Source organism: Papaver somniferum, chromosome 3, assembly GCF_003573695.1.
Source record: "Papaver somniferum cultivar HN1 chromosome 3, ASM357369v1, whole genome shotgun sequence".
In the NCBI taxonomy this organism is placed as follows: Eukaryota; Viridiplantae; Streptophyta; class Magnoliopsida; order Ranunculales; family Papaveraceae; genus Papaver; species Papaver somniferum.
In genome coordinates this window covers 228,412,963-228,485,051 of record NC_039360.1, presented here as the reverse complement: position 1 = coordinate 228,485,051, position 72,089 = coordinate 228,412,963, and the positions used below count along the sequence as shown (strand labels likewise).

Genomic DNA, 72,089 nt, shown 5'->3' with positions numbered 1-72,089 from the left:
CTCATTTTCTACACACAAAAACGCCTCCGTTCTCAGCCATCAGATCAGTTCTCAGAAGCATCCGACGGTCGCTCCTTCATAGAGCATCAAAATCTGAAGTCTCTGCCAAGCACCACAGCGCTGAAATTCCAAGCCTTCAGATTAGATGGTATTTGAATCCAACGGTTGCTCCCTTGCTGTGCATCGAAGTTTGATATCTCCGCCTTACACTACAGCACCTAACCTAATCTAGCACCGTTCGTTTCGTTGTATCCCTTCATCCGACGGTCGATCCTCGCTCGCCTCCGCATCACCGTCTGATCTACCTACCAGCTCCACATCTCTCGTCTTAGTCTCGCTGAACATCAAAAATCGATGAACTCGCCTCACACCAAAACAACCCTAGGATATATAACCCAAAAAAATGAAGAAACCCTAATATTTTCACTTCTCATTCTCTTTCTCCCTCTCTGCCCGTACCACCTTCTCCACCGAACACCATGTCCGCCACCGTACACCACACCATTTCTCCCCTAAACCTACCTTCACATACCCTTTCCTTTCACTCTCTCTAGCCCTCTATTTTAATGATTTCACACCATAACCCTAGGTGATAAATCATTAAAACAGATGAGTCTAGAGAACAAAATAGAGCATGGGAATGGAGTAGGAGCAGAGAAGAAGCATGGGTCGACATTTTGAAGCTGTTTTGTCACGTCAATTAGGTGAAGTTTCAAACCCTAGAAAAATTAGGGTTTTCAAAATTAGGGTTCTGCTTACATTTTTTTTGTATAAATAGAAGAGATGGGTATGGTGTAGAAGGTGTTCTTGGGCTAGCCGAGATTCCCCCAAAATTGGGTTAGTTTAGGTTTAATTTCAGTTCTTAAATTTCAATTAGATTTCAATTTAGGGTTTCAATTTTAATTTCAAGTTCTGTTAAATTCTGTCACTTTTTATTGCAATTTGTGTTTTAATTTTAAGTTCATGTTAATGTGCTTGTTTTAATTTCATGTTTTAATTTCCTGTTTTCATATCCTGTTTGTCTCCTGTCAAATGTGCTCCTGTTAAAATTGTTGCTCCTGTTTAATCATGTGTTCTGTTAATGTGTGTTGTTACTGTTAGATGTTGTTTACATGTGTCCTGTTTAATGTTAATGCATGTTTAGTTCCATGTAATGTTAATATACCTGTTTTGTGATACATGTGAAGTGATAGAATGCTAGGCTAGAAACCTTTGAAGCACTGAATTGATTGAGTAATGGAAGAAATCAGTGCTCATAGCAAGCTGATTATCTTGCCATTCCATTTTTGTATGCTTAGGTTGCACTGATTTGATTGAGCATTGGGAGAAATTAGTGCTCATAGCAAGCTAATTCTCTTCCCTTTCTTTATGAATGCCTTAGCTTTGCTTTGTTACTTCTTCTCCACATCCCTGCCCTTGGCCTTAGGCCTTGGTTCATTTATCTTGTTCACACTGTTTTCTTCATTGTCATCTTTCTTTGCTGTCTAGTATTTCCATTGTTGTTGTTTACTGCATTGCCTTTGCTTTATTGCCTTGTTTTCCCACTGTTTTCTTCCTTGCTTGTGCTACTGCTGTTGCTTCCCTTGCTGTTGCTGCAGCTGCCTTTTCTTTCTGCTACTCAGTGCTTGTGCAGCTGCTTTCTTTGCACTGCTGCTGCTGTTGCTGTTGTTTTCTCCAGCTTTGCTGCTGCAGTACTGCTGCTTTCCTTCTTCTTTGCCTTGTGCTGCTGCTGCTGCAACCCTGTTGCTGCTGCTGCTCCCCTTCCCCTGCTGCTGCTGCTGCTGCAACTGAGCTTGGCTCAGCTAAGAGTCATTACTAAAGCCCACTGTAATAGTTCACTTTCCAAGCAAAGGCCCAGTTCACAGTTACCAAGCCCAGGTTTGAACCTAAAGTTGAAGCCCAATTCAGTCAACTGTGGGCTTAATCCATAAGCCTAAACTCAAAAGCCCAAGACCAAACCAACTGAGTCCAAGGCTCAGTTCATCATTCAAAGGCCCAAATCCCATTTACACTTCAAAGACCAACTGAGCCCAAGCTCAGTTCATTTTATTGTTATCAAACCCATTAGTACTCTAAGCCCATTAGCAATTTAGAGCCCATTAGCAATTTAGAGCCCAAATAGCTAAACACAACAAAAACTCCCAATCTCTGTGGATCGACCCGTACTTGCACGAGCTACAACCGACGACCGTGCACTTGCGGTATTACTGTAGGCCCGCGTTTCATTGCGCTTAATTTTTAACACGTTCCCGGGCCCACCAAGTTTTTGGCGCCGCTGCCGGGGATTGGTGCTGTGTTTTTCTTGTAGTTTTATTAGCTATTTTTGCATTTCACTGCATAGCATTTGCATCTGCATCTGCTTCACTTCATTTGCTGTTGGACCTGCTGTTCTGAACCTGTTTTTCCTCTGCTGGGACGCCACCAAGGAAAAGAACCAAAGCCCAACTGGGTTTTTGCAACAATATCAGAGCAGCTGGGCTGTGCTTAAAAGGTAACCCATTTAAGAGAACCCGAATTGTGGGCTTCCAATTTTTAATTGTGGGCTTGTAATATTAAAGCCAATTTTTGGGCTTTCTTATTTTCTGTTGGGTTTGTAATAATTTATTTGTGGGCTTGTTTTTTTTAATTGTGGGCTTGTTTAATTTTTCTTGGACTTGTATTTTGGACTCTGGGTTTTTAAACCCAGCTGAGCTTGTAACCGATCACGCTAGTTGAACTCGTTAGTGGGCCGAGTACCCAAATTCTAGGCCGAGATTTTGGACTCAGTTCCACCAAAAGTTTTCAACCAAGCGGAGCCAAAGCAGACACAAACAAACAGTGGGCGTGCTCCCATTCAAAAACCAAATTTTATTTTTTTTAAAAAAAAAAAAAAAAAAAAAAAAAAAAAAACCAAAATTTTCTTTTGCTCCCAATTTTAAAACCAAATTTCTACTTTGCTCCCATTTTTAAACCAAATTTTCTTTTTCAAATTATCCCATCAAAACCAAAATTTCCCAAAAATCCAAACCCATTAAAACCAAATAGTGGGCTTTGTGTCTTTTCAATATGGGCCAACCTCGTGCTCTCCATGAATACATGTATCCGTCAATAAAAATTCCATTATCATGTATTGTATTACCTCAAACCAATAACCCTTTTAAAATAAATGCAAGCATGATACAAATACTTCCTATATTTCGAGGGTTCGATTCTGAGAACCCCTATACTCATGTAAGAGAGTTTGAACAAATTTGTCGGACTATGCAACCTGATCATATGTCCGAAGACTCTCTGAAATTGCGTTTGTTTACATTTTCTTTAAAGGAAAGGGCCAAAACATGGTTTTACGGTTTGAGACCACAATCAATCAACACTTGGGACCAACTCACAGATCTATTTTTCAAAAAATTCTTTCCACATCATAGGACCATCGCTATTCGTCAAAGTATCAATTGTTTTGTCCAATTGGATGAGGAAACTGTTTTTCACTATTTTGAACGTTTTAATGATTTGTTGAGCGAATGTCCGCACCATGGATTGAGAAGTGGAGACTTGTCGTCATCCTCTATGAGGGACTAGACTTTAAATCTCGAACCATGGTTGAGTCTATGTGTAATGGTGAGTTTATTGATAAATCTGTGGATGATGCATGGAATTTTTTAGCCGAGATTGCAGAGAAAACCCATCAATGGGAATCCGTTAGGGAAACAGGAACAACACCACATGATATGAGTCACCCCCATGAATTAGAGTTTTATTCTTGTAATAGCTCCGACCTTAGGATTGAAAATTATCCTAGATTGCAAAATCCCTATCATGATGATGATGATGATTATGATGTTATGTTAGAAGAACATGTCTATACTGAAAATGTTATGGAACCTTTGGGTTCAAATACATTAGGCTTCTCTGCCCCGACCTTAATGCATGATATTTCTTCTAGTATTCCATGTGATGTTTCCCCTGATGTGCCGATACACGAGAATAAATCTGTTGATGATGTTGATATTCTGATTGTGATCTTGCCAATTTGATTGATGATTGTGAGCATGATGTGACATGTGTAGATGAGTTAGGAGATTTTGATTTGATTGATAATGATATGCCTATTCTTCTACCTAAGTCACAATCTGATGGCCTTCCACCCAACCTAGATTTGGTTTGTAACAATTTTAAACCATTTTCTGAAAATTCCCAATCTAGGATTGGAACTGTGTGCCTCCCAAGTCCTCTTGGACTATTTTGCTTCAAAATATAACACTTTTAAAGAGCCACAGTTGGAATGCATTTCTTTGCCCATCCCGAAAACAGTCCATTATGAGTTAGACCTTTTGAATCCTGAACCCCTAAAATTAAAAGATTTTGTGCTTAAAAGTAAACCTGTTGAAAAATTTTGGTTTAGGGGTGATTCATTCGGTTTTTCACTCTCACTCCCATTTAAGTCCAATTTTAGTGTTTTGAAACTTTCTATGTCTCTACACTTTTTCTTTTGGGTTGATCCTCAACTCTTTAGACTTTTGGTGTATGGTGAATTTTTGTATATAATCCAGTAGATAAATTTCTTAAAAACCCTTTTGTTCCTTTTGTATATATTTTGCTAATCCAATATGATCTCGGCTGAAATATGTTGGATTTTTGCCCTGAATAACGGAGTTTTAATTCTGCTTTCGCCGAAATCGGGTATTCTCTCTCCTTTTACTCTACTCAGCATGTCCCTTTCCATATGTTGCATTTTAATTCTTTCCATATTTTGAAACATTGAGGAAAATGTTTAGTTTAGGTTTGGGGGTATAGAGTAGATACCATGATAATTTGCCATAATTGAAAACGAACTCCATCTTTTTGAAAAAATTGAAAAAATTCCAAAAAAAATTAAAAAATCATAAAAAATGGAGCTCATTTACCTTGAAATGTTGACTCTTGTGCAAATATGTAATTATTAGGAGTCTTAGTCTAGATATTTAGGCACCCTGATTCTAGCACAATTCACATAGTGATAAGAAATTTGCACGCGCACGATCTACCAATACATGTATGGCCTCGATCTTCAAGGTGTTTGATAGGAAGTTACGATTGCCAATCACTTTAGAATACTGAACGAAACTTGACTAGCTTGTTCTTTGGTTGGTTGGGATAGAAGGTGGAGGTTACATTAAGAAAGACAACCATCGAATTTAACTGGGTGCATCAAAAAGGGCTACCTCTTGCAAAGTGTCATGTAATTTTTGTTTCCTTTTGTATTGTATCAAAAGTGTTTCTTCTTATGAAACAAAAAAAAAAAAAAAAAAAAAAAAAAAAAAAAACGATGTATATATTCAAAAAAAAAAAAAAAAAAAAAAGAAGAAAAAAATATCAGAAAATACAAAAAAATCAAGTATTTATCAATTCCATCATCTCTTGTTCCAAAAATAAAAGAGAGTAGTCAATGTAAATAAGAGTCATGTAAAGAGTCATTTTGTTGTTTCATTGTAATAAGCAAGGAGGGTGTATGCCATTGATGTACAACGCGAGTAATTGTGAAATACCTCCAACTCATTCACAATTCTCGTAAAGTCCGGACAGCTAGCTAGATTTCGACCTTGTTCTTAGCCTGAGAAACTATCTCTTGGTGATTAGTAGTCATAACTTCAGATCTTTCTTTACACATGTGTAGATACACTTTACACTCTTATCACATGTCTTTTTTTGTTATCAGTGCTAGGATTGTGCCTTTGATAGCTAGATTGACATCTCCATTTTGCTGTGAGCTTAAACTGTTTTGCACATGTCACATTTGATGGAATCTGAGCTTATATTTTGACCTAGAACTTTGTAGGTACGTTCTAAGCAAACCTTCACGAGACTTCAACTCGTCCACTAGGGACACTTAGTGGTTTAAAAGGCTTAGTGCATACGCTAAATGCATTCGAGAGACCAGCGACAGTGGTATAGTTAGGATTTCCTTAGTTTTGTTTTACTTGAGGACAAGTAAAATTCAGGTTTGGGGGTATTTGATGAGTGCCAATATTGTATATATTTATCCCTTTTTGTTGGCATTTAACTCATCTTTTGTGCATTAATTCTACATTTTATCCCATATTCTGTATTTTCATTGTTTTCAAGAATAAATATTTTTCTTACTTAATTTTGCATTTTTAGGTAATAAATAAAGTCTGGATGACTTGCGGAGCGAAAAGAGCAGAAAAGTAGTGAAAAGCCGGGAGAAATCACGCAAGGAAGCCGCGAAGAATGGTGCGCACAACCTCATTTTCTACACACAAAAACGCCTCCGTTCTCAGCCATCAGATCAGTTCTCAGAAGCATCCGACGGTCGCTCCTTCATAGAGCATCAAAATCTGAAGTCTCTGCCAAGCACCACAGCGCTGAAATTCCAAGCCTTCAGATTAGATGGTATTTGAATCCAACGGTTGCTCCCTTGCTGTGCATCGAAGTTTGATATCTCCGCCTTACACTACAGCACCTAACCTAATCTAGCACCGTTCGTTTCGTTGTATCCCTTCATCCGACGGTCGATCCTCGCTCGCCTCCGCATCACCGTCTGATCTACCTACCAGCTCCACATCTCTCGGCTTAGTCTCGCTGAACATCAAAAATCGATGAACTCGCCTCACACCAAAACAACCCTAGGATATATAACCCAAAAAAATGAAGAAACCCTAATATTTTCACTTCTCCTTCTCTTTCTCCCTCTCTGCCCGTACCACCTTCTCCACCGAACACCATGTCCGCCACCGTACACCACACCATTTCTCCCCTAAACCTACCTTCACATACCCTTTCCTTTCACTCTCTCTAGCCCTATATTTTAATGATTTCACACCATAACCCTAGGTGATAAATCATTAAAACAGATGAGTCTAGAGAACAAAATAGAGCATGGGAATGGAGTAGGAGCAGAGAAGAAGCATGGGTCGACATTTTGAAGCTGTTTTGTCACGTCAATTAGGTGAAGTTTCAAACCCTAGAAAAATTAGGGTTTTCAAAATTAGGGTTCTGCTTACATTTTTTTTGTATAAATAGAAGAGATGGGTATGGTGTAGAAGGTGTTCTTGGGCTAGCCGAGATTCCCCCAAAATTGGGTTAGTTTAGGTTTAATTTCAGTTCTTAAATTTCAATTAGATTTCAATTTAGGGTTTCAATTTTAATTTCAAGTTCTGTTAAATTCTGTCACTTTTTATTGCAATTTGTGTTTTAATTTTAAGTTCATGTTAATGTGCTTGTTTTAATTTCATGTTTTAATTTCCTGTTTTCATATCCTGTTTGTCTCCTGTCAAATGTGCTCCTGTTAAAATTGTTGCTCCTGTTTAATCATGTGTTCTGTTAATGTGTGTTGTTACTGTTAGATGTTGTTTACATGTGTCCTGTTTAATGTTAATGCATGTTTAGTTCCATGTAATGTTAATATACCTGTTTTGTGATACATGTGAAGTGATAGAATGCTAGGCTAGAAACCTTTGAAGCACTGAATTGATTGAGTAATGGAAGAAATCAGTGCTCATAGCAAGCTGATTATCTTGCCATTCCATTTTTGTATGCTTAGGTTGCACTGATTTGATTGAGCATTGGGAGAAAATAGTGCTCATAGCAAGCTAATTCTCTTCCCTTTCTTTATGAATGCCTTAGCTTTGCTTTGTTACTTCTTCTCCACATCCCTGCCCTTGGCCTTAGGCCTTGGTTCATTTATCTTGTTCACACTGTTTTCTTCATTGTCATCTTTCTTTGCTGTCTAGTATTTCCATTGTTGTTGTTTACTGCATTGCCTTTGCTTTATTGCCTTGTTTTCCCACTGTTTTCTTCCTTGCTTGTGCTACTGCTGCTGTTGCTTCCCTTGCTGTTGCTGCAGCTGCCTTTTCTTTCCTCTGCTACTCAGTGCTTGTGCAGCTGCTTTCTTTGCACTGTTGCTGCTGTTTTCTCTCCAGCTTTGCTGCTGCAGTACTGCTGCTTTCCTTCTTCTTTGCCTTGTGCTGCTGCTGCTGCAACCCTGTTGCTGCTGCTGCTGCTCCCCTTCCCCTGCTGCTGCTGCTGCTGCAACTGAGCTTGGCTCAGCTAAGAGTCATTACTAAAGCCCACTGTAATAGTTCACTTTCCAAGCAAAGGCCCAGTTCACAGTTACCAAGCCCAGGTTTGAACCTAAAGTTGAAGCCCAATTCAGTCAACTGTGGGCTTAATCCATAAGCCTAAACTCAAAAGCCCAAGACCAAACCAACTGAGTCCAAGGCTCAGTTCATCATTCAAAGGCCCAAATCCCATTTACACTTCAAAGACCAACTGAGCCCAAGCTCAGTTCATTTTATTGTTATCAAACCCATTAGTACTCTAAGCCCATTAGCAATTTAGAGCCCATTAGCAATTTAGAGCCCAAATAGCTAAACACAACAAAACACTCCCAATCTCTGTGGATCGACCCGTACTTGCACGAGCTACAACCGACGACCGTGCACTTGCGGTATTACTGTAGGCCCGCGTTTCATTGCGCTTAATTTTTATACACGTTCCCGGGCCCACCAAGTTTTTGGCGCCGCTGCCGGGGATTGGTGCTGTGTTTTTCTAGTAGTTTTATTAGCTATTTTTGCATTTCACTGCATAGCATTTGCATCTGCATCTGCTTCACTTCATTTGCTGTTGGACCTGCTGTTCTGAACCTGTTTTTCCTCTGCTGGGACGCCACCAAGGAAAAGAACCAAAGCCCAACTGGGTTTTTGCAACAATATCAGAGCAGCTGGGCTGTGCTTAAAAGGTAACCCATTTAAGAGAACCCGAATTGTGGGCTTCCAATTTTTAATTGTGGGCTTGTAATATTAAAGCCAATTTTTGGGCTTTTCTTATTTTCTGTTGGGTTTGTAATAATTTATTTGTGGGCTTGTTTTTTTTTAATTGTGGGCTTGTTTAATTCTTTCATTGGACTTGTATTTTGGACTCTGGGTTTTTAAACCCAGCTGAGCTTGTAACCGATCACGCTAGTTGAACTCGTTAGTGGGCCGAGTACCCAAATTCTAGGCCGAGATTTTGGACTCAGTTCCACCAAAAGTTTTCAACCAAGCGGAGCCAAAGCAGACACAAAAAAACAGTGGGCGTGCTCCCATTCAAAAACCAAATTTTATTTTTTTTAAAAAAAAAAAAAAAAAAAAAAAAAAAAAAAACCAAAATTTTCTTTTGCTCCCAATTTTAAAACCAAATTTCTACTTTGCTCCCATTTTTAAACCAAATTTTCTTTTTCAAATATATCCCATCAAAACCAAAATTTTCCCAAAAATCCAAACCCATTAAAACCAAATAGTGGGCTTTGTGTCTTTTCAATATGGGCCAACCTAGTGCTCTCCATGAATACATGTATCCGTCAATAAAAATTCCATTATCATGTATTGTATTACCTCAAACCAATAACCCTTTTAAAATAAATGCAAGCATGATACAAATACTTCCTATATTTCGAGGGTTCGATTCTGAGAACCCCTATACTCATGTAAGAGAGTTTGAACAAATTTGTCGGACTATGCAACCTGATCATATGTCCGAAGACTCTCTGAAATTGCGTTTGTTTACATTTTCTTTAAAGGAAAGGGCCAAAACATGGTTTTACGGTTTGAGACCACAATCAATCAACACTTGGGACCAACTCACAGATCTATTTTTCAAAAAATTCTTTCCACATCATAGGACCATCGCTATTCGTCAAAGTATCAATTGTTTTGTCCAATTGGATGAGGAAACTGTTTTTCACTATTTTGAACGTTTTAATGATTTGTTGAGCGAATGTCCGCACCATGGATTTGAGAAGTGGAGACTTGTCGTCATCCTCTATGAGGGACTAGACTTTAAATCTCGAACCATGGTTGAGTCTATGTGTAATGGTGAGTTTATTGATAAATCTGTGGATGATGCATGGAATTTTTTAGCCGAGATTGCAGAGAAAACCCATCAATGGGAATCCGTTAGGGAAACAGGAACAACACCACATGATATGAGTCACCCCCATGAATTAGAGTTTTATTCTTGTAATAGCTCCGACCTTAGGATTGAAAATTATCCTAGATTGCAAAATCCCTATCATGATGATGATGATGATTATGATGTTATGTTAGAAGAACATGTCTATACTGAAAATGTTATGGAACCTTTGGGTTCAAATACATTAGGCTTCTCTGCCCCGACCTTAATGCATGATATTTCTTCTAGTATTCCATGTGATGTTTCCCCTGATGTGCCGATACACGAGAATAAATCTGTTGATGATGTTGAGATTCTGATTGTGATCTTGCCAATTTGATTGATGATTGTGAGCATGATGTGACATGTGTAGATGAGTTAGGAGATTTTGATTTGATTGATAATGATATGCCTATTCTTCTACCTAAGTCACAATCTGATGGCCTTCCACCCAACCTAGATTTGGTTTGTACAATTTAAACCATTTTTCTGAAATTCCCAATCTAGGATTGGAACTGTGTGCCTCCCAAGTCCTCTTGGACTATTTTGCTTCAAAATATAACACTTTTAAAGAGCCACAGTTGGAATGCATTTCTTTGCCCATCCCGAAAACAGTCCATTATGAGTTAGACCTTTTGAATCCTGAACCCCTAAAATTAAAAGATTTTGTGCTTAAAAGTAAACCTGTTGAAAATTTTGGTTTAGGGGTGATTCATTCGGTTTTTCACTCTCACTCCCATTTAAGTCCAATTTTAGTGTTTTGAAACTTTCTATGTCTCTACACTTTTTCTTTTGGGTTGATCCTCAACTCTTTAGACTTTTGGTGTATGGTGAATTTTTTGTATATAATCCAGTAGATAAATTTCTTAAAACCCTTTTGTTCCTTTTGTATATATTTTGCTAATCCAATATGATCTCGGCTGAAATATGTTGGATTTTTGCCTTGAATAACGGAGTTTTAATTCTGCTTTCGCCGAAATCGGGTATTCTCTCTCCTTTTACTCTACTCAGCATGTCCCTTTCCATATGTTGCATTTTAATTCTTTCCATATTTTGAAACATTGAGGACAATGTTTAGTTTAGGTTTGGGGGTATAGAGTAGATACCATGATAATTTGCCATAATTGAAAACGAACTCCATCTTTTTGAAAAAATTGAAAAAATTCCAAAAAAAATTAAAAAATGAAAAATCATAAAAATGGAGCTCATTTACCTTGAAATGTTGACTCTTGTGCAAATATGTATTATTAGGAGTCTTAGTCTAGATATTTAGGCACCCTGATTCTAGCACAATTCACATAGTGATAAGAAATTTGCACGCGCACGATCTACCAATACATGTATGGCCTCGATCTTCAAGGTGTTTGATAGGAAGTTACGATTGCCAATCACTTTAGAATACTGAACGAAACTTGACTAGCTTGTTCTTTGGTTGGTTGGGATAGAAGGTGGAGGTTACATTAAGAAAGACAACCATCGAATTTAACTGGGTGCATCAAAAAGGGCTACCTCTTGCAAAGTGTCATGTAATTTTTGTTTCCTTTTGTATTTGTATCAAAAGTGTTTTCTTTGCTTAGTGAAAACAAAAAAAAAAAAAAAAAAAAAAACGATGTATATTTCAAAAAAAAAAAAAAAAAAAAAAAAGAAAAAAAAATCAAAAAATACAAAAAAATCAAGTATTTATCAATTCCATCCTCTTGTTCCAAAAATAAAGAGAGTAGTCAATGTAAATAAGAGTCATGTAAAGAGTCATTTTGTTGTTTCATTGTAATAAGCAAGGAGGGTGTATGCCATTGATGTACAACGCGAGTAATTGTGAAATACCTCCAACTCATTCACAATTCTCGTAAAGTCCGGACAGCTAGCTAGATTTCGACCTTGGTTCGTAGCCTGAGAAACTATCTCTTGGTGATTAGTAGTCATAACTTCAGATCTTTCTTTACACATGTGTAGATACACTTTACACTCTTATCACATGTCTTTTTTTGTTATCAGTGCTAGGATTGTGCCTTTGATAGCTAGATTGACATCTCCATTTTGCTGTGAGCTTAAACTGTTTTGCACATGTCACATTTGATGGAATCTGAGCTTATATTTTGACCTAGAACTTTGTAGGTACGTTCTAAGCAAACCTTCACGAGACTTCAACTCGTCCACTAGGGACACTTAGTGGTTTAAAAGGCTTAGTGCATACGCTAAATGCATTCGAGAGACCAGCGACAGTGGTATAGTTAGGATTTCCTTAGTTTTGTTTTACTTGAGGACAAGTAAAATTCAGGTTTGGGGGTATTTGATGAGTGCCAATATTGTATATATTTATCCCTTTTTGTTGGCATTTAACTCATCTTTTGTGCATTAATTCTACATTTTATCCCATATTCTGTATTTTCATTGTTTTCAAGAATAAATATTTTTCTTACTTAATTTTGCATTTTTAGGTAATAAATAAAGTCTGGATGACTTGCGGAGCGAAAAGAGCAGAAAAGTAGTGAAAAGCCGGGAGAAATCACGCAAGGAAGCCGCGAAGAATGGTGCGCACAACCTCATTTTCTACACACAAAAACGCCTCCGTTCTCAGCCATCAGATCAGTTCTCAGAAGCATCCGACGGTCGCTCCTTCATAGAGCATCAAAATCTGAAGTCTCTGCCAAGCACCACAGCGCTGAAATTCCAAGCCTTCAGATTAGATGGTATTTGAATCCAACGGTTGCTCCCTTGCTGTGCATCGAAGTTTGATATCTCCGCCTTACACTACAGCACCTAACCTAATCTAGCACCGTTCGTTTCGTTGTATCCCTTCATCCGACGGTCGATCCTCGCTCGCCTCCGCATCACCGTCTGATCTACCTACCAGCTCCACATCTCTCGGCTTAGTCTCGCTGAACATCAAAAATCGATGAACTCGCCTCACACCAAAACAACCCTAGGATATAAACCCAAAAAAATGAAGAAACCCTAATATTTTCACTTCTCCTTCTCTTTCTCCCTCTCTGCCCGTACCACCTTCTCCACCGAACACCATGTCCGCCACCGTACACCACACCATTTCTCCCCTAAACCTACCTTCACATACCCTTTCCTTTCACTCTCTCTAGCCCTATATTTTAATGATTTCACACCATAACCCTAGGTGATAAATCATTAAAACAGATGAGTCTAGAGAACAAAATAGAGCATGGGAATGGAGTAGGAGCAGAGAAGAAGCATGGGTCGACATTTTGAAGCTGTTTTGTCACGTCAATTAGGTGAAGTTTCAAACCCTAGAAAAATTAGGGTTTTCAAAATTAGGGTTCTGCTTACATTTTTTTTGTATAAATAGAAGAGATGGGTATGGTGTAGAAGGTGTTCTTGGGCTAGCCGAGATTCCCCCAAAATGTGTGTTAGTTTAGGTTTAATTTCAGTTCTTAAATTTCAATTAGATTTCAATTTAGGGTTTCAATTTTAATTTCAAGTTCTGTTAAATTCTGTCACTTTTTATTGCAATTTGTGTTTTAATTTTAAGTTCATGTTAATGTGCTTGTTTTAATTTCATGTTTTAATTTCCTGTTTTCATATCCTGTTTGTCTCCTGTCAAATGTGCTCCTGTTAAAATTGTTGCTCCTGTTTAATCATGTGTTCTGTTAATGTGTGTTGTTACTGTTAGATGTTGTTTACATGTGTCCTGTTTAATGTTAATGCATGTTTAGTTCCATGTAATGTTAATATACCTGTTTTGTGATACATGTGAAGTGATAGAATGCTAGGCTAGAAACCTTTGAAGCACTGAATTGATTGAGTGGAAGAAATCAGTGCTCATAGCAAGCTGATTATCTTGCCATTCCATTTTTGTATGCTTAGGTTGCACTGATTTGATTGAGCATTGGGAGAAATTAGTGCTCATAGCAAGCTAATTCTCTTCCCTTTCTTTATGAATGCCTTAGCTTTGCTTTGTTACTTCTTCTCCACATCCCTGCCCTTGGCCTTAGGCCTTGGTTCATTTATCTTGTTCACACTGTTTTCTTCATTGTCATCTTTCTTTGCTGTCTAGTATTTCCATTGTTGTTGTTTACTGCATTGCCTTTGCTTTATTGCCTTGTTTTCCCACTGTTTTCTTCCTTGCTTGTGCTACTGCTGCTGTTGCTTCCCTTGCTGTTGCTGCAGCTGCCTTTTCTTTCCCTGCTACTCAGTGCTTGTGCAGCTGCTTTCTTTGCACTGCTGTTGCTGCTGTTTTCTCCAGCTTTGCTGCTGCAGTACTGCTGCTTTCCTTCTTCTTTGCCTTGTGCTGCTGCTGCTGCAACCCTGTTGCTGCTGCTGCTCCCCTTCCCCTGCTGCTGCTGCTGCTGCAACTGAGCTTGGCTCAGCTAAGAGTCATTACTAAAGCCCACTGTAATAGTTCACTTTCCAAGCAAAGGCCCAGTTCACAGTTACCAAGCCCAGGTTTGAACCTAAAGTTGAAGCCCAATTCAGTCAACTGTGGGCTTAATCCATAAGCCTAAACTCAAAAGCCCAAGACCAAACCAATGAGTCCAAGGCTCAGTTCATCATTCAAAGGCCCAAATCCCATTTACACTTCAAAGACCAACTGAGCCCAAGCTCAGTTCATTTTATTGTTATCAAACCCATTAGTACTCTAAGCCCATTAGCAATTTAGAGCCCATTAGCAATTTAGAGCCCAAATAGCTAAACACAACAAAACACTCCCAATCTCTGTGGATCGACCCGTACTTGCACGAGCTACAACCGACGACCGTGCACTTGCGGTATTACTGTAGGCCCGCGTTTCATTGCGCTTAATTTTTATACACGTTCCCGGGCCCACCAAGTTTTTGGCGCCGCTGCCGGGGATTGGTGCTGTGTTTTTCTAGTAGTTTTATTAGCTATTTTTGCATTTCACTGCATAGCATTTGCATCTGCATCTGCTTCACTTCATTTGCTGTTGGACCTGCTGTTCTGAACCTGTTTTTCCTCTGCTGGGACGCCACCAAGGAAAAGAACCAAAGCCCAACTGGGTTTTTGCAACAATATCAGAGCAGCTGGGCTGTGCTTAAAAGGTAACCCATTTAAGAGAACCCGAATTGTGGGCTTCCAATTTTTAATTGTGGGCTTGTAATATTAAAGCCAATTTTTGGGCTTTTCTTATTTTCTGTTGGGTTTGTAATAATTTATTTGTGGGCTTGTTTTTTTTTAATTGTGGGCTTGTTTAAATTCTTTCATTGGACTTGTATTTTGGACTCTGGGTTTTTAAACCCAGCTGAACTTGTAACCGATCACGCTAGTTGAACTCGTTAGTGGGCCGAGTACCCAAATTCTAGGCCGAGATTTTGGACTCAGTTCCACCAAAAGTTTTCAACCAAGCGGAGCCAAAGCAGACACAAAACAAACAGTGGGCGTGCTCCCATTCAAAAACCAAATTTTATTTTTTGTTAAAAAAAAAAAAAAAAAAAAAAAAAAAAAAACCAAAATTTTCTTTTGCTCCCAATTTTAAAACCAAATTTCTACTTTGCTCCCATTTTTAAACCAAATTTTCTTTTTCAAATATATCCCATCAAAAACCAAAATTTCCCAAAAATCCAAACCGTTAAAACCAAATAGTGGGCTTTGTGTCTTTTCAATATGGGCCAACCTAGTGCTCTCCATGAATACATGTATCCGTCAATAAAAATTCCATTATCATGTATTGTATTACCTCAAACCAATAACCCTTTTAAAATAAATGCAAGCATGATACAAATACTTCCTATATTTCGAGGGTTCGATTCTGAGAACCCCTATACTCATGTAAGAGAGTTTGAACAAATTTGTCGGACTATGCAACCTGATCATATGTCCGAAGACTCTCTGAAATTGCGTTTGTTTACATTTTCTTTAAAGGAAAGGGCCAAAACATGGTTTTACGGTTTGAGACCACAATCAATCAACACTTGGGACCAACTCACAGATCTATTTTTCAAAAAATTCTTTCCACATCATAGGACCATCGCTATTCGTCAAAGTATCAATTGTTTTGTCCAATTGGATGAGGAAACTGTTTTTCACTATTTTGAACGTTTTAATGATTTGTTGAGCGAATGTCCGCACCATGGATTTGAGAAGTGGAGACTTGTCGTCATCCTCTATGAGGGACTAGACTTTAAATCTCGAACCATGGTTGAGTCTATGTGTAATGGTGAGTTTATTGATAAATCTGTGGATGATGCATGGAATTTTTTAGCCGAGATTGCAGAGAAAACCCATCAATGGGAATCCGTTAGGGAAACAGGAACAACACCACATGATATGAGTCACCCCCATGAATTAGAGTTTTATTCTTGTAATAGCTCCGACCTTAGGATTGAAAATTATCCTAGATTGCAAAATCCCTATCATGATGATGATGATGATTATGATGTTATGTTAGAAGAACATGTCTATACTGAAAATGTTATGGAACCTTTGGGTTCAAATACATTAGGCTTCTCTGCCCCGACCTTAATGCATGATATTTCTTCTAGTATTCCATGTGATGTTTCCCCTGATGTGCCGATACACGAGAATAAATCTGTTGATGATGTTGAGGATTCTGATTGTGATCTTTCCAATTTGATTGATGATTGTGAGCATGATGACATGTGTAGATGAGTTAGGAGATTTTGATTTGATTGATAATGATATGCCTATTCTTCTACCTAAGTCACAATCTGATGGCCTTCCACCCAACCTAGATTTGGTTTGTAACAAAATTTTAAACCAACTTTTCTGAAGATTCCCAATCTAGGATTGGAACTGTGTGCCTCCCAAGTCCCTTGGACTATTTTGCTTCAAAATATAACACTTTTAAAGAGCCACAGTTGGAATGCATTTCTTTGCCCATCCCGAAACAGTCCATTATGAGTTAGACCTTTGAATCCTGAACCCCTAAAATTAAAAGATTTTGTGCTTAAAAGTAAACCTGTTGAAAAATTTTGGTTAGGGGTGATTCATTCGGTTTTTCACTCTCACTCCCATTTAAGTCCAATTTTAGTGTTTTGAAACTTTCTATCTCTACACTTTTTCTTTTGGGTTGATCCTCAACTCTTTAGACTTTTGGTGTATGGTGAATTTTTTGTATATAATCCAGTAGATACAATTTCTTAAAACCCTTTTGTTCCTTTTGTATATATTTTGCTAATCCAATATGATCTCGGCTGAAATATGTTGGATTTTTGCCCTGAATAACGGAGTTTTAATTCTGCTTTCGCCGAAATCGGGTATTCTCTCTCCTTTTACTCTACTCAGCATGTCCCTTTCCATATGTTGCATTTTAATTCTTTCCATATTTTGAAACATTGAGGACAATGTTTAGTTTAGGTTTGGGGGTATAGAGTAGATACCATGATAATTTGCCATAATTGAAAACGAACTCCTTTTTGAAAAATTGAAAAATTCCAAAAAAATTAAAAAATGAAAAATCATAAAAATGGAGCTCATTTACCTTGAAATGTTGACTCTTGTGCAAATATGTAATTATTAGGAGTCTTAGTCTAGATATTTAGGCACCCTGATTCTAGCACAATTCACATAGTGATAAGAAATTTGCACGCGCACGATCTACCAATACATGTATGGCCTCGATCTTCAAGGTGTTTGATAGGAAGTTACGATTGCCAATCACTTTAGAATACTGAACGAAACTTGACTAGCTTGTTCTTTGGTTGGTTGGGATAGAAGGTGGAGGTTACATTAAGAAAGACAACCATCGAATTTAACTGGGTGCATCAAAAAGGGCTACCTCTTGCAAAGTGTCATGTAATTTTGTTTCCTTTGTATTTGTATCAAAAGTGTTTCTTGTTAAAAAAAAAAAAAAAAAAAAAAAAAAAAAAAAAAAAAAATCAGAAAAAATACAAAAAAATCAAGTATTTATCAATTCCATCATCTCTTGTTCCAAAAATAAAAAGAGATAGTCAATGTAAATAAGAGTCATGTAAATAGTCATTTTGTTGTTCATTGTAATAAGCAAGGAGGGTGTATGCCATTGATGTACAACGCGAGTAATTGTGAAATACCTCCAACTCATTCACAATTCTCGTAAAGTCCGGACAGCTAGCTAGATTTCGACCTGTTCGTAGCCTGAGAAACTATCTCTTGGTGATTAGTAGTCATAACTTCAGATCTTTCTTTACACATGTGTAGATACACTTTACACTCTTATCACATGTCTTTTTTTGTTATCAGTGCTAGGATTGTGCCTTCGATAGCTAGATTGACATCTCCATTTTGCTGTGAGCTTAAACTGTTTTGCACATGTCACATTTGATGGAATCTGAGCTTATATTTTGACCTAGAACTTTGTAGGTACGTTCTAAGCAAACCTTCACGAGACTTCAACTCGTCCACTAGGGACACTTAGTGGTTTAAAAGGCTTAGTGCATACGCTAAATGCATTCGAGAGACCAGCGACAGTGGTATAGTTAGGATTTCCTTAGTTTTGTTTACTTGAGGACAAGTAAAATTCAGGTTTGGGGGTATTTGATGAGTGCCAAATATTGTATATATTTATCCCTTTTTGTTGGCATTAACTCATCTTTGTGCATTAATTCTACATTTTATCCCATATTCTGTATTTTCATTGTTTTCAAGAATAAATATTTTTCTTACTTAATTTTGCATTTTTAGGTAAAAATAAAGTCGGATGACTTGCGGAGCGAAAAGGCAGAAAAGTAGTGAAAAGCCGGGAGAATCACGCAAGGAAGCCGCGAAGAATGGTGCGCACAACCTCATTTTCTACACAAAAACGCGTCCGTTCTCAGCCATCAGATCAGTTCTCAGAAGCACCGACGGTCGCTCCTTCATAGAGCATCAAAATCTGAAGTCTCTGCCAAGCACCACAGCGCTGAAATTCCAAGCCTTCAGATTAGATGGTATTTGAATCCAACGGTTGATCCCTTGCTGTTGCATCGAAGTTTGATATCTCCGCCTTACACTACAGCACTAACCTAATCTAGCACCGTTCGTTTCGTTGTATCCCTTCATCCGACGGTCGATCCTCGCTTGCCTCGCATCACCGTCCGATCTACCTACCAGCTCCACATCTCTCGGCTTAGTATCGCTGAACATCAAAAAATCGATGAACTCGCCTCACACCAAAACAACCCTAGGATATATAACCCAAAAAAATGAAGAAACCCTAATATTTTCACTTCTCCTTCTCTTTCTCCTCTCTGCCCGTACCACCTTCTCCACCGAACACCATGTCCGCCACCGTACACCACACCATTTCTCCCCTAAACCTACCTTCACATACCCTTTCCTTTCACTCTCTCTAGCCCTCTATTTTAATGATTTCACACCATAACCCTAGGTGATAAATCATTAAAACAGATGAGTCTAGAGAACAAAATAGAGCATGGGAATGGAGTAGGAGCAGAGAAGAAGCATGGGTCGACATTTTGAAGCTGTTTTGTCACGTCAATTAGGTGAAGTTTCAAACCCTAGAAAAATTAGGGTTTTCAAAATTAGGGTTCTGCTTACATTTTTTTTTTGTATAAATAGAAGAGATGGGTATGGTGTAGAAGGTGTTCTTGGGCTAGCCGAGATTCCCCCAAAATTGGGTTAGTTTAGGTTTAATTTCAGTTCTTAAATTTCAATTAGATTTCAATTTAGGGTTTCAATTTTAATTTCAAGTTCTGTTAAATTCTGTCACTTTTTATTGCAATTTGTGTTTTAATTTTAAGTTCCTGTTAATGTGCTTGTTTTAATTTCATGTTTTAATTTCCTGTTTTCATATCCTATTTGTCTCCTGTCAAATGTGCTCCTGTTAAAATTGTTGCTCCTGTTTAATCATGTGTTCTTTTAATGTGTGTTGTTACTGTTAGATGTTGTTTACATGTGTCCTGTTTAATGTTAATGCATGTTTAGTTCCATGTAATGTTAATATACCTGTTTTGTGATACATGTGAAGTGATAGAATGCTAGGCTAGAAACCTTTGAAGCACTGAATTGATTGAGTAATGGAAGAAATCAGTGCTCATAGCAAGCTGATTATCTTGCCATTCCATTTTTGTATGCTTAGGTTGCACTGATTTGATTGAGCATTGGGAGAAATTAGTGCTCATAGCAAGCTAATTCTCTTCCCTTTCTTTATGAATGCCTTAGCTTTGCTTTGTTACTTCTTCTCCACATCCCTGCCCTTGGCCTTAGGCCTTGGTTCATTTATCTTGTTCACACTGTTTTCTTCATTGTCATCTTTCTTTGCTGTCTAGTATTTCCATTGTTGTTGTTTACTGCATTGCCTTTGCTTTATTGCCTTGTTTTCCCACTGTTTTCTTCCTTGCTTGTGCTACTGCTGCTGTTGCTTCCCTTGCTGTTGCTGCAGATGCCTTTTCTTTCCCCTGCTACTCAGTGCTTGTGCAGCTGCTTTCTTTGCACTGCTGCTGCTGTTGCTGCTGTTTTCTCCAGCTTTGCTGCTGCAGTACTGCTGCTTTCCTTCTTCTTTGCCTTGTGCTGCTGCAACCCTGTTGCTGCTGCTGCTCCCCTTCCCCTGCTGCTGCTGCTGCAACTGAGCTTGGCTCAGCTAAGAGTCATTACTAAAGCCCACTGTAATAGTTCACTTTCCAAGCAAAGGCCCAGTTCACAGTTACCAAGCCCAGGTTTGAACCTAAAGTTGAAGCCCAATTCAGTCAACTGTGGGCTTAATCCATAAGCCTAAACTCAAAAGCCCAAGACCAAACCAATTGAGTCCAAGGCTCAGTTCATCATTCAAAGGCCCAAAGCCCATTTACACTTCAAAGACCAACTGAGCCCAAGCTCAGTTCATTTTATTGTTATCAAACCCATTAGTACTCTAAGCCCATTAGCAACTTAGAGCCCATTAGCAATTTAGAGCCCAAATAGCTAAACACAACAAAACACTCCCAATCTCTGTGGATCGACCCGTACTTGCACGAGCTACAACCGACGACCGTGCACTTGCGGTATTACTGTAGGCCCGCGTTTCATTGCGCTTAATTTTTATACACGTTCCCGGGCCCACCATTAAGGGAATCCAATCAGAGTGCACCACCAGCATTAGCAAATAACCAATTTAAAAAAAAAAAATTTTGATAACAATAAGAGGAAGAGAAAAAAGGAAAATTGATAATAATTTTTTATATGGAAAAAAAAGAGAAGTGATAATGCAGACATAGTTCGAGATCTTCACTTGCATGGTCCCACTGTTGAGTTCTGGACTGATACTTTCTGGTGACCAGCTATAGCTTTGTCAGTTTTTCTGTTTGCTTTGTTAGTTTTTCTGTTTGCTCCCTGGAAATACGAGACGAACTAAGATTCTCATCGATCAAAAATATTACTATTTTTACTATTTGCTTTTCTCAATCACAATACCATGGCCAAAAAAAAAATCTCTATCAGAATACGACAATTAATAAAAAAAAAATTCAAACAGAATATCATAATCACCCGAAAGTATAAACAGCCAGAACTTGAGAAGGCCATTAACTTTTTTCTTACCAAATAAGATTTTGATTACCTTCAAGCAGACACCGATGGAAAAGGACTTGAAAAATTACCATAACTTTTTCGAAGATATATTTACAATACAGTAAGAAGAAATAGAAAAATCACCTAAGCTGATTTCGAAGTAGAGAAGTAGCTCAATCGACTATATCTTTTTAGAATCTGCAAAAATAAACGACAACCACTGATCAGAAGAAAAAATATCGCAAGCATCTGTAAAACAAACCCTAAAAACAGAGGCAACGCCCAAAAAAATGAGCTTTGACTTTTCCTCGAGCGTTTTTATATATAGAAGAGGATATTAGTATTTCTGGAATTAATGTTTCATATTTACCAAGAAAATGGTAAAGATTTTTCCTTTGCTAATCAAAGAAATTTTGGTATTACAAACTGCTTTCTTGGTTCATTGCTCATATTACAAACAACATCTTATAAATTTATACTTCTTTTCTCTAGTATCACGCCCTTACGCTTTATACGATTCACCCTTGCCTGCTCTGGAGTAGTCGGATCTATATCCATAAATGGTTTCTTGGTTCTACCCACGGGCTTTCTTGCTGCATGGATCATATCTAAGGGTAAAGAACAACGATAATCCCCCAAAATATCAAAGCATGCTAAAGAAACACATTCAACCACAAAGTATAACTGTATTTTTTCTCTTGCACACTCCACTCTCAATGCTGGAGTCCCGATCCATTACCAAGTGTAAGGAAATCAACTGACTATTGCACATCATATTCTTATTTTAGATCATTTTAATGTATTTTGTAAAGTGGATTCCACTGTATGGAATCAAAAGGATATTCAGATCTCGTTTGATAAATATCCAATATCGAAAACAACAACATGATATTACGAATACAGACTTTTATCGCAAAAAAGCCAAAGAAAAACAATGGGAATAGCAGATCAAAAGTGATGAGTTTCTCACCGTAATGTAGCGTGGAGTTTACGATCCTAAAAATAAACCTGTTTCTGGAATCAAATCAATCAATCAACGAAGCAATAAAGACTTTGATCGCAAAAAAACCCAAGAAAAAACAATGGGAATAACATATCAAAAGTGATGAGTTTCTCACCGTGATGTAGCGTGGAGTTTACGATCAAAGCATGCCGATGAAACACATTCAACCAAGTATACCTGTATTTTTTCTCTTGCGCACTCCACATTCAAGAAAAATGGGATTCTGGCATCTGCGCAAGGGCCTTAAATAGAGAGTAGATAAACCCAAAAAATTCCAAAAAAAAAACTTCTTTGTAGGAAATAATATACGTATTATTCTATTTTGATATTCAAATTTATTTGGATATCATATTACAATATTTTCTTTCTTTCTTTCTTAGTTTTTTTTTTTGATATCATATTCCAATATTTTCTTCCTTGTTATTTTTGATATCCACATTTATTTTGGTATCTTCCAAAATTGTTAATGATAACGTTTTTTTTTCCTTTGGAAATTGCTCCAATGGTTTGTATTGTTTTATTTTTTGTACAGGATTAACGGACTCTTCACTCTATTCAGGCATGAATCCCACAAATCAGGTATTTTTTTTTCATTCAGGTTCATGCTTATAATTTTCTTTAGGTATTTAATACCGTGTAATTAAGGGGAGATTTTTCTTTTATTGTAGTTTGGAGATGTAACTAAGGGGATTTCATTACCAAAACTCTAAATGGACATTGGACATTGGTTTATTTATATGATTGTTTTTTTAATCATATGATCGATTTAATTTTACGATAAAATCATGATGAACGTTTTATCTTATTTTATCATGATGGATATTTTTTTTTTGGTAATGTTAAAATTGCTTATATTTGTTTTGATATGTTTCTTAGATTAAATAAGATTTAGTAATTTTAGAAAAATTATTTTCTAGAATGTGATTGGTCAAATAATATTTTGTGGGACCAAAAGATTCTATTGGAATTTTATTGGCTAAAATTTAGAATGGTGGGACCAGGATCAATCAGAAGCTCCGATTAACCACGTCGCTCGAAAAAAATCTGTTTTTATATAAAGAATTGTTTGTACCTGTTACATGTACACCAAAAAAATGGGCTTACATAGGCCTAAGTAGCTCTTCTTATTAGCTAAGTATGGTTCACTGGGCCTAATAGGCTCCTCTTGTTAGCCAAAAAAGGCTAACTAGGCCTCACTAGCACAATACACAGAAGCCCATGTGCAAAGACCCAATTCAACCTAAGGAGGTGCCACATCTCCACTAACACGTCACCGATGCCATGTAACCAGAATAGACCAACTAGAGAGTGACACATCACCAGACTGGCACGATAAACAGATTACTGGGCGCTGACGTCAACGTGACATCAGCAGATGCTGATGCCGTCAAAACTATTCTGTTACCGTTTCTAACACCGTCAAAAGATTCTGTTACACTGGGAATATTCCGTTACGCTTGAAAACTCCGTTAGCCAGCAGCGAATCTGGATCGTTCATATCTAACGCCGTTAGATTGCGGTTAACGTTACCATTCACGACGTCAGCATGACGACGGCGTATCAGATCCATCATCTTCTCCGGCACAGTTGTCGTTTCCGTAGAAGGCAGCAACAGCAGGTGGCCTGCGGTAGTGTCCGAAGGCAGCGGTTGTGCCCGGCTGCTGGACTGACTTTTGTCCGGCAGCGGCAACAATTATTTTGTGTATCGCGAAGTAATATAGCTATGTAATCCTTGGATATTTACACCCTGCATGTGCACACTGGCGGATGTTTACGACCACCAGGTTTGACTGAGTCGGCTCGCTGAGTCTAGCTGAGTTGATCCGTTGGCTCGCTAATATTTCAGCCCACACTAGTTTGCCTTACGGATTAATACACCCATTGTGGGCTTGAGCATGCCTTTTTTCTTGGGCTTGACATTTGAACACCTAATGGTTTGGGCCAATCTCTTGCACCTTTTGATTTAGCTAATTCCCTAATCCTAGAGGAAGATTCTGGAAACATGCAGGGCAAGTCAATGCAGTTTATGTCAGGGTTCATGCAGGGAGGCATGCAAGGAAATTATTGCCGGGAGGCATGCAGGGGAATTAATAAAATTTATTCCTATCTCAAATTAGGTATAAAGGGCCTAATACGCACTGTATAAATAGAGGGGGTTCACAACCCAAAATGGTAAGCAATTTTCTCCACAAAAACTCCTGTGAAAAAGACCCAAAATTGAAGAACCATGATATTGGGCATACCAAAAACTTTCAAGGCATACAAAGGACTATTCCTAACTTGGGTGACCTTATAAGGGGTACCCTATGGGTGGTTTAATTACCTATATGCCCTTAAATCCTATAAATTACTAATCTATCTCTAACCTTAATACAAAAATCTATAATCATAAACCTAAAATCAGTTTCAACCCCTTCTTCTTCCTCCTCATCCTCCACAGCCGAACCCACCTTCTCCTTTTTTTTTTCATCGTATTATAGCCGAAATTTAATCGTCGATTCGTGAAAATTTAGTCGACGATTAAACTCATCTATATAATGGTTCGTCGTAAGACAGTATCTCGTTCTAATGGAGCGATTGAACAACCCATTGAAGAAGAAGAAGATTTAGAGAGTGAAAAAGAAACTCAAAATCAACCACAAAATCAACCGGAAGAAGAGATTGAAGAAGAACCAACTCCAGAAATGAGAATAAGAAGGTTAGTTTTACAAACCCATCTCGTATTTGATATTTTTGATTGGTTTGATTGATTTAATTCGTCAAAATCATGTTTCTGCGGCGGTTACAGGGTATGGTTCGGCGCAAAACAAATCTTATATGTGCGCCAAGCTGTTCTTGAAACTGAACCCTGAAAGTGCATATGAACGGCTCAGCGTATATCTGAAATCCGTTTTGAGCCGAACTTAGTGACACAAAGACTTATATTTAGGATCGGCTTATTCGATGGTGTTAGTTTTGTGCCGAATATGTTTTGTGAATTTCAGAAATTTTGCATGTGCGTAGGATCGGCTTGTATGGTAGTAATAGTTTTGTGCCGAATAATTGTTGTTTGAATTTCAGAATTTTTGCATGTGCTTAGGATCGTCTTGTATGGTTGTATTAGTTTTGCGCCGAATAAAGGTTTCAATTCATAAGTCTAGATTCGGCTTATTCGATAGTATTAGGGTTGCGCCGAATATCATTGTTAAAATTTCAAAAATTTTACAAGTGTATAGGATCGGCTTATTTATATGATATCATGTTGCACCGAATACATGTTTGAGTTCATAACCATAGACTCAGCTGATTCTACGGTATCGGTTGTGAGCCGAATATATAGGATCGGCTTATAATTGTTTTGTGGTATGAGCCGATCCACTCTCTGTGTAAGCTAATAAAAATTTCAAGACATGATTCGGCTCATATGTGTTATTTCGGGTAAGCCGAGCCTTCTTATTTTCTTACAAGTTTTTGGCTTACCAAATCTCTTTGTTGTTAGAATTAGTCTTATAACTTTCATACTTGTGTCAGGACCAATGCAGCTACAAAGAGGAAGAAGATGGAGGTAACACCTTCTACTTCTAAAACTCCCGATCCTAGAGGAGGAGGTAAGAAAAAATTGGGAGCGGGAGCTAGAGGAGGAATTTTAGAAGAAGAAGCTGAACAAGTAAGAATTGAAAGACAAGAAGAAGGAATAACTGAAGATGAAGAAGTTGATGATAATCAAGAAGTTCATGAAGAAACACAACCCCAAGGAAAACCCAAGAAAGACAAGAAAGGTAAGAAGGTGGCAGAACCCGAGAAAGAGAAGAACGATGATGATCGACGGATCACTAGTTTACACATTCCTGATGAAGATGACGTAATTACACCTCGATCAGATGGTTTTCCTCATTGTCTTCCGGAAGATGGAGGAAATGTGTTGATTGGTTATGCCGATTATTGGGCGAAGAAAATTTATGAGACTCCTGATCACAACCGTGCAGTCCGAGTATTGAGACACCAGAGGGCAGCAGAATGGAGTCTTGATGAAGAGGTTCCTGAGGTGATTGCTTACGTACAACACAGTGATTTATGGCCTATCATCAATTATGTACATAAGGAATATGATAGTATGTCGGCCTCTGCATTTACCGAGCGCTTTTGTCCAGAAACTTACACATTTCAATTACCTTTTGGAGAGATGGCAATCACTCCTGATGAGGCTAGTAAGATTACATGCCTTAAAGCAAGGGGTGTAAGTGTGGATGCTGGTTTTTATTACATGAATTGGGATGAGCTATACAATTTGTACCTGGAATGCCTTGGTTGGGGTTCACAGAAAACTGAGTTGGAGTTTTGTCGATCAGTTAAAGATGTCGATACCGTTTGCATACCAGGTGGCAGAAATAAGAAGAATAAGAAGATCAAGTTGACTAACTTGAAAAGGGAATTTGAGAACACAAAGGAAAGAGTCACACAAGGTTTGTTGATAATGGATCCCTTCAAAGTGAAGCAAACCGGAACTGCCTACTTGCTTTATACTCTTGGTAGAGACATCTTTCCCGGCACTACCAGAAACAAGGTAAATGCTAATTATCTCCAATTGGTAAAGAATCTTGAAACTTGTAACAAGTTTGCTTGGGGAACGGCTACACTCGCTTACCTGCTGGACCAACTTTCCACCGCGTCTAGGTTGACAAGTACAAACATCGGAGGGAACTTCACTTTGCTCCAGGTAACTTTTGGGAGTTCAGAGTATGGTTCGGCTTATAACCATAAAATCTTTTAAGACGAAGTTTTTACTTACTTGGTTCGGCTTATAATACTTGATCCATATAAGCCGAATAGTTCTCTGAGTTTGCAAACTTTAGTTTTACTTTGATGTTTCCAAGTAAAACTTGTTTCTATCAATTCAATTCCTTTGATTTTTTAATGCGGTTCTTTGGATGTAGGTGTGGATATATGACCATTTCCCAATTTTGAACTTGGCCAAAGTATTTGAGAAAGATGTCGATTATGTTGATACTGAGCCAACTGCAGCACGGTACGCGTACGAGGACTCCAAGAAAAGGAACAAAAATAAGTTGGTGACAAGTTTGAGAGAGACGTTAGACCGTCTTGGTGTTGATGATGTCACTTTTCAACCATATGAGAAGGAAGATGAAGTTGTTGAAGATGAGGATATACCGGTAGGTATGTATCATGGTCCATTGTGGTATCCCGGTGGTTATGTTATATACGATCCTAGGCGAGTACTCCGTCAATTAGGATGCGTCCAAAAGGTTCCTTTGTTTGACGAGAAATTCAGGTTGTTACCAAAGAGTGGTAAGGGAACTAAAAGCACCACTTCATCTTGGGAACCAAAGTATGATCCTGATCCCACCGTTGAGTTTTGGAATAATTTAGACAATCACACATTAGATGCGTCCAAGTTAACACCTTTACTTGATGATCCATGTGAAGAGGATCCGGGCTATATGGATTGGTATAACCAAATTTCTCATCCCTTCATTATCAATAACAAAAGGCAAAAGATAGCTGATAAGGAGAAGGCGAAGCCAATCAAGATCACCAACAAGTCTACTTCCGAAGATGTAGTCAAGGCTTTCAAGATTATGGTAAGAATGACTTCACTTTATACTATTTTCATATATTAGTTATGGTAAAAATGTCTTCAACCTCATGGTTATAAGTTGTTGACAAATGAAAAAATAGGTTGCCGCGGGTAGGGAGATGTTGAAAAAAATGAAGGCCAAACTTGGTTGCAAAACACCAATGACCGTGGAAGAACAAAAATACCTCATCAAAAAGTGGGATGCAATCATCAACAAAGGACAAGGACCCGAGGAACCCGAACAAAGGCCTACCACTAAGAGGTCTCGACAAGTTGGTGAAGGTACAAGCCAAGGTGGTGCTACCGTCCAACCCGGTAATGATGCGTCGGAAGATGAATACCAAGGTGGAAGAAGAGGTGGTCGTGAAACTAAGAAGAGGGGTCATGTTTAAATGCCCTTTTATGTACACTTTTATGGTACACTTTTTCTTAAGTTTTAAGTACACTTTTATGGTGTTGCAAACACCTTTGCTTTTAGGTGCTGAACTTTGTTTTTAATGGTCCTTCAGGTTCGTTTTTTCTATAATTTGAGTTATAAACCGAGCCTTAAAAATCATTATTGGTGTAATCCAGTATTGGTGTTCCTCAAGCACGATTAGGTTGATGTTCCTCAATTTCATGTGTTTAGTGATCCTTGGTATCCTCGTGAATTATGTCTACTGGATCAGGTTGATTTTCTATGGGTCCAAGCACGATCTAAAAAGAATATCACAAGGTTAAACACTAGAAAGGGAATATAATAACAAGGTTCGGCGCATTCGATAATCACATTATGTGCCGAACTATAAACATTTACAGGTTTCGGCTTATAAGATATCCTCAATATGTGCCGAACCACGAACAATATTTTAACCCAAAAATAAACAAATTATGTTCGGCACATACGATTTTGGATATGTAAGCCGAATTAGTAATGATTTTATTCCGGGCTATTCAGGATGTTGTTCGGCTTACTATGAAACTTTCATATAAGCCGAACTAGTGTCTAGCAAAAGGGTTGGAATTGGAAATTTATAGGTTCGGCGCATGCAGTAAACAGATTCAGTAAGCTGAACCGTTCATCAATTGGTAGATTCGGCTCATAGATATGAGCCGAACCTCAACCTGTTTCGCCGAACCATGATTCAAAAAACCTAACTTTTGATAATTGAGAGCTATAGAAGTGAGATTAAGTATAGGATATAAGTGTACCTGTGTATTAGAAGCATTGGGTTCCTCATCAATGTCTTTATCATCAGGATTTTTCTCATAAAAATCATCATCTTGAGTTTGTGTTTGAGCTTGAGTTTCAATGGGTGTAAAATCATTCTCATAATCTAAGAAATCAGCCATTTCTGGATAATTGTTGTAGTTGATATGCATTTTCCTAGGTTTTTTAGATGAATGATGACCCTCCTCATCCTCCATTGAATCAAGAATTAGAATTTTCTCACTTTCTCATTCTCTTTCTCTCCTTCTTAACAAACCAAAACTTTGATTTTTTTTCCTCAATTTTTTCATCTAAACAAACCTTTATAATTCTGAAAATTATCTTAATCACTAAACAAAAGTTTTAATCACTAATCCAGATTACTAATACGTAAAGGGCATATTTACCATTAAAAAAAATTGGGTTAAGGGGTTATCTGATTTTGCTATTTCACAACCTTTTTTGTGTCTTTATTCAGTATGCCTAATCAGATTTCAGTATGCCAAAAATTATAGTTCAAGAAGTATCGTTGAGTGTGGAGCTCTCACCTTGTTGGGCCGACATGAGCTTCTGAAATGAAGGGGCAGTGAACATACCGTGTTCCGTTAGCTTCCAAATCAACTTGTCTTCAGACGAATGTGCATAGATTGGTGTAGCTATGATTCCATAAAATATTTATTCTGACATTTAAAAATAATGTTAGAGGTTTTTTTTTGTTTGTTAATAGAATAAAAATGTATTAAATAGTTAGAATATATTTACCATATGGAGTAATACATTTGTGGGACATGAAAAAGATAGAAATGAAAGAGTTGTGATGGAATGCTTGATTATTATCCTGGACCTTGTAATTGCTAATAGTATTTAGGGACCACTAACCACTGTACTAACCCATCAAAAAATAGAATGCTTAATTATTTGATTTGTTATTTAAATAGGCACAAGATGACTAGTTATATAATGGAATCAATTTATTATGAAATTAATAAATGAAAGGATTTGGATTTATTTTAGGAAATAAGAAGAAGGAAAAGAAAACGTTTCATTTGTAATATTAATTAAGAAACTTTAAACAACATTTAAAATAACTATTATTAGTGCACCCACTTGTAGCCTAATGGAAGTAGGTATCCGTCAAGGAAATGCATAGAGTCTAATGAAATTCTTTGTGTACACTTAATAGATATAATGTTTGGGAAAATTAATGAATATTAATTATTGTTATTTCAATAATAGGCTAATTAATTTACATGGAATAAAAACTGAAAATTCTTTCAAGTTTTTTTTTTTTTTGATACTGGAACTGAAACAACAAAAACTAAGCAACTCTGATCATCCCAGGGTAAGACACACCCTGAATGTCATCAACAAGATTATTGACTATTTCTACTGGTGGGTTATTAAACCACACCCCCTCTAAAGTTCTCTCAGAAGCTTTCTTGGACAGAGTATCAGCAACATAATTGGATTCTCTACAATCATGAACAAAGACAAGATCTTCAAATTTCTTCTTCAAGTCGACAATGTCTTAGACAAGAGTCTTAAGGTACCAAGGTGGTGTAACCTCTCCATTGCAAAGTTGAACAATATAGGTTAAATCGCATTCAACTTCAAGCTTTGTGATTCCCAATTTGACAGCAAGAAGCAAACCTTCTCTTGCAGCCCACACTTCAGCCAAATTGCTCACATTTTGATAGATGAACTTAGCAAAGCCTGCCACAAAAGAACCAGCATCATCTCTAACGACCCCTCCAATACCTGCAAAACTGGATTTAGACGAAGCACCATCAGTGTTCAACTTATAGTATCCAGGTTTAGGGAAATTCTACTTAACAAAAATTTCTTGCATGCAAGTAACTCTCTCCTCCCCCTAAACAACAATGAATATTCTCTTGCTTTCCTAATGGCGAGAGCAAGAATTTTTAGAGCATCAAACCTCTATGTTTCATGGATTAATCTGTTCCTACTATTCAATATACTCCACAAAACATGAGGAACACTGTAACACCACCTAATACTACCCACAGAAACATCCATAGAAAGTAACTGTTTTAAGTAATAAGGCGAAATAACATCCAAATCAATCCTTGAACCTGTAAGATCATGCAACTTATTCCAGATTGGGGAAACTGAAGAACAATTAAAGAATAAATGAAAAACAGTTTCAAAGTCACGATTACAAAAGGAGCAACCAGGGGTTGAAGAAATACCTTTGTGATAGAGAGACTCATTGAGATTTAGTTTATTGTAGCAAAGCTTCCACGAAAAGAATTTGATTTTCTGTGGGCATTTATTTCCCCACAGAAATTTCCAGTTAACATTGGTATTATTCGTACCAACTTTCCTGGAAATGAGAAAATTATAAGCCTCTTTAACACTAACTTTACCGTCTCTCCCTTGAGCCCAGATTCTAGTATCTATCCTTCCCTCACTCACTGGAATAGCTATAGAGTTAATCTGTCTCTTAACCTCATCTGAAATGAATTGATCAACAGTTTCCAAATCCCATTGCCTAGTATCTGAGTTAATAACATCCTTAACAGTACGACTAGGGATATTAACATCATTCATATTGGCAATAACAGCAAGAGGTATGTCATTAATCCAAGTGTCCTTCCAGAAGCCCACTTTACTCCCATCACCTACGCACCACCTAAGACTACCTTTGATAATTTCTTTTCCTTTCACTAAACTTCTCCAACTAGCAGAACACCCACATTTAGTACTACTAGACCAGAAGTCCCCATCTTTGAAGTACTTTGCCTTTAACAGACTAGCCACTTCAGAGTTTTGGTCTTCACTAATCCTCCAGGCCATCTTAGCAAGTAAAACAAGATTATTTAGATCCATGTCTCTTAACCCTAGACCCCCGTTAATCACAGGACTACAAACTGTCTGCCAATTAACATTATGCATTTTCCTAGCATCTTTATCTCCCCCCACAATTTTTTTTTTCCTAAATTTGTCAATCTTATTGATTAATCCTTTAGGTAATTTAAGCATAGACATAACATGGTTCGACACGGGGTCAAGAACAGATTTAATAAGAACTGACCTTCCAGCTATGTTCAAGGATTTAGATTTCCATCCTGCCATTCTGTTACTAAGTTTCTCTAGCAATTCAGAATAAGTTTTCTCAGATATTCTTCCCCATTGCAAAGGAATACCAATATATTTACCTGGATGATTAGCTACTTGGACTCTTAGCGCTCTAGCCATGCCCATTGTGAAGCTTCTACCCAAATTACTGGAAGTCAACAAAGTAGACTTACCATCGCTCACTACCTGACCTGACCAACGAGCAAACTTGTCAAGAATCTGTCTAAGATTGCAGGCATTCCTGTAATTAGACTTGAGGAAAATGATTCTATCATCAGCATAGAGAGAATGACTAACCATTGGAGCTCCCTTAGCTATAGTAAAACCATGCAAAACTTTGGAGTCAATACCATGATGTAAAAGTCTCGACAAAGCTTCTAGACAAAGAATGAAAATGTAAGGAGACAAAGGATCTCTTTGGCGAATACCATTTTTAGGGTAAAACTCTTCACTCGGGGCTCCATTAATTAAGACTTGAAAAGCAACTTAGCTAACACAAGTCATAATCCAGTTGACCACCTTATCAGCAAAACCAACACATTTCAAAACTTTTTCAATAAACGACCAACTAACTCTATCATAAGCTTTATCAAAATCAAGTTTAAGGGCCATCCAACCTTTAGTACTTTTTTTAGCTTTAAAAGAGTATATAGTCTCATTGCAAATAATTTTAGAATCAAACATAGACCTACCTTCAATAGAAGCATGCTGATTTTTGGACACAATTTTGTTCATTACTGGCATGATCCTATTAGTGAGAATTTTCGTTATGATTTTCATGGCATAATTGCATAGAATACTATGCCTATAATCTTTGACACAGTTGGAAATACTTTTCTTTGGAACCAAAGCAATAAAAGTTATATTCAATCTATGGTCGAGCATTCCTTGAGAGAAAAAATCCTTGACCATCCTAATTATGCTTGGACCAACAGTACCCCAGTATTTTTGAAAGAAAAACCCTTGAAGACCATCCGGTACCGGAGCTTTCATTGAACCAAGTTGACGCATAGCAGTCTTTATTTCAGTGATAGACACTTCCCTAATGATATTGTCATTTTCACTGTCAGAAATTATACTAGGAAACAAGTGTTCAATTTCAGCATGATCCAAACTAGTAACAGTAGAATTAAAAAGAGAATTGAAATGATTAACAATCTCCTTTTCTATATCACTTTCAGAAGAAAGCCACTTACTAGTAGAATCCTTTAGCATGCAGATATTGTTTCTTCTTCTTCTAACAAGAGTAGAGGTATGAAAAAACTTAGTATTAAGCTCCCCATCATTTAGCCACCCCACTCTATATTTCTGTCTCCAGAAAACTTCTTCCATTTTGAGAAGATGTAAATAATCACACAGACAAGTAGTCATATAATTCCTAGCCTCATCAGAGGGGCAAGAATCAAAAGCATTTTGTGCAGTTTTAAGATTAGCAAGCGCACTGTTTATTCTAGTATCAAGGTTTTCGAAAACGTTCTTGTTCCATTTTTTTGCATCTTTTTGTAATCTATCCACATTTTCAAAATAATTTTGGTTGTTGTTCCTAGCAAGGTTATGCCAATTTTCATTAGCAACATCCAAAAATCTAGAGTCTTCTGCCCACATTGCCTCAAACCTAAAAGGTCTATGTTTAAAGTTCTTTTTCGGCTCTAGGTCTATGAAAATAGCTCTATGATCAGAATTGAAATAATATAGGTGAAATACCTGAGCATCTTTGAAGCTTTTGCACCAGTTCTCATTATCTAAGACCCGATCCAACCGCTCCTTGATGTTAGCAAGTCCAACCCTCTTATTATTCCAAGTGTACTTAGGACCATGCGCCCTCAGATCGATTAAGACACTGATACATTACATCTTTAAGCTCCTGCAACTGACTAGCAGACGGTTCATTTTCACCAACTTTTTCATTCCTTGCTCCAATAGTAGGCTTATGTCTCTTGATTAGTTTCTTCAGAACACGAACAAAAGAGGGCTTAGCAGCACCCCTACAATTCCAAAATAAAATCTTCATCGACAGATTATCAACACACTTTGCAAACGAAACAGACCTATACGTTCCTCTCGGAAATGACATTTCCAGATTCCTTGCAATCACTGCCTTGTTCAACTCCTCGAGTGAGGTGAACTTCACCTTGAACTGCCGCTGATAGGACGATCCCGGGACTAAACGAGTGTTGAACAGCATCTCGAACTTCCAAAGATCGCTTGGGCTTCTTATGAGAGACAGTATTTCCACCATTGGTGCCAGTTCCGCCACCAGTACTGTTGCTTCTGGCCACATCTTTGACACGCACTCTAGATCCTCACTTCCTTGATTTAGGAACTCCTCCGGGTCCATGTGAATCCAATTTGAAGGAGAAAATCTTAGTGGGATCAGTAACTGATTGAATTTGTCAAAAACTGTATCCCAGCTCAGTTGTTCTTGAGCATGTACTATCTCTGGCAGTGCTTGATTCATAAGCCTTCTCATGTGCGCTATGTCCTCCATTATTTGTAACCTTTAATCCATCCGTGAAATATTCTCTATCACTGTTTCTGTCAGGTGATTTTGCATGGCTTGAAGCTCCTCTTGAGCTCTGCGGACTAGCAGGTCTTCCACACTCCATAAAACTTCCAATGGGCTTGGAATTACCTGTGAGAGAAGGTGTTGCATCTGATTGTTGGGCTCCATCTATTCTTCTGTTACTTTGAATAGGACCTGAAATCATAATACCTTTCCCCTTATTTCTAGAATCCTTGGCAACTGATTGTTCATCATTTATATCTCCTATACTCACTTCATTAGTAGGGAAGTTACACTTTCTGTTCATATTCTTTCCTTGGGTTGTTTGCAATAATACACCATTAGTAGGAGAGCCACTATTAGCATTCATTTCCCTACTATGTAACTTCCTTCCAAATATTTTGCTATTCCCATCTCTTACAACATCATTATCTGCATTTCTGTTACTAAACTTAGCATTAAATGCTTCCTCTTTTTTCTCCCCATTCCCATCCACGTCCACAGACTGCTGTTCAGGTAGGGAAGAAAATCTATTAGCAGTTTCTTCCTTGCCTCCATTAGTCCTGATACCCTGCCCATTTGTTAAGCTCCCTTTACTCTTACTTTTCTTATTTTCCACAATCATCCATGGACCATATGAATCCTCCACATTACCTGCATTAGAAGTAACTGCAACATTCAAAGAGTTAGTAACCTGAGTTGGCTCTTGCACAATCAATAGGAATTTCTCTTTTTTTTTTATGTATAATTTTCCCACAATGGAAACATATCATGTTAATACCCTCATATTCAATTCTTTGTTTCACTGGACCAATCCTAACCATAGGGGTTAATGGTTTATCAGTCGAAACACTCTAGCAAACTTTCCTCTTAACACATGCTCAGTAGTTGCATTTACTTTAATCAATTTACCTATCCTAGCTCCAACTTTTTCTAGAACAGATTTATCAAAATATTCCAGAGGCAGTTCTGGTAATCTAGCCCACACCACTGTGGTGTTAACTGAGGCCTCAGACGGTTTGAAGTTTGGTGTCCATCTTCTCAAAGACAGATAATAACCTCCAATGAACCAAGAAGCCTCTAACAAAGCATATTTGTAATCATATGGATTTTCGAATTTAAAAAGAAAATAATCACTACCCAAATCAAGTATATGAATCTTACCTTTAAGTTTCCATAATTCATTAATTTTAAAAGACAAATACTTGAACCCTACTGTTTTCCCTACCACTTTCCCAATCAAACAGTGCTTCCATGGTAGTATTATGCATTTCCTGGTCTCCAAATCCAAGTTGATAGATGGAACTACATCATCTGCATCAGCCGTAGTATCATTAGAATTTGAAAAATCTTGAAGCTCTGATTCTAATTTATGAAAACCCCACTCTTGAAAGCAATTTTTCTAACTCAATTATGGACCGGTGGTAACATCTCTGTAAGACCGCGATTTCAATGTTCCCTGGTTGAATCCTGTGATCTTCGCATACCATTCCCGGTATCTTCCATCATCTGCTGATCAACACACATATTATCTTCCTGATTGTTACCCTGAATGTTTTCTTCCATTTGACCTGAAAACTTCCCCATCTCCAATTGAGAGTCATGGATCGAGTGTTTTGGCTTTCTCTACTCTAGGAGAGTTGGGTGAGGATACTTTGTGTTTTTTCAAGCGTCTGAAGAATTGTTTAGTTAGTAACGACGCTAGCAGTGGTTTTGGTAGCTTTATTTTTCATAGATTAGGCGTTGTTATTCAAAAAGGTGTTGGAGCCCAACTTGTTGCTAGGTTACCAACCAAAAGCTTTGTAAAATGATCTAAACTTAAATGAAATTAAAATTAAATAATTTTTTTCTAAAATTTTAATAATTAATAATGAACAATAAATAGTATTAATTAATTGAAGATATTAAATTATAGATTAAATATTTTTGTGTATATATATACATACTTTTTTTTTTAAATAAGAAAGAAGATACGTTAACAACTTAAATTAAACTAGATTTACATAAGAGGAGTATTTCATGAGATCTCCAAACTCGTGAGCGGAGACTTAATCCGCTGACCTCCTACTTGAAAGTCAGGCTCCTGGACAACTGGGCTAACCCCTGATGGTTATATATATACATACTTGGCTAAAGAGAGTACAAGTAAAGACCCAACTTTCTTTCATCTGTTTTCTCTCCTTCTTTTGGTTTACCTATATACCTTAGAGCAATAAATTCCCTCATATATAGTTTTTATTACCTCTTGTTATATGTGAATAATTTGGAGAACAATATTTGGAGTGCTTTATGGAATGGAAGAAACATATTTTTCTGTGGATTGATTTATTGGTTTCATTGGAGTATAAATGTTAATTATAAAAAAAAAGGTAGGTTTACTAGCTCATCTTCTACTAATATCCATTTGTGATTTATTTGATTGAAAATAATGTCTTCTTCTCTTTTTCTAATTTGAGTTAAGTAGAGTAATTATATAACCTTTGTTTTGATGATATGAATGATCTTAAAATTTAAATGGAAAGATTAATTAAGTTAATTGTAAAAATGATTTACAAAAGAAAGAGTTCATGTTTTACCGTTTGATGGGACATGTTTCATGCTAACGGCGGGTAATGATCTCCGAGATTTAAATGGATAATGATCCCCTAGTAGGAGCTTGTGTTTCCTGACCACCAATGGCGGTTGTTCGTGCTGGATAACGAAAATGAAACGGGTAATGATCCCTGAGAGAAAATGGGTATGATCCCCATAGGAAATTTTGTTCCTGGCCATTGATGGCTGATGTCCGTGCCTAGAAACGATAGGTGGGTGTACGAAACAAGGACATTCGTACCGTGGACTCGTAAAATAAAATGAACTCATAAACTAAAATGAAAATAAATAATAATTCAGAATTAATGCAGGTGTTGTGAAATTATAAACAAATGGTTGAATGTATTTTTTGTTTCATTCATTGTGATGTTTGTATATATTTTTAGAGGATGGGAAAGTATGCCTATTGAGCCGTCAACTCACCTCACTTGACATTTTTTGCAGATTTCTTAAATGGTGGAATATGGAACTTAGAAGTTTGTTAAATTGACGATTGCGCTGCTTTTCTTATAATTGTTGAAGTGTAATTATTAATCTAAATATTATTTGGTGAATGTTGTAATAGTGAATTTATAATACCTAATTTATGTATTTCAAAGTTAAATTGTTTTTGGTGAAATAAATATATTATATAAAAATAAAACTTTTAGTCTCTTTCTGACCCGTAATGCTTCGAGTTCGGATCTCCATACGGGTTTGATCTTGGTTCGGAATTCGGGATGTTATACTGTAGCCCTGCTATAGTGCCCCGTCCTCATCGTCTGCTTTGACCTTAGTAGTCAGGAATGTGCAAATCCACCACGAATCTTAGTGAGAACCTCGAATTTGCGCTCTTCACTGAAACTCGTCAATTTCTCCAATTTTTTTTGCTTTGTTAGTATTACTTGTAATTGGAAAACAGAGGAAATAGCAGAAGAAAAAAATATAAAAGATAGGATTAAGATTATAGAGGAAGAAAAATAATAATAAAAAAGATAGGATTAAAATTAAATAGGAAGAAGAAGAAAGAAAAGATAACATTAAAGTTTCACTTGTTTTCCATTGTTGTGATATCAAAAGTGTAGGATGCTTGAGAGAGGAGGCGGAATACGTAGAAGACAGAAGGACGATATAGACTTTCAAAAGAAGAAAAAGGGGGGGACTATTAGTTAGTCGTGGGCCTATCGTAGCCTATATTAGGACCAACTAAGTTTATCCTAACATATACCATATCCACCCAGTAAAAACTTTGGTCACTGAGAATTATATATCGGACGTGAAAACTTATAAAATATTATGTATCAACTTTTTGGTATTGAAAACTATTATGATATTTAATTTACGTTCCCGACTAGCTCCTTGAATTTTATTTTTTGAAAATTTTACAAATTCTCGTTTCTTTCCTTGATCCTGCTATGGCTATTAAGGTTTTAACTGTCATATCCTTCGGCCAAGAAGATATTTTTATCGCTATTATTTAACTCAGTGGCTCAGACAACTGTCGTAAAAATATAAAAGAGCATATATTGTAATAGTGATCGCCTAGGGAACCTTAGGCGCGTCTAGGTGTTGGGCGATGACGTTGTCGCCTCGCCTCGCCTAGCGCCTAACACAATATAGTGTGACAGTGTCTATATATGTTCACGTTCAACATTCAAATAGCCGTATTGTAGCGTTATGAGTTCATAAATTTCTTATATTATCCCTGATAACCGAACAGAACTGAAACAAGACAAAACAAAACATATTATTTGGAGTAGATATGGACCCTCAAAATTGCAGATTTTGCTGCCAGGATTAAACCTTCAGAAACAAATCCTCAATCCTGATTAACCTGAACCTGACAGCACAAAGATGGAAAGAAGCAAAAATATTATCTTCAAGACTAAAATGGGTGATTGATTATTTCACAAGGACTAAAATAAGTGACAACACTGACAAGAACAATACATCATTGTAATCATCGTTTAAACTTCCATAATCCAGATATGGAACTCAAGAGGGTTATGGGACTCAAAGGGGTTACGTCTGAAACTAAAAGGCTTTCCATTTTGTTCTTTGCATTGTACGTATCTTTGTCTATATACAATTGGAATTATAAAAGGTAAATTAACATCACAATTTTGGTAGTGAAACATGATATGAGGATCAAAAATTCGATACTCTTTAGTACTCTAAGCAAATTTAATTAGAAACATTGCATTGCATTAGATAAAATATCAAGAATTTACTTAGATCTTCTTTGTTTTTGTTCTTCGTTTATTTGTTTATCTTATTTGGTGTAATTATCATTGTAATTATCTTATTTGATCGATTATTCCACAAGGACTAAAATAAGTGACAACACTGACAAGAAAAATATATCATTGTAATTATCATTTAAACATCCATAATCCAAAAATGGAACTCAAGGGGATTATGTCTGAAACTTAAAGGCTTTCCTTTTTGTTCTTTGCATTGTACGTATCTTTGTCTATAAACAATTGGAAATTATAAAAGGCCAATTAACATCACAGTGTTGGTACCGGAAACATGATACGAGGATCAAATTCGATACTTCTTAGCGCTATAAGCAAATTTAATTAGAAACATTGCATTACATTAGATAAAATATCAAGAATTTATTTTTCTCTCCTTTGTTTTTGTTCTTCGTTTATTTGTTTATCTTATTTGGTGTAATTATCATTGTAATTATCTTATTTGATCGATTATTCCACAAGGACTAAAATAAGTGACAACAATGTATCATTGTAAGTATTATTTAACCATCCATAATCCAAAAATGGAACTCAAGGGGGTTATGGGACTCAAGGAGGTTAGTCTGAAACTTAAAGGCTTTTCCTTTTGTTATTTGCATTTTACGTATCTTTGTCTATAAACAATTGGAAATTATAAAAGGTCAATTAACATCACAGTTTTGGTACCGGAAACATGATATGAGAATAAAAAATTCGATACTCCTTAGCTCTCTAAGCAAATTTAATTAGAAATATTTCATTACATTAGATAAAATATCAAGAAATTATTTAGCTCTCCTTTTTTTTTTGTTCTTCGTGTTAGAGCATTTATCGGTCGAACTCGCATGCGTTGCTATCTCAAGCATGTTTGTCAATGTTAGTGATCAAAACTATAAGTCTTGATTTCTAGTCTATTATAGCTAAGTCTCGGACTAGGATAGAAAGTGTAGTTGAGCTCAAGGACTTCATGTCGATTCATCATACAAGTAGAAGAACTACTCAAGGAACCGGTGGAACTTCTCGACAAAAAGGTATGTGAAGACTTGAACTTATCTTTCACTCAAAAGTCTATCTACTCTATCTCCTACTCTTTGAGACAAGAAGTCGTAAGCTATATATAGACTTTGATTATATATATATATATATCTCGAAATATGTGTTGGTAAGCTTTTCGCTTAGATCAAGTTTATCTTTACCATGTGATGAAAGTCATGATATGTTTCAATCATCTTGAAAATTGCTTTGACGAGAAATGGTGTAACAACTACATAACGTCCTCTAAGAATGTTTCAATGATTGAAATGAGATTTGATTACATAACCAATGGTGGACATAAGCATTGTTGTGGACACACATTTATGTATAAGTCCTATTCCTTGAACCAAAGTTTGCAAATTTGTTGATCAAGGGAACCGGAAGAATGGCGTGAGCCAAGTCCGCGAACTGCCGAAGTTCTCAAACCCGAGAATTTTTGCTGGAGTTGACAAACTACTTGCGTGAAGCTAAGTCCTCGAACCCAGTCCGCGAACCGGCGAAGTTCTCAAACCCGAGAATTTCTGCTGGAGTTTGTAAACTCTGCCCGGTAACTTAAGTTCGCGAGCCTAGTCTGCGAACTTGAGAAGGTTATATATCTGAAGATGATTTCTGAACTTAAACTTAAAAAGACTAAGAAATGCAGTTTGCAAACCGTGGATATAAAAGTTCATGAACCGATTCAAGTGAATCAAATCATCTTTGCTTCAATTGTGTCTTGTGTAGTACATAAGATTTCCTTGCAATTGAACAACTCTCTAACTAGTTCATTTGAACTAGTTATGGTGAAGAAGAACGTGGTTGATATGAAATGCTCATATGGCTAACCTTTTGGTTAACTACTGTTGAACCAACAAGTGCATACGTTTGGGTACGGTTAACAAACCTAGAAGCGTGCATTGTCAAGTGTGTGTAACAAGCTAAGTTTTTGATCTAACGGTTGAGAAATATTAGCTTGAATCTAAATCAGGTTTTCATCTAACTGTGAATATTGAATGCTTTGTTACTAAGCTAACATTGATTGTAAACCCTGAAAAGGAGACATCTAGTATTGTGCAAAACTAATCCCCACACCTTACGTGTGATACTAGTTTGCTTGCTAGAGTCGATTCTCCTTTAACCTTTGGTTTTCTTCTTCTACAACCAGGTTAGCGACTGAAAGACTTCATTGGGATTGTGAAGCCAGACCGATACTACTTTTATCGTGTTAGTGTGATCTGATCTTGCATCTTCATTCGTACGAGTAAAATCAGATTGATTGGCTTGAGATTGATATCTCCGATAGGCAAGATATAAAAAGTAATCACAAACATATTCATCTCATTGTCTGTGATTCCGCAACATCTTTTTTCGCTACCATACGATTAAGATTGTTGTGAGGTGATTGATAACTCTAGGCTGTTCTTCGAGAATATAAGATCGGATTATCAATTGGTTCCTGTTCACCTTGATTATTATCAAAAGACGGAACAAAACCTTTTGGTATCGGAAACATGATATGAGGATCAAAAATTCGATACTCCTTACCGCTCTAAGAAAATTTAATTAGAAACATTACATTGCATTAATTAGATAAAATATCAAGAATTTATTTAGCTCTCATTTGTTTTTGTTCTTCGTATATTTGTTTATCTTATTTGGTGTAATTATCATTATAATTATCTTACTTGATCGATTATTCCACAAGGACTAAAATAAGTGACAACACTGACAAGGACAATATATCATTGTAATTATCAATTAAACATCCATAATCCAGAAATGGAACTCAGGGGGGTTATGGGACTCGAGGGGGTTACATCTGAATCTTAAAGTCTTTCCCTTTTGTTCTTTGCATTGTACGTATGTTTTTCTATAAACCATTGAAAACTATAAAAGATCAATTTACATCACAGTTTTGGTACCGGAAACATGATATGAGGATCAAAAATTCGATATTCCTTATCGCTCTAAGCAAATTGAATTACAAAAATTGCATTGCATTAGATAAAATATCAAGAATTTATTTACCTCTCCTTTGTTTTGGTTCTTCGTTTATTTGTTTATCTTTTTTGGTGTAATTATCATTGTAATTATCTTACTTGATCGATTATTCCACAAGGACTAAAATAAGTGACAACACTGACAAGAACAATATATCATTGTAATTATCAATTAAACACCCATAATCCAGAAATAGAACTCAGGGGGGTTATGGGACTCGAGGGGGTTACATCTGAATCTTAAAGTCTTTCCCTTTTGGTCTTTTCATTGTACGTATCTTTTTCTATAAACCATTGGAAACTATAAAAGGTCAATTAACATCACAGTTTTGGTATCGGAAACATGATATGAGGATTAAAAATTCGATACTCCTTATCACTTTAAGCAAATTCATTGCATTGCAGTACATAAAATATCAAGAATTTATTTAGCTCTCCTTTGTTTTTGTTCTTCGTTTATTTTTTTATCTTATTTTGTGTAACTATCACTGTGATTATTTTATTTGATCGATTTTTCCACGAGGACTAAAATAAGTGACAACACTGACAAGAACAATATACTATTGTAATTTATCATTTAAACATCTATAATCCAGAAATGGAACTCAAGGGGGTTCCGCGTGAAACTTAAAATCTTTCCCTTTTGTTCTTTGCATTGTACGTATCTTTGTCTATGAACAATTGGAAATTATAAAAGGTCAATTAGCATCACAGTTTTGGTACAAGAAGCATGATATGAGAATCAAAAAATCGATAATTCTTAGCGGTCTAAGCAAATTTAATTAGAAACATTGCATTGCATTAGATAAAATATCACGAATTTATTTAGCTCTCCTATGTTATCGTGTTTTGTTTATTTGTTTATCTTATTTGGGGTAAGTTTGATCATCCTCAATTTTACTTGCTAAAAACCAGATACGTGTATCGAGAAGTCCAACAATAACCTATTAACCACGCACACATAAGTACCATCATTTAGGACCTGCCTAGCCTACAAGCTTATGAATTGAGAAGAACGGGAACAGTGTGCAAGCGTTTAGGGCTTGGTATTAAAGACCTTGATCTCCATAATCTCACTTTTTTGGCCAGGACTGCTTGACGAATTTTTTCTAATCCCAACTGTCTTATTTCTAAGCTTCTTCAAGCTAAATACTGAGGGTCCAGAAAATTTTGGGATTGTGAAGTTAAAGATGGCATTACTTGATGTTGGAAAAGTTTGATTAGAGGAATGGATATTATTAAAGCTAGTTTAAGATGGTCTTTTGGAGATGGTTCCTGTACTAAGGTTTGGGATGATCCTTGGGTCGTTAATTATCCTCCGCGACATTTAGAGCCTGTTTGGTACAGTTTTTAGAAACAGAGAAAACGGAAAACAAGAGAAAACGTGTTTGGTAAGGACATTTTCAGAAAATGTTTTCTGTTTTAAAAAACAGAAAAAACAGAAAACAGGAGAAAACGCGTTTGGTAGGGATATTTTCGGAAAATGTTTTCTATTTGTTTTCTGTTTTTGGAAAAAAAAATGAAAACAATAACTTATTGCTTTCTGTGTTTTCTCTTTTTTATTTTTTTGTTCCTTCTTCTTCTTTTCAGAACAAAGTAAGAGACCGGGGGAATGACTGCAAGTAAGTCATGGCCAGTATCACTATTTTTTAGACGAGTCTTTACATTGACCTGATTCAGTTGATTTTCCTTGGTTTTAAAAAATAGTTTCTATCCTACCAAACAATTTTTAGAAAATGCAAACAAGGAAAACAAAAGGTATGTTTTTAAAACAATAAAAAAATATTTTTGAAAAATGATTTTAAAAATTGTACCAAACAGGCTCCTAGTTCCTGATATTCCCCTTGAGTTTCAGAACTTAAGAGTGTCTTGCTTTAATGGATATAGAGAATGGTGTTTAGAATCTTGATCTTCTCGAGGGTTTACTTCATACCGACGTGATAGATAAAATTCTCTCAATTCCTATTCCGACTAGACCCCAACGTTCTGATTCTCTAGTTTGGGGTGAGACTCCTTCATGAAACGTGAGTGTTAAATCAATGTACCAACACCTTTGTAAGGAAAATTTTGGTACTAATGATATGGGGACTTGGTGGAAGGCCTTTGGGAGACTCAAATGCCCGTCGCATATTAAACATTTTTTGTGGAAGGTTGCTCATTGAAAAGTTATTTTCCGGAGTCAGCTTGTGCATCGAGGACTGGATATTTCTACTGCGTTTTCCACAGTGGGTAGTTGTTTTCTGTTAACTTAAGAGTTACCAGATGATGGATCTGTATGTTTCTTAACTGAGTTGTTGTCGACATTTTATATATTTTTTTGAATTGGTTTTGGAAGCGTAGCTTGGATCAAGGCTGATACCAAGTTAGGATTTGAGTTTTGATGAAAGGCTTCCACACTAAGAAATGTGGAGTCTACTTGTTATTTATATCAGAGAGTACAAAGGTTGTTATAACTTATCAACCTATTCATGAGTTACAGACGCTAGATTCAACTGAAAACTAAAGACCCGTAAAACTAATCAAGATGCAAAATACTCGGTCATTCCTTCATACACGGAATGCTAGCTGTTTTGGTTGAGAGTCTTCGGAAGCTGAAGACTCTATCTCTAACAGCAGGGGTGCATCTAAAATCCATATTACATCGTACATGGGATGGATATTATAATGAATTAAGTGCACGCCACCTAACTGGGCTACACTATAAACATAAACCAATTGATCATACATTGATATTTTCATAATTTCATTAATAATAAAAAAGTAAAACCAAACTAATAACAACAGAGTCTATATGACTGACCTAATCGACATACACTTGGATAAAAAATCTTCATCTTCTTCAATTACTCTATCTTACTTCAATTTATCTTTTATCTCTTTCTGGGTAATATATTGCTCTTCCATTTCCCTTTACACCACTGCTACAATTTCCTTACAGAGTACTTGTCAATTCCAAGCCGCTATGGTGAAACACTTATCTTTTTTCTCTGAGTACTCTTTAGTTGGGTTTAACTTTAATGACATAAACATTCTATGCGCATATTAGCAAACCATGTTCAACTAATTTGTGGACATATGAACACATAAATTTACTAAATTTATAAAACCCTATAATTTAAGATTACCCAGATCAAACGAAAATTTGCATACCTAATCGTAACCGCGAAGAGAAGAACAATTGATTTAACTCTTCATCTCCTTCATTGGTGTTTTGAAATTTCTTGAAACCTAGATGAAGATTCAGATGCGTGAATGAATTTCAGCTGTGCAGGACAGAGAGAGTTCAGAAAGAAGAACAATGTCGAAGCGGAAGGTAGTGTTTTTGTTTATGAAGAATTCCCGGTTTGATTTAATCCAACGGCTGTAACTGGTATTTGACATAATCCAACGGGGGCTGCTTTGAAAACGGGTTTACCAAAAGTACGTTCACCAACCAAAAACACGGCGACGAAAAATACGTGCATACACCAAATTGGTTGGGGATATCCCTTGCGCCCATTGAAAAGGGGAGATAAACTACGTAAAGTGTGGTTGGTTGGTTGTAGACTCCAGAGTGTTCTGTGTCTCTAGGTTACATAGTTTATATTTGTTCGGTTGTAGACTCTAGAATGTTCTGTGTCTCTAGGTCATTCGGTCATGGTCTGGAAAAGAATTTTCTAGTCTACTCTTAGTAGAGTTGGCAAATGTTGTCTAAAAAGTTTGATTTCTAGAATTTTCTGTTAGTCGGTTATCAAGCCCATAAATAGGCAACAAACGGTTCATTTGCAAGCCATCAAAAACCCAAGCGAGCAAAGAGCGAGTAAGAGTGAGAGCTAGTTGGTAAGAGCCAAAGTGCCTTTATAAACAAAGTGAGCCAAAGTAATACATTAGTAATAAATTTGGTGCTGCGTGGAGTAGACATGGACGGTGGAGAATTTATTTCTAATGAAAAAAGTGGAATAAAGAAGGAGCCTACCGTCCCATACACTCTGTTACTATCATTATTCTAGTAGCAACAACCAAACGAACAAGATCATTGGATCTTGTTTTAAACCATAAAACAGCAAGTAGAAGATGAATTTAAACAAAATAAATAACAATAGTTTCACACAACAATAATTTACGTGGTTCGACATCAGAGTGTCTAAATCCACGGAAGGATAAAAGAAAGTTTTATTATGATTTTTATATGTTACAAGGGTGATGAACCCCATTAATGATGATGAAGTTCAGTGAAAGTTTCAATAACGAAGGTATAACGAAGGTAACAAAGGTATTACGAAGGTAAAACGAAGATAGAACGAAGGTAAAACGAAGGTTACTAAGGTATAACGAAGGTTCCGAAGGTAAAACGAAGGTATAACGAAGGTTTCGAAGGTAAACCGAAGATAGAAGATATAACAAAGGTAGTAATACTACCCAGCTATTATTCCTCTCTTCAGAGGTATTGGGTTTCTTACTCCTCCCTCTTTCTTCCACTCCAAAAGTCCTCTTCTCTTCTTTATCTTCCCCTCTTTATAAGGAAAGGGGATGTTAGTTATTTACAAAAAATGACATCTGCTTAGATTCTAGGATAACTTAGAACTGATTCGGTGTGCGCCGTTGTATGCTTATATCCGGCTGCGACTTCTAATCACCGTCCACATGTACGATGCATGATTTGGTATCTACAATGTGTCCCTTTTCTTGAGGGTCGATGATAAGCGATCCTTAAGAAAAATTCCTCTCACCATAATCGTTCATGCTTCGGTTGTTGTTTCCTTCGGCCGCTCCTTGTCGAAAGGTTCTGCATTCTTATCGTACTGGTACAAGCACTCTTCGTGGCTTGTTCTTTGTTGGTATTTGGTATTGACATTTTCAATACCCGGCTTGGTGCTTGTCCGTTGCATACTTCAAGTTGAAAACGCTCTGTAAGGACGGTTGAGCAGCAACAACCTATACATCGTAGCGTCGATAACTTTTACTTCACAGCACCGTATTATTTGGGGTTACAGGGCCTCGTAGGATTACTCAAATTTATCTGGCACAAAAATTTAAGTGGACGACATTTCATATGAGTTTTTTGTATTATAATAAATAAGGTAAATTCATCCTATGAGCAGCAACAAATTTATTAAGTATTTGTATGGTTTGATCTTGCCCCTGCATTGTGGGGAATCGTAAATCCATTGTTGCAGAGGTAAGATGAGTGTTTGAACCTGTCACCCCGTTGGCCAATCTGGGTCCAGGAGATTACCGAAGGGTGAGGGTTGAAAATCTCCCGGAGACGTGGTGTAAAACTGAATGTTTTGCAAACACCCGTTCCGCTGAGCTGCCAAAGGCATGTCATGTTGGGCATCTCTTTCTTATGGAAGCCTCCCCCCTGGTCGCACACTCATAGACACTTACGGGAGACCGGAGAGATTGCGTGTGAACGCTTTACCCAGTATGAAGATATCAGAACGGTGGTGCTTTCCCCGGTTCTCCATTATATGCATTAGTATCCAAAAACGTATCCAATTTATGGGAATGTATGCATTATTCAGAATTGAAATGTATCAAATGCATATAACAATGTATGCTAATATAAACAAGATGCAAGGAGTCAAAATATTTGCAAAATCTTTTGTTGAGTGTGATGTATGCCCCGTTTTGGTTTTGGAAGCTGGTTGCCGAAGCTTGTGAAAGCAAAAGTAATCGCCCCGCTGCTGTCAATGGTTGCAAGGATTATGCTATATGTGTACCCCTTGTGATTGGGACAATAGTTGTCTTCGCGCCGCTGGGGTGTGTGGATATGTATTTCTATATACAAATTTGGCATTGTTGGGATTGAATTGCACCCTTTAATTATTCCGGAATCGAGCCTTGTAACGGTTAGTGGTGGTGCGCCTTCAGCTACGTCCCCTAGTTGAGCAGATGCTAGCTACTTTGCTAACTGCTGCAAATTTAACAAACTCACACACTGTTGATGGCGTTGATGAACTTTTCTCGTCCTTGTTGTGCCTTTTCATCCTTGCTTCGGCTTGGGTGTGGTGAGTCTACATCTTATAAATCAAGTACCTACACAGATAAAAACCAAAAAGAACTTGGGAATTTACACTGCATCAGTGGTTACTTCGTCTTCTCCTACATATGAGCTTTGGGCATGTGAAGTCTCCCGGGGTTGATCACACATTTTTCTGAAGAGCAGGTGCAGTCCTTTCTGAACTGTAGAGCTTAGGCATCTGCATAAGCTCTTCAGTCGAGCTAGGGAACTTTCAAAAGTCACCGACTTTCAGAAGTCATCGACTTCTGGGCCATCGTCTTGGTACGTTGGACCATGGTCGTTATTACTTTCGTCATCATCTTCGGATCGAAATTACTTTTTACGTTGGTTAGATGCGGGTTCACAGGTGTACCCGCCACCCGCGTTACTGAAGATGATTTGTGTAACTCTTTTGATGAAGTTAGCATTATCGTGTATACCGTGGCAACATGTTCTTCTCAGCTTGTTCAGGGTAGCAACGTCTTGGAAAGCTGAGCAAAGTATCAAAGGATACTTGGAGTCTTTGTGTAGCATCGTTCCTTGACCTTTAGTCTGAACTATGGTCCGAGCAAGTCCATCCGTATAAGAGGTAACTTGAAGTAGGGGGACACTTTCCCGTAAGAAGAGATAAGGGATATCGGTCCTTGGAGAAGTACTTTTTAGTAATTCTTAGGTCCTTGGTACGCCTTCATGAAGAGTTGTTCTGATGGTTTGAGTTGCTACCACAAACTAAGCTTTGGCATTTCGTCAAAATCTGTACTACGAGCTGAGGGCTGGAGCTTTATCTTGCTAAGGTTCTCCCACAAAATTCTCAAATCATATAAACTACGACAGTCTGAGGAAGTATATATACTACGACAAAGTATATATGTACTTTGTCATGACTTCCGTACTTTGCGTATGAACGGAAGTATAATAATCATTCTTATAAAGAATGAAGCATCAGCTCTCATATCATCATACTAAGTATTGATGCTTAATGTAAGGCAAGTCCATCGTACTGATACAAAGCTTTCGTCATTAGCTTCGTAATTTGAAGGTTTTGTCATCAACTTCGTATTTTGAAGCTTCGTTAATTATGATGACGTGTTTTGAAGCTTCGTCCTTAGCTTCGTGTTTTGAAGCTTCGTTAACTATAATGACGTGTTTTTAAGCTTCGTTAATTATGATGACGTGTTTTGAAGCTTCGTGTTTAGTATGAAGCAACGTCATCATATTTTCATATCGTTACAAGGTCCTTGTATTAGGTATGTAATCCCTGAAACTTTTGATACTTCCATAATTAGTGAATCGAGCCACACTGTCGATATTGGACTTAAGATCATCTCTTTAGCTTGCCTTCTTCGCTCCTTGAACTATGAGACACTTTGTATTCCGGGTTAACTTGGATTATTAACATCGAGAATCATATGACTTCGAACCTTGGCTCATCGTCTTCAGGCCTTGCATCTTTGTCTGAGGATTTTGAATCGACATTTCAGGATTATGAAAATAAGTTATGAAACATTGGAGTCAATCTTCGGTTATTCAGTTCATCTGTATTCGAATTCGGGTTTTGGCAAGCACTACTGGCATCGGACTTTGGCTGGTGATCTGTGTCATCAGGGTGGAAGAAGAGTCATTGGGCTTGAGTTGTACGCTGGTAGACCTTGCATCTCCGTCCTCCTTGTATCTTGGTGACATGGCAGAGCTTCTTCATCGGCCATGCCCCTTTGGGACATGGCTTTGCATCTTCATCGTCCATTCCCATTCGTGACATGGATTCGTGACACCGTCGTCGGCCATGCCCCTTCGTGACATGGCAGAGCTTCTTCATCGGCCATGCCCCTTTGTGACATGGCTTCGAATCGTCGTCGGCCATGCACCTTTCATCCGTTGCTTTGAGCTTTAGCTTGAACTATATGACCGAAGGTACACCGTCAGGTTTTGGAGGGAAACCTTTGTAATCCTTCGTAAAAGATTTTTATCTTCGCTGCACCCCCAAAGATACTTGGTTGTTGGTCGTATACCTGCAAAGAGATGAACGGGAAAAACTTGTCGTAATCCAGTCACTTGGACTGCGGAGCTTATATCTTCGGGTTGCTTGAATCTTCGTAGTTTGAGCTGGGCAGCGGATGGACCATGCTTCGTCATTGTCATCGGTTTGAATTATCAGCATCATCGTTGAGAAACAGGTAAGGCTTCCAGTAAAGTGTTGAGATAATGAGGTAAAAATGATCAATAGCGGAGTATACATTGAAAAACATGTAAGAAGTATGTGGAGTGATGGACTGCATCTCCAGACCAAACTGGGCTCGCGTCATAACAATTAGTTCATCGTTACAAGGCTTTTCTTCATAAGCATGAGGACTATCTTCTTAATCAAGAGCTTATCTTGCCAAGCAAGAGCTTCGGGTCGAAGCATGATCTTCTTAGCTCCTACGTTGGGATGTTGGTACCAAGTAGAAACCACGTTGACTAGAAAAATCCTTGTTGGAGTTTCATTCTTCTTCTTGGCACCTCATCGTCCACTGGCCTACATTGTCGTCATACAATTTTCCCCTTTTCTTCTGACTGTGGCGTCAGTTGAAGTTAGAGGAAAACTGTCTTCACATTTTCTTCATCGTACTTTGGTTGGTCTGCGACGTTGGAGATGAGGAGCAATCTTCGGAATTGGGGTGTTCTTCATTATTGGGGAGAGCTGGTATGCATCTGGTATTCTTCACTATGAAGAACCTTTCGTTTATCATCATTGTCCTTAGACATCATTATCATGAGGTATGAGGAATTTCGAAGCATTCATCGATAAAAATGCGTGAAGTATGAGAAATTCCGCAGCAAGCATTTTTCGAGTTGATTGGTCCGAGAAATTCCGCAGCAAGCATTCCGCAGCAATTGTCGGATTTTGCTCGTCGCTGCATGGCTTTGCACTATCGTTGATATGATTGGTTAACCCTTATTGGGAAAAATCATCAGCGTAACAGGACTAAGGATCTTTGTTACAAGACTTGGTACCATCGGGATCAAGTCAGGTACTGGGTGAATCACGCTTTGGGGTTCTCATTATTGAACTTAGCATCGTTGTCTGGCGTGATCCTAGCTACGCTGTTGTTACATAGCAGTTGCATTACGACTTCGGATTGGTCCGAAGCTATCTTCAGAATTAAGCTTTGAGTACTTCGGGTCAGCCCGCTCATTAGCACCAAACCTTTATCATAGTTTGGCTTTACGCCCTTGGCATCCGACCTTGAATCCAAACTTTATCTTCTTAACTTTTCCCCTGTGATGCTGGTCCTTTTGAAAAAGGACAGGACAAAGACATATAGTAGAGAAGGTAAAGACATAAAAAAGATGAAGTCATAAAGTAGACAAGATAAGGTAGTTTGACCAATAATCTGACATCTCCTGACAAGTTTTGAAAAAGGAAATAATAAAGAGTTTTTAATCAAAATTTCTTGTAATCTGTGACCTGAAAATCACTTTTTCTTTTTGAAAATTATTTGGGTTTAAACACTACTAAGTTGAAATGAATCTTTTTTAAAAAGTGATATTTACCCTTTAATTTTAGATCTAAACGAAGGATAACCAGAAGAAATAAAAAAAAATGATTTGTGGAAGCATTTTTATAAACAAGTCATAAATATTTTCATTATTCAAAAGGACACAGACGTAAAAAATCAATTCCCAAATAATGATTCGTTGAATCATTATCGCAAATAGTTGACAATCACAGATCATGGCTCAAACGGCGAAAACAAAGATTTTAGATAGCTAGAATGTTGTGTTACTAAAAGTTAAATCAAAAAAGGATATGGTATGACAATACCACTTTATAGTAGCAAAATTTAATAACTAGAAATCCCAAGAGTAAAAGCAAAGAGAGATCAGATAATGGAAAAGCTTAGAAGTTGACACATGGGTGTTATCAGGTGGTATTTTTTAGTTGAATGATACTCAACTAAACTTTCTATGTGGAACACCAAATAAGAACAAATCTCCAGTGAAGGAAACAAGAAAGTGAAAACTAATTCCAGAGAATAAAAAGCTAATAGATACGGAATAGGTAGAATGAATTCTTTACCCATTCCATGTTTCTAGCGCCAAATTGTTACTACCATTATTCTAGTAGCAACAATCAAACGAACAAGATCATTGGATCTTGTTTTAAACCATAAAACAGCAAGTAGAAGATGAATTTAAACAAATAAATAACAATAGTTTCACACAACAATAATTTACGTGGTTCGACATCGGAGTGTCTACATCCACGGGAGGGTAAAAGAAAGTTTTATTATGATTTTTATCTGTTACAAGGGTGATGAACCCCATTAATGATGATGAAGTTCAGTGAAAGTTCAATAACGAAGGTATAACGAAGGTACGAAGGTATAACGAAGGTAACAAAGGTATTACGAAGGTAAAACGAAGATAGAACGAAGGTAAAACGAAGGTATAACGAAGGTTCCCAAGGTAAAACGAAGGTATAACGAAGGTTCCGAAGGTAAACCAAAGATAGAATATAGAACAAAGGTATTAATACTACCCAGCTATTATTCCTCTCTTCAGAGGTATTGGATTTCTTACTCCTCCCTCTTTCGTCCACTCCAAAAGTCCTCTTCTCTTCTTTATCTTCCCCTCTTTATAAGGAAAAGGGATGTTAGTTATTTACAAAAATGACATCTGCTTAGATTATATGCTAACTTAGAACTGATTCGGTGTGCGCCGTTGTAAGCTTATATCCGGCTGCGACTTCTAATCACCGTCCACGTGTACGATTCATGATTTGGTATCTACACACTCCACAACAAAAAGGCGTTGCGGAAAGAAACAGATCGTACGATCGTGGAAACGGATCGCATTATGTTGAAAATAAGGAAGGTACCCAACAACTACAGGGAAGAAACAACTATGTGTAAATGATTGCTTCTTCCATGTAACGGTTGGGTACCTTTCTTGCTTTCAGCATACTGCGAGCCATTGCCACGATCATACAATTTTTTCTTTCAGCAACGCCATATTGTTGGGAGTGTATCGGGTGGTAAGCTTCTTCTTTATTCCATTTTCTTTGCAGTAGTTGATAAATTCATTAGAAGTAAATTCTCCACCACGGTCTGTACGGAAAATCTCTAGTTGATGACTGCTTTGTTTCTCTTCCAACGCCTTGAACTTTAGGAATTTAGTGAATGCCTCAGATTTTTTCTCAAGAATATACATCCACATCATCCTGGTATAATCATCCACGAATAGGATAAAATATCATTTGTTGCTGAAGTTGTTCTTGTCGGACCGCAGATATCTGCGTGCACCAATTCGATGAACCTTCTTGCTCTCCACGATTTATTTGTAAATGGAAGTCTATGAAACTTCTTAAGAATACAACCTTCACGTATTTTATTTTAGTTGATATTAGGAAGACCAGTTATCATGTTCTTTGATTTTAGAACCTTCAAGGATCTGTAGTTGAGATGCCTGTATCTCAAATGCCATAACTTGCATTCATCAATATGATTGGTACTACAATTTTCAATTGATTATATAGATAGAGGGAAGACAAAATTTCCCGACATTTTTACTTTTGCCACCAATTGTTTATTTATTTTATCATTAATTGTGCATTCACCGTCTTCGAAATGTAATGAGTACCTTTTTCTTATAAGTTTTCCAACACTTTGTTGTGTTGGACACGGTGATCTCGGGCTTGCTGGTGGAGTGTTTTATTCTTGGCGTGGCTGATCCGGCTCGTCTTCAATGAGTAGTGGCGACTCACGACTATTTGCTTCATCATTCCAATCCGAAGCGTTTAATTAATTCATGATTGTTTACATACTAAATCGCTCGCCAAAAAAAGCAGTTATTAATAGAACTCCTTATGAAGCTTGGCATAAGAAAAAGGCCGAGGTAACTTCTTCCAGAATTTTTGGTAGCGTTGCATATTCACATATTTCATCTTAACACAGAGAAAATTTCGATGAAAAAGGGGAAAAGTTAACATTCATTGAATACAGTGAAGAGTCTAAAGCCTATAGACTTCTAAAGCCAAATACAAAGGAACTGGTAATCTCAAGAGATGGTATCTTCGATGAATTCAAAGCTTGGGATTGGAATGACGAAGAAAACAATCATGAGTCGCCACTACTCTTTGAAGACGAGCCGGATCAGACACGCCAAGAAGAAAACACTCCACCAGCAAGCCCGAGATCACCGAGTCTAACAAAATAAAGTCCAAGTTCATCAAAAGCAAGTTCCCCACTTAGAAAGGTGTGTTCCTTAAGAGATATTTATGCTGTATCAAATTGTGCATTTGTAGCACTAGAACCTCAAAAATATGAGGAAGCGGCAAAGGAAGAAAAATGGAGACATGCCATGGACGAAGAAATGCGAGTAATTGATAAAAATAAGACATGTGAGCTTGTTGACAAAGAAATAATCGGTTTGAAAGGGTCTACGAGACACAGTATAATGAAGATGGTTCAATTCAAAAGAACAAGGCAGGGATGGTTGCAAAAGGATATTCCCAACAACCTGGAATTGATTACAACGAGACATTCGCCCCAATCGCTCGCATGGAAACAATCCGGATGGTATTAGATTTGGCAGCTCAACTAAAAATGAAAGTCTATCAAACGTAAAGTCGGCATTCCTAAATGGAGAGCTGGAAGAAGAAGTTACGTTGAACAACCTCAAGGATATGTCCGAAAAGGAAAAGAAAAAATGGTTCATCGTCTCCCGGAAGCACTATATGGACTGAAGCAAGCACCACGTGCATGTAACAGCAAAATCGACAAGTACTTACGATATAATGGATTAAAATCCAAGTGAGCCATCACTCTACGTCAAAAAACAAGGTACGAATTTTCTAATCTTCTGTCTCTACGTTGAAGATTTAATTTATACCAGCACAAAACATGAGACGGCAGAAAAACTTCAGAAAGAGATGATAAAAGAATATGAGATGACAGACTTAGGACTTACGCGATATTTTCTTAGTATATTAAGTAAAACAATCTCCAGAAGAAATATTAATTTCCCAAAAAAATATGCAGAAGTCTTACTGAAAAGGTTAAACATGATGGATTGCAAACCAATTGCAAATCCAACGGGTACTAATGAGATGTTGGTAAAAAATGATGGAACGATAAAAGTTGATCCAACCTTATTCTGAAGTCTAGTCGGCTCATTGATCTCCTTAACAAATAAAAGGCCAGACATTGTACCGACATTATTTCTCCGTTTATGAGCGAGCCAAGCAAGTTACACTATGCCGCCGCAAAGAGAATTCTTTGATATATCAAGGGAACAAAAGATCTTGGTATTAAATATACAAGAGAAAAAGATAATAATTTAATTGCCTTCACAGATAGTGATTGGGCAGGTTCCCTTGAAGACCGAAAGATCACATCAGGCTATGTTTTCTGTATGGGCACAAAAGTTATCTCTTAGAGTTCTAAAAAACAAAACACAGTGGCACTATCATCAGCCGAAGCGGAGTACATAGCGGCAACAAACGCAGCATGTAAAGCAGTATAGTTGAGAAAAATAATGACCGACTTACAACAAAAGATAAGGCAGCCGACAATTAATGGTAGTTGATTTCATGGTAAACTTGATTAAACATCATTTAATCACCCAAATTAGCACTATAGTTTTACCATTTAGTAAAATAATTGGATAAAGGGTTATCCATTTTATTTTAAATTATTCTTTTTTTTTTCTTATAGTCACGGGCCCAAATTAGTTCCTATAGGCCCCAATTTAACCAGGTTAATAAATCTGTTTCCAAATTATTAGCTATACCGAGGCATCCTCTAGATTCATTATGTAGATTTTGATAGGTAAATTCGTCATACATGTCATCACGAGGCACCCTCGTTTCCAAGTATCTATTCCACTTCATGATATTGAAATCCTCCTCGTCCTTCTTCAATCAATCAAATAGCGCACGCAGGCAAATGAAAAAAATGATGAAAGTTTAAAAGTTTTAGGAGTCTCATTAACCTTACTGTCGAAGTGTCCAGTAGTTTTGTAGAAATTCCCCAGATGATATCTGAAATTACGACGAACCAGTTGTGTTTCCTCAATGAAACCTAATGGTGATGTATTAAAAGAAGATATCTTCCTATTCAACATCGCTCTCAACGCCATTCATTCTATAATTTCTTTGATTTTTCTACCGGTGGTTTCTTTGTTTGAGAGAAAAAAATCTGAAACCCAAGCCACAGTGTTCTGAGATAACAAGTAAAGACTAAAATCCGAAACCCGAGAAATGATGTTCGTTGAACAGTACTATCATCGATTCACCGTACTAAATAATCCTGCATCCGGCGCGGTCAAAGTCCATATCATGATTCATGTATCGTTTGGGCCAAGCACGTTTAAAATGTGTATATCCATGAATTTAAGAATCCTGTAGACTATAGTCCTGCTAAAACAGTTTAGATTCTCAACATACTCAGCATAAAAAAAGTGATTATGATACCCAAAATCTTCAAATGGTGCTTGATTAGGCCACTAGATTTTGTTCCCGTGCTACGCACTGGGCGGACTCGAAATCGTCCACCGTCTTGGTGTGATGTGGTTTCGTCTCACCCCGTCCTGTATTTTTTATCTGGTGTCCCAAATTTTTTCCCGACCCGTCATACGTTTTTGATTTGGTATGGCTCGGCTTCGCCTCCCCTTATCCCGCTTGTCCCGGTAAACTATGGGCATTTTTATTTAATACGCTTTCTAAAACAAAAATGCTATATCATCCCTGAATCCAGTGTATATCAAGAAGTACTACCCATGAATGTAAGTGATAATGCAGAAAACGCAATAAATGTGTAGCTGAATGGAGTTTATTAATGAAATATCTCTTCCATAATCAACTTATACAGTAGCAAGATCTTTGAAATAAGCAAACAAAACTCACGAAATAACTAAAGAGAAATAAGACCTCACATTAGGAGGAAAATAAGATTCACGAAATAAACAGTTTCTAGGGAAACTTAAAAGCTTCGGCTAGGAAGGCTGAGAATCCACGACATGCACCCTAGTTCGCATGAAAGTCCAAGAGGCAAGAACTAACACATGTCGTGAACAACTCTCAAAGAGATAAGCTAGGGGTAATGATAAGACCTATCTGCTGAGGGTCCCTTTTTATGATGGCCTTCAGTAGGGGCGCAAAAACATGACCAAGGCACCAACATATTCAGTTGAGATGCGGGTGCCTGAGACGTCTGGAGCGTTACCGGCCATGTCCGTATGGCAAGTCTTGGATACGATGCACTCGATACCAAAGAAACCTCACTTAGGTTGTGGCTTCGTAACCACAAGCCATATTGGCGAAGGTGATAAGAAGCCACGAAAACAACTGAATGTTGTAATAACTGGATGGGAGGAGACCAACATGCATGTTAGGGTTAACCTCCTTGAAGGGGCAATCAGGGGGAATATAAAGGGATGAAACCCTCCAGATTAGGGAGCTGTGTGACCAAAAAAGACGGCAATGTCATGGGGCTAATGTTCATGGAAACAGCTAGGCATGTCGCATTGTCGCGGAGAAAAATAAAATAAATGTTAAGATGAGGTAGATAGATTATTATTCGCAAGGGTAATAAGCGCCTGATACTTCGTCGAATTAAGATCCTTAAAAAAGGATGAGGCATAATAAGACCTTAACTAGGAGGCGCAGTAAGACCTCGTAGAGCCACAAGGAAAACACAAATTTTCTCAGACCCAGCAAGGAAGTTGAAATAGTAAGTAAAAAGGAATAAGCATGAAATTTGACTTGCGCAACACTGTCTTGATCATCTAATGCTCAATAAGAACAAAAGGCAAGTATATACTTTTATATTTTATGTTCTTCTTTAGCATTATCCTCACAAGATCCAGTTTTCCAAAGTGTATGCTTGGTACGAAGTCAATATTACGAACACAAAGGCACGACATAGAGGCAAACACAAAGGCACGAGATAGAGGAAAACACAAAAGCATAAGGAAGACGCAAATAAATTATTTACATAAAAATAGTCTGCCCCCCAAGATTGGGAGCGTTCAGCCGAAGTAAAAGTTAAGGTTACAACATTAGCAAAGTTCAAAAGGGTCATGCGTCCTCACGGGAATCATCTTTATGATCCTCGTCGGTTTCGGTATCCTCGCGGGAATCATCTTTATGATCCTCATCGGTTTCGGTAGCCTCCCGGGAATCATCTTCACGATCCTCGTCAGTTTCGGTATCCTCGCCAGTAGGAGACAATTCATTAATGGTAGAAATTGATTCTTTGGCAGCGGGTTCAGGATCATCATCATAGAATACTTAAAGATCCAGAGAAACGCGAGGAATTTCTTGAGAATCACAGAACTCATTAAAGAGCCTGACCTTCTCATCTTGAGCATTTCTGCGAAGACGCTTTGCAATCAGGGTTGCGTCCTTCACCATCTGATCGAGATCCTCATGCAAATACTGAACGTCCTCTTGGAGAGTGGAAACCTTATTGGAAAGATTGTCCTAATCATGGGATAGAAGAGAGACTCGATCCTTAAGCTCTTGCTCATGTCCCGCTAAATGAAGGAGCTAAACGGGTAAGTTATCATCAAGAGAAAGGCGATGCCAAAGTGACAAATAAAAGGGAAACTCACGGAGAATATCAGACGAGATTTTCCTCTCTTCTACAAGTTGCTCCTCAAGGTGGAGAATACGAGCAGTAGACTTTTTCATCAATTCACGAGTCTCCCGAAGATCCACGAGATGAGCCATACTGCGATGTTGTTCCTAAAATATGAAAGATCTACTTTAAAATTCCGCGAAGTATTACAAGGGGGAAAAACATTAAACTCAGGTCAAAGGCTCACCAAACCCATTATGGAAGAATGTTGCTCCATAGAGAGATTCAAGGAAGCGTTCAAAATAAAGGATTGATCTTCAGCCAAAAAATCGTTAAAACTGAGGGAAACCAAAGATTCAATAGCCTAAGATCTTAAGGACGTATTTCCGCCAGTGGAAACAAAAATCTCCCTTAAAAATTTCAGGTTAGGAAGAAGATTAGGCTCCTCCACTTCGGTAGCCTGCTGACCACCTCTAGACGAAGTGGGTTCGGGATAAGGGGAAACACGCGAGGGGATAGTCTCGCGTGATGATCAATGTTGTTGATGATGAGAGGGATCAGATCGAGGTAAAACTGAGGAATGGACTTGGGTCATGCCGTCCACATCCAAGCCGTGGCGGCGACGCTGTGAGGAGCGAGAGGCAGGAGGGTCGTCCTGAAATCCATGAGGTTAAGGGATGACCCGAGAAGAAGAAAGAAAAATTAAATAAGAAAGGGATACCTGGGTGGTGGTCAAAGGAACCCCAGGACGTTGGTGTTTCCTCAAATTCTTAGCAGGACCATCCGTTGCTTGGGGCTCATTCTCCAGAAAATGGGAGGATAGGAATTGACAAAGACAACGACCAAAAGGGAGGCCATGAGATACGAACCTGTGCTTGAACTGATTTTTTAGAGCGGTCCTTCAACATACCAGGCGGGGGAAGAGGATACTGATGCAGGAACGAGGACGTTAGGGGACAATAAAATAAAAGGCAAGGAAACCAAAGGAAGATAAGACTAACCTCGTTGGGCATCTTAAGCCAGCGAAATCGACCCAGATTATACGCTGCGAGATGGGCATGTTGAGGGAAAGGACCGGTGCAAGCAGTCCCATTCTCGTCGAAACCCCACACCAGAGGACCTTTGGATATCAAAGGAAATATGATCCAATCCTCATCACTATAAAGACGAAGATATTTTTTTCTTTTTGCACCAGTAGGATCAACATCCAAAAGAAGGACCTTGGACGGGTCAGCCAAAGTTTTGCGAGAAAGCTTGACGCCCCACTCCTAATAAGCTCTCGTGGTCATATCCTGGCCAGTGTAGTTCGTAGAGAACGAATCAATGTTGTAATCTGTAGGAACGAAATCTTGCACCGAGAGTGGAATCTGGGAAGTATCGTCATTAGACCTTCTGACGAATTCATTTGCAAGATGGATGGCATTTCCACTCAACTGATAAACGCCTCGCTGAAGCTTAACTAGGATTTCATAAAGAAAAGGGTTATTCAGGTCATACAAGGGAAAAGAAAGACCCGCTCTCATTTGACCAGCGATGATCAACATCTTTGTAGAAGACCAAGTTCCCGTCTGAATCCATCGGTAATTTAATTTCATGTATTTGGTTGCGGTAATAAGAGGAGAAACGGAGGAATCAATCTTCAGAGATAAAGAGATACCCAAATTTTGAAGATCGACTTTAAATTCCTCATAAGTCGTGAATGTAGTAGGGATGGAGGCTTTCCTGGGAGCCATTGGAGGAGAACGAAACGAAACCTAAGCTTACAGAAGGAAGGAAAATGAAGAGAAGAAGGTAAAGCTTACAAGGGTCTAAGAAAAAGGGTATTTATAGAGATGACTGGTCAAACCAAGCTACCCACGATCGAAGAATACAAACCGGTGATTAGCGGTTACACGAGAAAAGGGACCACGTGGAGAGTATTGATGGGGAGGAGTGGTGGTTATCTAACTTCAGAAGGTTCTTATTCTCCTTTCCCTACGATCGAGAAGAATAAGAAAATACAAAATGTAGATACAAAAATATGGACCGCCACGTGGACATAGGGAAGACGCGAGAATCAGGCCAAAAGATCCTGTACCGTGTCCCGAAAATCTTCGTCAGTGACTTGTTAAATCAAGTCAGAGTCACCATTATTGACTCGTTGACAAGGTAAAAGCCATGTGCGAGATAGTGTTTCATCACGAAGTAATCTCCTAGGGGAATATGAGCTATGAAGGATCAATGGAGTACCCTACAATATACCAGCCGCGAAGTAGAAAAGGACGAAGTAAGATTACTTGGCTGAGAAGACAAGCCACGAAGTAGAAAAATTATGGAGCAAGAAAAGAGACAGGTATCCCGACAAACCCATGTGAGAATAGCGAAAGAAGGGGAAAAACTTTATGGAAAATGGTCTGAGCGAAGTATAAGGCACCTCCGCGAGAACGTATCGAGATAAAGTGAGTTGTACACCAATTGGGTTGGTTGGCATATGAATAGAGGTCCTTGGACAAGATGTAAGGTATCGAATTTTTGGAGAGTGGGAGAGCTTAACCTAGGAAGACTGATAAGTGTTTCCTTGTATTCAAGAACTTGTATCTTTGTTACTTTGAATGATTCATCAATAAAGATTTCAGTGTTTACATTACTTGGTATGTCTTAGATCTTGGTTACTATCATTCTAGGTGTTCTACTGGATTCGCGGTGGTTACAGACAAGGTTCGTGTTACATCCCTTTTAGTGCACATTAAAGTTACCCCGTGGCATACATGGAAACATTCCAGTTGATTTTGTTTTTCATTGTCTTCTTGTTCAGCCGCCCCAATACACTGGTCGTCGTCTTCCTTGGCGTGTCCGTGCAACATAGACACTCACACAAATAGGAAAGTCCCACTTCACTATGCACTAGAGCCATGGTCCTGTAATGAAATCAATTTGCTTCTTGTCGTTTCCAATAGCAGCAGCCCCTATAATATCGCGGGAAAGAAAAGAAAAAAACTCTTTTCATAAACATTAAATTAAGATAGTACAGAGATGATCTCCAGTGGTATAAAGGGCTTATCTACTCACCCAGATTATAATCTATATGTCAAGAATCTATAGAACTTGCACTTTGCAATGTGCAATGCATAAATGTAGGGTCCGATTCCGACAAGGGGTGGTATGTGCAGTGCCCCATTAATTGGGTTACCTGCATTGTACGAATGGAAAACAGTTAAGGAGTAGTTATGATGCCTAACTACAAGAATCCCAGCCAGTAAATGTAAATTGTAAGCGGGTAAATTTGTGCTCTCTATATAAAGAAGGGAGAAGTTTGTTCAAAAATCACAACAAAATTTTAGAAATGATTAGTATGGGAAACAAAAGAGGAATAGAAGCCTCAATGGGTTTCTTATTTACTACTAGTGTTCTTATAGCAGTAATACTTTCTTTGAGTTTTCCATTTCCTGTGGAGGCACAACTCGATTATAAGCCCCTTCACAAACCACCACCTCCTGGAAAAATTAAGCCCAAGTCCCCTCCACCACCAAAGAAGAAGCCGCTATATATGCCTCCTCCACCACCAAAGAAGCCAACTTATGTACATGTAAAACCTCCGGAAAAAGCTCCACCACCTCATAAACCATATCATGTTCCTCGGACGCCGAAGACACCGGTGAAACCGCCACCACTACCACCAAGAGGCCCCAAACCTACACCAAAGCCGAAACCTACTCCAAAGCCGAAACCTCCAACAATGTCAGAACCTACACCAAAGCCAAAACGTCCAACAATGGCGAAGCCTAAACCAAAGCAGAAACCTACACCAAAGCCGAAACCTCCAGTAATGCCGAAACCTACACCAAAGCCAAAACCTCCAACAATGCCAAAACCTACACCAAAGCCAAAACCTATATCAAAGCCAAAACCTCCAACAATGCCAAAACCTGCACCAAAGCGGAAACCTCGACCACAAAAGAAGAAATCTCCTCCAAATAACTAAGCAAATGCGCTAAGCAATTATTAGTCAATAATGGCAGAAAAGTCTTGTCGTATACTTGGTGTAGTTCATTGATGATCCCTTTCAACTATGAAATGAGATCAATATACATGAAAGAGTTCAAATAATAAAATGTTATCAACTCGATCTCTTATCTCATTTTATATGTATGTCTCTTTCTAGTCTCAAGTGAAGATGTTGTATATCTTAATAATGGAATGGAGTAGTATGTTAAAATTAAACATCCAAGTTTTTCCTCTTCCTTTTTATTTGGAAATCACATATATGTTCAAGAATAAAAAAAAAGTGTGATTTAGAGCCAGCCAAATTAAGAAGCCGGTATAAGTGATTTAGAGCCAAACTACCTTCATTCTTCACCCAACTGTAGTTCTACCAGCCCGCACTGATTATATAAAAGAAATGGAAAAGGACAAAAGAAGAGAAGTAATAGCAGATAGTTTCTATATGTAAACCTGAACCACATATAACATGGATCTTTAGGATATCAGTTTCCACTTTTTTTTTTTTTTTTTTTTCTTTTTCTTTTTTGTGAATGCAAAGTAACTTCCACATTGAAGGACTCGTGACTAGAAATCCTTTTTAGCTGGCCAAAACAAAACAGGTTGTTAGTGGATTAAATTTGTTTCCCTGTGGTCGGTCCCTCTAATGGAACTGTTTAAAGAGATAGTATAAGTACGTCCTTGCAAGAGTGAAAATGAATGGAGGGGTTGTTCGAATATCTTATTGGTTCCAGTATGGACCGTAGGTACAAAGGTATATATATGTATATAATCATCAAGTTGCACTCATCACTTCACAACTTTTAACACAGGACACCTATTCAAATGCCTTGCTTAAGAAACTTAACCACCAACGCGTCTGATTTAGAAATTCCTCACCTGGCTAAATTCTTCCATACCCAAAACTATCCAATGTATTATGTACTTAATATTGGGAAATTTGGCGCCCCGAACACAGCGGAATCACAGAATCATAAAAAACAATTGGCTATGTTGTGAACCGCGAGCGCCTTTGGCGCTCTAAGCGCTGGACCAGCGCCTAGGAAAAATAGGCGCCTAGGCGCCAAATTATGCTAGTGATTGTTATTTTCCATTTTCCGGGCGCTGGGCTTGGCGCCTCGCCTTGCCCAGCGCCTTTTACAACATAGGCAATTGGTGATATGAACCACACCACAAGATATACGTGGTTCACCTTTACAGGCTACATCCACGGCCAACACCACCAGAAAATTTTCCATTAAAAACAAAGACCATTACATGCTCTTTCCGCAACCCAAAACACGACCCAAAGAGTTAACAAGACATACCCGAAAACACCATTGAAGAAACCATAGAAACCAATTCTTTGACCATTCCTCGAACCAGCCTCGTGTTTTCTCTTCCACACCGTTTTCATAGTTGCTAGTAATAAAGGAGAAACATGGAAACACTAAAAACTAGGTTTGGGGCAAAAACCAAACTCTAAACACTAGAACACCAAAATCCTCTATCTAATTTTTTTTCTCTCACACTTATATTGACCTTCACGGTAGCACACGATCCTGTCTAACAAAGAACCAAAATCCTAAGCACAAGGATTTACCACTCTTCTAGGTTGGATTGTCACAAACCTACAATTCTAATCTCTCAAAACGCCCTAATTTTGGAAATAAGTTTTCCTAACTTGGATATGAAGTTAATTCCTAAATTTTAGGAACAAGGTTAGCCAAGCTAGAGTTTGACCAAAGGCAAACTCTTTCCACCGACTACACCCCACACTTAAGTCTTAAGCGAGCATCTGAAGCTAAATTCTGTACTATCCAGTGTATTATGTACTTAAGCCTTAAGCATTTGAAACTATCCAATGTATTATGTACTTAAGTCTTAAGCATTTGAAACTATCTAATGTATTATGTACTTAAGTCTTAAGCATTCGAAACGAGCATTTGAAACTATCCAATGTATTATGTACTTATGTCTTAAGCTAAATTCTTCCTAACCAAAAACTATCCAATGTATTATGTACTTAAGTCTTAAGCGAGCATTCTGTATAAGAACATATATAAACGCCAAAAGATTTGTGTCACAGAAGTTAAGTTTGGATTATCGATAAAAAAAGAAGAAGAAGTTACGTTTGGATTGAGCAATTCAAGCTACTGGAAATTCGCAGACCGCTAGTACTAGAGTCGACACGATATATCATCGGTACATGGTTTCTTTTTGGTAGTGTAACCACTAATTAATGTTGTTCTTCTAGTTATTGGTTGTCGGCAACCACTTGATGGAGTCAGCTCATAGATTATAATATTACCTGATATGATGTCCAACTAAAAAATTAACATCATCCAAATTATATGTAGTTTTATCAATTAATTTGCAAGATCAAAGATCCAAATACTTTGGTCAAGTTATCGAAGTAATTACTTGTGGAGTACATAAAGAAATCCATTGCGTTGTAATGAGTCGTGTGTGGGGTCTTATTCTCACAAGTTTGCATGGTTCTTCAATTAAGCCACTTGCATTATATGAGCGAAAACTGTTAGCCAGTAATTATGGCCCTGGTTAGCTATTCAGGGTATGGGGAAAGTTCGGGAAGGCGGGCGTTTGACTATTATTCATTTTGGCGGAATGTCAATCCGGTCCACTATTGGGTCAACAATTCGTTATTTGTGGACAATTCGGACGAAATTTGGACGCGTATAACTCGTTTAAGGAAACTATTTTGGCACACAAAATTCCACATACATTAACCTGTAAGATTACATTCACCGAACTGTGATCCCAACTAAGTTGGCACCACAACCACCACCAGTCATTTGCAGAGGCAAAGGGAAGTCGAAAAAACCCCTGGAAATTATTACAAAGTCGATTACTTGGACTCTCAGATGTCACCTATAAAAGGACCAATGCGACAAGAACTCAGATCTGCTCTTCAACTGGTGATACAATTCTCTTTTGGCAACTCTTAGGGTCTTGGATCTGACCTTCATATTTACGCCACTATCACCCGAATATTGGAGCCTCTTTATTAATGCAAATGCTTTGTTTAGATCCAAACCAAAGATAGACATAAGTATGAGGATGTGTTGCCACTGATCTTTGTTTAAACTAGCTGCCTCTTCATTGTAGCATTCAGGCATCTCCATACCCATTCGAATGAAGCTGATTCATAATACTGGAAGTTAAAACAACGTAGTACCTGCAGTATCAGCGTGGACCAAGAAACTATACATAAGATCAACCAACAATTTAAAAATCAACTGGATGGTTTATGTAAAATCATATGAATCGGGAACGTACCGTGTATACCTTTTCTTCATCTCCTGGTATATTTATCAATTACTTGTTCTTGAGACCTTCATTCAATCCTCATTCCATCTACAAATATTACACTGTAATATTTAAAGATACGTTTTCAAGCACATAATAATTTCAAATTGAGAAGCGAATAATATAATAGTAAAACTCCAACTCTGTTGTACAGACAATGCATAGAGAGATAATTACTGATAGTGAGAATAAAGAGGAACAGGGAGAGAGAAGGGACCTGTACATGCTGGTGGTAAGTAATGATTTATAAGCTGGATATTCGCTTTGAATAAAATCAAATTTCAGCTCTTTAAGAAAGGTAAGTGTCTTGAGATCGTAAGATATGGACTCCTTCAATTTATCACACTTGAAGATTACTAATTTCTGGAGAGAAGTAAACGATCGAAATATCCGGGAGTAACGTTAAAGCAGGACAATCATTGAAATATATTGAGCGGAGAGACTTGCTGCTATTGTTGTAGTTGGAGTTGATTCCAGGACATGAAACATATAATATTGTTTCGACATCACCATCACCCTGACAACCGTTGTTGTAGTTGTTTAGATCATTATCTTGAAGAAAACCTTGAAACTTAGAGCAACCATAGATAGATAGTTCTTCGAGATTGGGAGTAATATTTTGGAGAAGTACGCCCAGTGGGAGATATCGTAGCTCTGGAGAATATGATATATCGATGGATGTGAGATAGGTAAGTCCTCCTGTAGATAAGATTGAGGCTACTACCTTGCTGTTGGTGTCGGATAATACCAAATTCTTAATAAATGGAAATGAGTTTGGTGTGCTTCTAAGTTTTGGGCATCTCTTGATTTCTAGATTCTCAAGAAAAGGAAAAGAATTGTAAATTTGAAGAGGAGGAGCAACCCATTCTTCTAGATTTTCCATTTTGCAGATCTGCAACACGATTAACGACGGAAATAATGATCCTGTAGTAGGACTTGCAGCACTACTACCAATACCATTTCTACTGATGTTGCTGATTCTTCCTTCTTCTTGTTGCTGGTAATAAAACTCTTCACCCAAACATTTTACTGACCTCATTACTTCAATCTCAAGAAACTTAAGACATGGTAGCAGACCGAGTGCTGGTAGCTTCTCCCATTTATTGCAATACCAAAGCTTTATTTCCACTAAACTTGGAAGGCAAATGGATGAACCCATCCATTTCGGAAGCATTGAACCCGGAAAACCAAATAATCTCAAATCTCTCAAACTATGGTTTGGTACGTACGAAACCTTCCAACACCTCATTAGGTTCGAGACACTCCAAATCCTCATCGAAAACAATTTCATCGTCATCATAAAACATGGAACCCCATTTTAGACACAAATCATGAAGGTTTATCTTATCTTTTAACAGTGCTCTCTCGGCGTCAATACCACCTCTCACAAACTCCAGATAGCTGATCTTTAACTTCTGTAGATTATTTAGACTGGCTAATTCTTCTATAATCCCACCATCACCACAACTATAAGAAGAGATGGTTTCTGTGTTCCTCACCACATAAGATTCTAACACTTCAAGGCAAGTTAGAGTTTCTATACCTCTAGGCATTTCATCTTCGTTATCTCTCCAATGTTTAAAGATTCTCAATTTTGGCAAATTTCTAATTTCTTTGGGAAGCTCACATTTTCCAAAATGGATTGACTCCAAATTGCAGAGGTTGCTAATGCATGGCTCATGCAATACTTTGATCATTGTGAATGACAAATCCAGGCACCTTAATCGTGTCAATGCTCCAACTTCACTAGGTAAAACTTTTAAAGTTTCACAGTACTTGAGTTTTAACTGGTTTAGATCTTTCAAAGACCCAATGTTTACCGGTAAGGCTACTAACCTAGTGCATCGGTATAGATCTAACGTCTGCAAATTAGTAAGTTGGACGACAGAATCAGGTAGCTTTTCAACATCCGAAAAAGAGAGATTTAGGTGGCTTAACATCTTCAGAGACCCAATCCCTACAAGAATCATTGCAACGTTTTTGCATTTATAAAGCACTAGTGTCCGCAAATTGTAAAGTTGACTGATGGACGCATCCCGTCCTTCATTGAACTACAATAAGATAGGTCGAGGTACCTCAAATGCTTAAGCTTAAATATCGAAGATTGAATGTCTAGAGCATGCCGACGAAGTAAACAAACTACACGAAGATTCTTGCCATAAAGTAAATGTTCTCCCAAATGATCGTTTTCAAGGGAAAAAATGGACCTCAACCTCTTTGCTTTTTCCAAGATTTTTGAAAATGTTTTAGAATTTTGTTTGTCTAAAACTATCTGCAAACAACGAAATTTTGAAATAGATTCCATTTTGCCAGAATTGACAATCTTGATATCATGAACACCGTTGACACTCTGGGCAAGATCATGTACTAAATCATGCATCTTGCATGTTTTGGTGTCGCCTAACTTATCCCTTGTCACACCTTGAAAAACCGAATTAGCCAATAAACTATGGAAATAATCATCATTGACATCTTCCAGTGATTTTTGATTCCCTTCATGTGATGGATGAATGAACCCTTCAGCGATCCACAAACGAATCAAAATTTCTCTATTAATCTCCCAGTCCTTTGGAAATAAAGAGCAATAGGAAAAACAAAGTTTCACACGCGAGGGTAATTTATCATAACTTAATTTCAGTATAGCTACCATTTTCGTTTTCACATCAACCATCTTTAAAATGTCATGGTTTACGATTGACAGCCAATCAGTCTCGGTTTTATGCAAGCGCATAACATTGCCTAGAACTTTGGCAGCAAGTGGTAAACCACCGCATTTTCTTGCAATTTCTTCTCCTATGCTTATCATTTTTGGAGTCACTATTTCACCCCCTAAACAAATGGCTTTATTCTTGATTATAGACCAACATGCACTCTGGGGTAGGTTTCCTAACATGTATGGTGCGATAGGACCTCCGACAATAAATGCAACTTTTTCGCTACGTGTAGTGACTAAGACTTTACTCCCATGAGCACCCACTGCTAGCAAACATCTAAGTTCATCCCAGTTACTGGATCCTCGTTCCAAATATCATCCAGTACTAAAAAATATTTCTTGTTGCTCAACTCTTTTTGAAATTTATCGGCCAAGACAATGAAACTTGAAAAATTATCACACTTGATATTTGTAACCGACTCAATTATGTTTGTTAAGATCTTTTTGATATCAAAATTGTCAGACACACAGACCCAAGCTCTGGTCTCAAAGTTTCTTATTATCGACTCATCACCATAGATCAATTGAGCAAGTGTAGTCTTTCCTAATCCACCTATTAGAGAATATATTATACTGCTTTACTTATTTTTATTAAGGAAAATATCTCCTGTCATAATTATTGTAATGAGGAGATTATCTCCGCCATAACTTTTGTATTCCCAAAAGGGATACTATTGTTTTATATAATAAAAATACTGGTGAATAGAAATCAGTAAGGAAGTTATCATCAAATCCAAGATGGTATCATCCCCCTAAGATCTTATTTTCTCTAAACCATTAAAAATCAATGGCGAGGGAACAACTGAAGCTCACAGACATTGCTGAGGCATATAGTTCTATGCATCTACAACAAACCGATGATGCTTTCTACATGGATACCGGTGCTACGTCGCACCTCAGTGCTGATCCAGGTAATCTACACAACGTTTTCTACATGGTAATCTACAAACCGATGATGCTTTCTACATGGATACCGGTGCTACGTCGCACCTCACTGCTGATCCAGGTAATCTACACAACGTTTTCAATTCTAACAATGTACGATCTATCTTAGTTGGCAATGGCAATAGTATTCCAGTTACTGCCAGTGGTACCAAGTTCATAACCCTTCCCTCTTGTACTCTTCAACTCAAAAATACCCTTGTTGTTCCCGATATTATCAAAAACTTAGTTTCCGTTCGTAATTTCACCACTGATAATCGTGTGTCTGTTGAGTTTGATCCTTCTGGTTTTTCTGTGAAAGATCTGAGTTCGAGGAAAATTATCCTTCGATGTAATAGTTCCGGGGAGATCTACCCGATCACCAACTCTGTCGTGCCACCACAAATATCATCCCAGTCTTCCCCCATTTCTCTTGCTGTATTTTCGCCAGATATTTGGCATAGCCGCCTTGGTCATCCCGGCAAGGCTGTTTTAGATGTTCTTCGTACAAATAATTCTATTCATTGTAATAAGAATAAACATTCTAAACTTTGCCATTCATGTCAAGTTAGTAAACATGTTAGATTACCATTTTATGAATCAAATTCCATTACTTTTGCACCATTTGATATCATTCATAGTGATTTATGGACCTCTCCTTTACACATAGAGACCGGTTTCCGTTATTATCTTATATTACTGGATGATTTTACCAACTATCTTTGGGTTTATCCACTAAAGTTTAAATCCCAAGTTTATGAAAAAGTTCTTGGAATTTCGTTCATTTGTTCAAACTCAATTTGAACGTCAAATTAAATGTTTTCAATGCGACATGGGCCGCAAATTTGACAATTATTCCTTCCATACTTTTGCTCGTAACAATGGTCTTGTTTTTCGTTTCTCTTGCCCCCAAACTTCCTCCCAAAATGGCAAGGCTGAACGCATGATTCGCCGTGTCAACGACATCACTCGCACTCTTATGTCTCACGCTTCCGTCCCCCCTAAATATTGGGTTTATTCTCTTCATATGGCTGTCTATCTCCATAATATTCTACCCACCAAAGTCCTTCATAATCAATCACCTGTGTCTATTCTTTATCAACGCCAACCAACATATGATCATATTCGTACATTCGGTTGCCTTTGCTATCCAAATCTCTCCTCCACAACTCCCCACAAACTCGCCCCTCGTTCCACTAGGTGTATTTTTCTTGGTTTTCCTCCTAACCACCGTGGATACCGCTGCTTAGATCTCACCACACACAAAATAATCATGTCCCCTCATGTGACATTTGACGAGAGTGTTTTTCCCATTTTCTACCCCTCCTCAAAACAACCCCCCTGATGACGACGATGTGTCTCCTTCTTTTTTTAACTCCTCCCACAATAATCACCTCTCTTACCCATCCTCTAGTACTGCTCCTATTGTACACCAATCATCTCCTATTCAGCATACTCCACCTGACATCTACATCCCACCTCATCGTCGCAACACATTATCTACTCCTCCCATCCAAACGTCTTTCTTCCCTCCTGCCACTTCCCTCCCCACTAAGTCAGCAGGCCCCATCACCATTTCTTCTTCCCCCAATGCGTCAGATCCCACTCCAACCATTTCTGCACCATCCAATCATTGCGTACAGCCTACTGACGTTAACCCCTCATCCCCACCAACCACTTCTTCCCCTACAACAACCACTGTCCCTACACCTTCTTGCACACCTCCAATCACTACTGTTCCTCCAGCTCCTTCTCGCCCCACCACTCGCGCCTCCCGTGGAATCTTCCGTCCTGTCCATCGCCTTAATCTTCATGTCCAAACCTTTCGTCATATCTCTCCTCTCCCTCGTTCTCACTTGTATGCTCTTAGAGACATAAACTGGAATGCTGCCATGAAAGATGAGTACAATGCTATGTTGAAAACTAATACTTTGGAACTGGTACCACGACCACGTGACGCTCATGTTATTCGTTCCATGTGGCTCTTTCGTCACAAATATCATGCTGATGGCTCCTTGCAGCGATACAAGGCTCGTCTAGTTGCTAATGGTAAATCTCAGCAAGTTGGGGTTGACTGTTTTGAAACTTTTAGTTCGGTTGTCAAACCAGCTACT

At 37.8% G+C, this 72,089-nt stretch overlaps 3 protein-coding genes and 1 long non-coding RNA gene across 4 annotated transcripts; 1 reads left to right on the top strand and 3 right to left on the bottom strand.

Moving 5' to 3' along the window:
* Window positions 1–34,529: 34,529 nt before the first annotated feature.
* LOC113360793 lies at window positions 34,530–36,291 on the bottom strand. The gene is made up of 3 exons (XM_026604255.1): window positions 36,235–36,291; window positions 35,852–36,089; window positions 34,530–35,356 (listed from the first exon to the last, which is right to left on the bottom strand). Exons 1-3 carry the CDS (start codon window positions 36,289–36,291, stop codon window positions 34,578–34,580), a joined length of 1,074 nt encoding a protein of 357 aa, XP_026460040.1. The 3' UTR covers window positions 34,530–34,577.
* Window positions 36,292–62,376: 26,085 nt separating this feature from the next.
* Window positions 62,377–63,015, top strand: LOC113360792 (extensin-like). The gene has a single exon (XM_026604254.1). The coding sequence runs from the start codon at window positions 62,377–62,379 to the stop codon at window positions 63,013–63,015; it is 639 nt and encodes a 212-aa protein (XP_026460039.1).
* Window positions 63,016–65,740: 2,725 nt separating this feature from the next.
* LOC113362224 lies at window positions 65,741–67,507 on the bottom strand. Its single transcript, XR_003365642.1, has 3 exons — window positions 66,559–67,507; window positions 66,312–66,389; window positions 65,741–66,210 (listed from the first exon to the last, which is right to left on the bottom strand). It is a non-coding gene; the product is annotated as an uncharacterized LOC113362224 (long non-coding RNA).
* Window positions 67,508–67,552: 45 nt separating this feature from the next.
* LOC113360791 (disease resistance protein RGA2-like) lies at window positions 67,553–69,147 on the bottom strand. The gene is made up of 2 exons (XM_026604253.1): window positions 68,397–69,147; window positions 67,553–68,298 (listed from the first exon to the last, which is right to left on the bottom strand). Exons 1-2 carry the CDS (start codon window positions 69,145–69,147, stop codon window positions 67,553–67,555), a joined length of 1,497 nt encoding a protein of 498 aa, XP_026460038.1.
* Window positions 69,148–72,089: the final 2,942 nt, after the last annotated feature.

Excerpts from the sequence above, each read along its gene's own strand:
- LOC113360793 (XM_026604255.1), bottom strand. The coding sequence starts at position 36,291 with ATGACTCTCAATTGGAGATGGGGAAGTTTTCAGGTCAAATGGAAGAAA. Across the intron at positions 36,090-36,234 it reads AATGGAAGAAAACATTCAGG|AAAAATTGCTTTCAAGAGTG; the intron begins GTAACAATCAGG and ends TAATTGAGTTAG. Across the intron at positions 35,357-35,851 it reads TGAATTATGGAAACTTAAAG|TTACTTCTAATGCAGGTAAT; the intron begins GTAAGATTCATA and ends TGAATGTTGCAG.
- LOC113360792 (XM_026604254.1), top strand. The coding sequence starts at position 62,377 with ATGATTAGTATGGGAAACAAAAGAGGAATAGAAGCCTCAATGGGTTTC.
- LOC113360791 (XM_026604253.1), bottom strand. The coding sequence starts at position 69,147 with ATGATAAGCATAGGAGAAGAAATTGCAAGAAAATGCGGTGGTTTACCA. Across the intron at positions 68,299-68,396 it reads GTACCTCGACCTATCTTATT|GGATTGGGTCTCTGAAGATG; the intron begins GTAGTTCAATGA and ends TGATTCTTGTAG.